At 44.5% G+C, this 72,089-nt stretch overlaps 1 long non-coding RNA gene across 1 annotated transcript; it reads right to left on the minus strand.

Moving 5' to 3' along the window:
- Positions 1-727: 727 nt before the first annotated feature.
- Positions 728-21,370, minus strand: LOC129388311 (uncharacterized). The gene is made up of 5 exons (XR_011890351.1): positions 21,169-21,370; positions 16,042-16,220; positions 11,191-11,270; positions 7,791-7,889; positions 728-1,555 (listed from the first exon to the last, which is right to left on the minus strand). It is a non-coding gene; the product is annotated as an uncharacterized lncRNA (long non-coding RNA).
- Positions 21,371-72,089: the final 50,719 nt, after the last annotated feature.

A 72,089-nucleotide genomic window follows, 5' to 3' on the forward strand; every position in this document is an offset into this window, starting at 1 on the left:
TGAGAGACAATGGCAACCTGCTGTTCATGATCTCAGAATGCCTGCCAAACGAACTTAAGCCCATTCTTATTTTTGTGATTATTTCAGTCTCGTGATCCGGACCCGCGGTCACTACCTGTACTAAGTATATATAGTCCCTTACCACTTCCAGTGTCTCACTACCTATCCTAAACTCCTGTTCACTTCCGAGACTTAAACACTAGTTTTCTGCAGATCAATTTTGAGACCCACCCTTCTGCTTTGCTTCTCCAGGTCAGTGAGTATGCATTGCAATTGGTCTCCTGAGTTACTAAGCAAGGCAATATCATCAGTGAATTGCAAGTTGCCAAGGTATTCTTCATTAACTCTTATCCCCAATTCTTCCCAATCCAGGTGTCTGAATACCTCCTGTAAACACGCTGTGAATAGCATTTAAGAGATAGTATCTCCCTCCCTAATGCCCTTCTTTATTGGGATTTGTTGCTTGCTATTGGGAGATTTGTTGCTTTCTTTATGGAGGACTACGGTGGCTGTGGAGCCGCCATAGATATCTTTCAGTATTTTTACATATGGCTTGTCTACACCCTGATTCCGCAATGAATGCATGACTGCTGTGGTTTCGACTGAATCAAACGATTTCTCGTAATCAATAAAAACTATATGTAAGGGTTGGTTATATCTCGCACATTTCTCTATCACATGATTGATAATGTGAATATGGTCTATTCATGAGTAGCCTTTATGAAATGCTGCCTGGTCCTTTGGTTGACAGAAGCCTAAGGTGTTCCTGATTCTATTTGCGATTAGCTTAGTAAATACTTTGTAGGCAACAGACAGTAAGCAGATCTGTCTATAATTTTTCAAGTCTCTGGCGTCCCTTTTCTTACGGATTTAGATTATGTTGGTCTTCTTCCAGGATTCCGGTACTCTCGAAGTCGTGGGGCATTGTGTATACATGGTGACCAGTTCTTCTATAAGAATCTGCCCAGCATCCTTTAACAAATCTGCTGTTACCTGATCCTCCACAGCTGCATTCCCGCTTTGCATAGCTCCGAATGCTTTCTTTACTTCTTCCGGCGTTACTTGTGGGATGTCAAATTCCACAAGTAACGCTGTACTAAGTAATTCATGACTTGCAATACCACAACCGCTCATTAGCGCTCCTAAGGCCCTATTCGCATTGTGAGCGGTCAATAACATGCTGGCACTAACCTACAATCGAACAATTCTAAGGAATGAAAAGTATTATATATCACCCATTTCATAAACATAACGGTCTGGCAACATGTTTTATAGTTTTCTTTTTGTTTTTGTTTTTTTTTTATTTTTTTGTAGATCTGTGATAATAGCCGGATGTCTTGCCGAAGTAATGTACTTTATTGGCGGGCGTCTACTTTATCAGTCGCATTCTTTTTTCATGGACTTCTGTAGCTCTCGCTCTACGGCCTTTTCTCTGTAATTTGACACGTTGGGCTGTACAGAACAAACGTTGTGTTACAGTGCTCGCTGTAATATTTTGTACAGTTTATTGACGGCCCGGCCGAAACTACCTCGTCTCGGAGGTAAAGTTCACACCCTGAAAAACATCAGAATGCCAAATAAAAATCATGTAAATAACGGCTAAGTAATCGCTTATGGTACTTTAATATCGTGGCTTATCTTTATTTCCCTCCAAAAGATATGATGGCTACAGAACAAATCTTCCGAACTCAAAGCTTCAATTATATTTTCAGTAGGAATGCCATTAGAATATTTGTTTATTTATTCACCTATGATTTGACCTGCTTATTGTTCACGCTCTCCCGCCAAATGCACTTGCTGTATAGGAAACATCATGGATGCTGTCGCCAAGTAGCTAACGAGATAATCGAGCTATATATAGTACAGCATACGGTTGAGCGAATCAACTACCTATATTCTTTCGTTTAGTGTATTTTTCCATAGCTCCATTTCCTATTAAATCATTTTCGCTCCTCCTCCCTTCCTCGAGCAACGTCGCGTAACGGTTATGGCAGGTGTCATCCACGCGTCCGCTATACAGGCTACAAGTACTGAGGAATGGATAATCAGATGCATCGGTGCCAAATACAGGTTCGGTACAGGTGACTATCCTAGAGCAAAGGAACGCCGTATGTCCTACTGGCAGCCGACGGCCAGAATCAGAGCTCTTGATTTGTTGCGACGTGCCGTTGACGTGGCAGTAACCCGTAGCTGACGTCGCGGAACAAAGGATGAAAATGAATAAAAGAAAGCTTAGCCACCAAAATGATACCCCTGTAACTTTATAAAGCAGTCCACTCATTGAGCCAGTCACTGACCAATCGCACAACATTAAGTGTGAGCGAAACTTAATGCATCCGCGGCTCACAGTCGCAGAGTGTTGACATATACTAAATGTTATTTTAATGCAACAGGCTGTATGGTACACAGCGAACCTTGCGCTCTTGAAAACTTTTCACAGGGGTGTTTTCTCTACGTGACGCTGCTCTTAAGGGAGGAGCAACATTTATATCGAGTGGAACAAGAAAACATCCGTCGAAAACGTTAAGCTAGAGCTTATAATTATTGGTTGAGCAAAAAGATTGCCAGATATATTATTAAACAGTAGGCTAAATGTTGCGAAAATTTTTGATGATCAACCAGCTGCAATCAGCAGAAAAAGCAGTTCTTAGTCATCGAAGGTATCAATTATCCAGAGGAGAGACGATGACGAAGATTACATCCAAATTTGTTTTTAGCTGCTTTCTTATTTTGTTTTGCTTGTCCTAGTGGCCTGCCATTTGCGCCAACTTCACAGTCATTATTCGCTGACAACTGCGCCACGGACTTCTGCTGTTCGAGCCAACCATTGGCTGCAATGAGAAGGATGATGCAGTCGTAAAAAATATTGCGCCATGATGAGCGGCTGCCTACAGAGTATAAATGTTACTGACAGCAGAGGCTTTTCACCTAGCTTTCCATTACTTTGTATGCCCCAAATGAATGGGTATCCAGTAGAAGACTATCCTGATACCAGCCGTGCTAGACGTATGGAGTTAGTTTGGGAATTAGTAGTGCATTGTTCGCGCCCTTTACTGATGTGATCGCATTCAAATCACTCTAAAATGATAGCTTTTCCTGATCCGCATATAATTATGTTTGACGCCGCAAGGAATATACCATCTACTTCAGCAATACTTGCGTCAGGGCCACCACGCAAGTGTCATGCGTTCCAGTTATTTCTACTTATATCATTACCAGCAAATAATCTCATGGGTCTCCCAGAGAATGCAGTGGTGGTAGTTCGCAGTTTATTTGTAGACTGCACAATATATAAGTCGTGCACTGTGCAGATGCCCAGGTAGGTATAGACACCGTATTTCTCATGCTTTGCTGATTGCATAATACGATAGTAGCCTTGGGTACATGTGATTTGTTTCACTCTAAAGACTATAGATCCACCACGTTCAGTATCGACTTTTGCATAGTAATGGGCTGGAACTGCACCAAGGGTTGCTCATGCAAAGGGCGTCGGCATGAGCTCACAGATACCACTGTCAATGCAAAGTTGCGAATGCTTCTCGTCATATTGATCCTCTCCTAGCATAATCGGTAAGAGCCAAACTGTTTTTACAATTGCCCCTCAGGTAAAATAGGTGACTAAACACTTGGTGCAGTCGTGCGTCAAGTGTAAAATTAACCTTCTAAAAAAATGTTTGCACGAACTTCAGTCCTGGTATTATTGCTAATGGGAATGCCGATAGCGGATGTGTTCCTTCTGACAAGATGCGTATGCATTTCGGTTGGTAGGTTCATGACTTGAACGGAAACAGTGCAAAATAGCGGGACGTCAAATATGGGCGACAAAAGTAATGCTGTCTGTTCTTTTCTCTCGTCCCGTTACATAGCGCAGTTTTCGCTCTAGTCTGACAACCTCCACGCTTTCCAGAAGAGCACACAATTCATTTTTTGGACAACTAGAGTGGCACATAAAGTATTGTACAGCTGATAGTCAGTTCCTTTTCAAGGTACGCTTTCGGAAAGCTGCTTCAAGTCGCATGCAGAATGAGTGTTCTTTATGAAAGCTCGTAGAAAACTTTAACGCTTCACCGTCCAACCTATTCATTACAGGCCTAGGGAAATGTCGTGTGAACTGGCTTTGTGGCAGGTTTATGCAGGTCGCCGAAGATTTAAATGCAATACGTTTACCTACACAGGCTTTAGATAAAACACGTAGGTAGGCTAGTCATCTGAAGTCTCACTGAGAGTGGAGATTGTTTCGCCTCCCGGTCCAGCGTTTGTTACTCACATGCATGTAGCGCACTATGGCTTCCTGCGAAGTATAGGGATCCTCCTCGTTTCAAAACAACATACTTAAGATTTACAAAAAGTCATGAAGGAGGCCCTAATATGCACTCGACATGCGACAGACCTGCATAGTTTGCTTGGGCTTTACAGGCATCAGCTGTAATCCCCTGGACTGTCCTCTCCGTGTTACTCTCTCGCTCGGTCAAGCAAACCCCCTCCCCGACAAATTAATTTGGGCACGGCCACCATATGTAAAGCACAAGTTTCTCGAACAAATTTCAGAGAAGGCGCTTTGTACTCGCCCGGGACGAGCACACCAAAGTGAGCAAGCTTCTGGAGGCGCATTTCCTGTAGGAGTAACGAGGGCATTTACAGATTCTCCAATTTCCAATTGTGCCCGTGCCGAGTGAGCGTTCAAATATTCTGATCAAGCGGGCGTCGAATTCCGAGGGAAGTTCCTCGAGCTGAGGGCTGCTGCCGCTTTCTTCTAGTTAGCTCCAATGATTAACTCCGAGTCGGCAAGGTGACTGCACATAGTCAGCCTCGTGGGGGAAGCATTCAGAATCAGTTCTCTCAGATTTCACGCGCCGGTGGCGGCTTACGGCAGGAAAACGGGACAACGTTATGAACAGTAAAAAGTGAGATGTGTAATGGGGCCCACTTACTGCAAGACAGGCAACACGGTAATGAACGACAAAGATAGCAGCAAACACGGATCGCTGTCGCCAAATGGAAAATTCTGCTTCAATATGTTCCCCCCCTTGCATGCGTCATTTTCCCTACCATCGATTCAAGAATGTACGGCAGTGTTTGCTATATAAGCCGCCAAGACGCGCCCATTCCTCTATCAAACTAGCAACGAAGTTCGTGATGTTTCTGGCGCATGAAAAGTGTCTTGCTCGCAGGTAATAGCATTATAATATTGATAACGAGGCAATACTGATATCTAGCAAGCGGAAAACATGCACTCTAAAGAAAGTTTGCGCCCTCTGGAACACTCCGCGAAGGTGTGTTGAGAGATGCTAAGTGAAAAGCGGCCAACCTCAAACAGGGTATCGTAAAGGTTGTTTCTGCAATGTATGCATGCCTGCATGAAACCGGCTTACTGATATACATATTGACATGGGTACTTATTCTTTCCTTGGGCACCAGCATGTAACCCTCTAACAACATAAAGTTACTCTACAGCGCAAGACGCACCTGCATGATTTAGAACTTCTGCGAATGCTATCGTTGATCCTATCTGTAGTGTATGTCCCCAATGAAACTTTTATAATCAGGTTGCATGTGCGCCGCGAATTGTGTAGCAGTTGCTGAAAACTACACGGCCACCAGCGATAATATTGGAACCGTCGAAGTGCGCTACATAAAAGCCGACGCGCTTGCCCCGCTCATCGCATTTCGAAGATCGCCGTCTGGGTTCGCTACTATCGTTGTGCTGCTATCGTTGGTTCGCTGCTATCGACTGGTTCGCTGCTATCGCATAGGGTGTACCACTAGTGTCACCTGCTTTTGGGCACAAGTTCGCCCAATAAAAGTTAGTTTCGTCATTGACAGTTTACCCACGGTATTCTTGATTGTCACTGGAACGGGACAGCATATTTAATTTCATTCTTATGTTATGCCGCATCACAAGCCAAGCTAGTAAAGAAACATTACGTTCGCCCAAACAGTTACCGCTGTCTCGCTTGTGGTACTTGTAGGCAATGGCATTGGGCTGCTAAGCACTAGGTTGCGTGTTTAAATTGCGGCCTCGGCCGCGATTTAAAACCAAACTTTCTATTCTAAGCTGTATATATACCAAACTTGTATATTCAGATTAAATGCGCGTCACAAGTTGTGTAGCAGTTTCTCAAAACTACGTGGCCACCAGCAATAACCCTGAAACATTCGACGTGCGCTATATAAAAGTTGACGCGCTTGACCCTCTGATCAGATTGCCTACTGGGTTCACCGCTACACTCTAAAAAAAGTTTACACCTTTTGGGACTTATCTTGTTACCAAACAATAATCGTCATCTGCCTTGCTTGCGTTGCCTTACTTGAAAACTCGGCGCTCACTACATTCCTGCCGAGAATGCTGTGGGAAGCAGATAACCCGCAAGCCGTTGGTGGCTATAGCACTCTTAGGCAAAAGTATATCTGCCACACGACAATAATCGTCATCTGCCTTGCTTGCGTTTTCTTTCTTGAAAACGACGCGTCCACTCCTTTCCTGTCGGGAATGCTATGTCATGCTGATAACGTGCATGCCGGTCGTCACTGGGAAGTACCGGGCTCGCCGCGTTAAAGAAAGGAAATGCGGACAAGAGAGATGACGAATATCGCTGTGCGGCAAAAGGGTGTAATTTTGCTTATGGGTGTAGAATAATACCGGGCTTGCAGCGTCAAAGAACGGAAATGTGGGCAAGACAGGTGACGATTATCGCTTCTGGACAAAAGACAACCCAAAGGGCCTAAGCGTTTTTAAGAGTGTATCGTGCTTCGAGTGTCCCTCGCTTTTGTGGGCAAAAGTTCACCCGATAAAAATTTTTTTCGTCATTCACTGTTTACCCACGCTTTTCTTGACGTTCACAGCAGCGGCACACCATATTTAATTTCAATCTGACGTTACGCCGCGTCGCAAGTCATGCTAGTAAAGAAACAGTACGTTGTCCCGAACAGTAATCACTATCTATCTTGCTTGTGCACCGCCATGGTACTTTTTGGCTATTGCATTGCACTGCTTAGCAGTAGGTAACGTCATCAAATCCCGGCCACGGAAGCCACGTTTCGATGGCAACGAAATTCAAAATAACGCCCCTTTATCGCACATCGGGCGTACGTTCAAGAACCCCAAGTGGTCAAAATCATTCCCGCCTCCCTGACTACGGCGTGCCAAAGAATTAAATAGGGATTCTGGCACATCGAACCCCAGCATGCTGTTTTTTATTTTCTCTTTTACTTGTTCTAACGCTTAATTAAGAGAGGAACGCTCTTAATTAAGAGCGGAGCACAACACTCTTAATTATTATAAGTGTGGCGTCGCACTGTTAGTGCGCATGCCATTCGTAACCAGTACCTTCCGAGTGCGCGGCGTTGAACAAAGCGAAAACCCTCAAGTTAAATAACATTTCCTTTTTTGAGACAAGATAGGCACCGAACGGTGGAACGTTTTCTTGGAGCTGAGCGCTCTCCCGGCTGGGGTCGAATGAGTGCTGCGGATTATCACGTTGGACTTATCTTAAATTTCGACTGCATTGCTGTAAAACCTAAAAGTACCCAATATTCAACATGACAGAAGACGCGAATCAACATTTACTGTAACTGAAGTGCGAAATTTCATTCTGCCGGAAAATCGTCCTTTCCAATGCATCAACCGCGATTATAGCTTTTTTGTAGGTATTCCTTCATGGAGGAAACGAATGGGTTTACGTACGGAAACGTAACAGTATTCATATATGCAAACATTACCTCCACTCAACATGACATTCTTTTATACACCATGTAGCACAATAAATACAGGAGGAACTTCGACATCTTACCTGTCTCACCGTCATCATCCAGAAATGTTACCGAGAACACGCTGCAATTTTTTTCTTCATACATGAGCTTCATGATTTCAAATGAGGTTGCATCGTTTTCTAAACAAAATAGTGTCAGTTCAGCAATCTTTTCTGCATCAAACTTCTGTACTATGACAGCAGCAGGCTCTTCTGCTGCACACGGCTATCTTCTCAAGTATTGTCGCGGACAAAATTTTTGAACCGTGCCAACAAATAAGACACTGAGTTTAGGGTATAAACAACTAAGAGCTTAGGTATGTAGTATAATTCTCAAGCGAGAAAACTTATTTGGCCGTGTTCACTTGAACGTGTCATGCATATGTCTTCATTGCTCTGCAGATGTTTATCATCAAACTGTTTTATGCCATCTGCAGAGCTAAAGCTTCTACTAGCAATCCCCTAGGTCTCAGTACTGATCTTTTGTGACATAAATATACACTTCCTTTCGGAAAGAATGAGGATAATGAATCCTAGGTTACTAGTCACTCACACTATGCATAAACCTGAAAGGTGGAACAATAATTTTAAGGCCTCCCAACTTGTTTAAAACGTTTATGGCGCCAATGTCTTGTGCTATAGCGCTATTATGTCTCGTACAGGCGTGCGCCTTTATATTGTTTCCACTGTACACCAGGCACCGACAGAAACAAACATGAAAGTATACCGAAGAAAGTACTGTGCTATATCTATAATTTTTACGGGCGTATGTGTTTACCATCAAAGGAATTCGATTACATTCTCTTACCAATAAAAATCAAGTATGTCAGCTTAGCTTCTCCTATCAGTTGGTCAAAAGATATGTTAACATTGATATGTCACATATTAACCCTTACTCTGAAGGATATTCTACAAGTCTACTGTAACACATAAATATAAACAGAAGGAGGTGCCGTAGTTAGAAACTGAAACGGGATCTCCTCTGCGTGATGACTAGAATTAATAATACAAACAACAATGTCAAAATGTAAAATTTACGATAATAAATGTTTTAGGAGACAAACAAAGCATATGAGAAACATTTACACTTTTTTTTTTCTTTCTTTCTATTTAATCTGCGGTGTTGTGTGTGGCTTTGTTGGTCAATTTTTTCTCGTAAACAATATTCTTTTATTCATTAATTTTCTTCGCAGTGCTCATTCCCGCACTTTGTGCCTTATTCTGTTCAACAATGTGCTATGTATTGCCTCGCTATAAGCTGTCTACTATCGCATATTCAAAAGCAACTAAATGAGCAGCGTCATCGTTCAAAACAGATATCAGCTTGGCGCAAATTTTTTTCTGCCTTATGATCAATGAGTAATGCGTGTTGAGCACTCGACACTTATTCGAACAGAACGTTGATCAGACGTGTCGGATGAAAATAATAGTCAGCTAAATATAGCCCAATGAATCCTGAGAAAACACAGGTAACGTGGAAGATTGAGATTGGAGATGATGAGCAAAAGGAGAACAAGGTGAAAGCGGCAGATAACGTTTCGACAGGTGGACTTATCTTTTTCAAGGCGACAGATGCTTTCTTCGGCACAGCCTATATGAAATGTTGAAACGTGCTTTTACATTGTTCTCGTTTTGCTCGTATATCCTTATGAAGAAATGTAGGAAGTTTTAAAGCTCTGTTCTCTTTTCGGATCTGATAAACAAAACAGATAGCATCCAGCATTCGCGAACTCGGGGAATCAACTCTGTGCGAAGCATTTTCACTCCTCTCATTGATTTCAATTATTTCGATCAGTATTATACGTGAAGAATGAATGGAGTATCACTACAATCAAAAGTGCCGAAGACAGAAATCTTAGGGTAACCTTCTAAGAGGAAACAAATGGTGGTTATTACGATTATAGAGAACATTAACATCTAAAAACAAGCATGTGATGAGCAAAACGCGCAATAATTTCGGTGTTGCTCGTTATTGAGCAAATTTTGGGTTTCTCTAAAGCTTCACCAGGTAGATCCGAATGTTTGCTTATGAAAAGTAATTGTGTCTGAGGCACTAATACACTTATGACGATAGCAGCAATGCCACCACAATGACGGTATTATGGCAGCGACGGCATAACGGCTGATGTTTTTGCTATACGGTAAACAAAAAATAAGTTACAACCTCTTCCGTTGGGACTTGAATGGGCCAGTCGTGAAGGAAGTACGATGTCGTACAGCGTCTACGTAGCGTTAACTGCTGCTAACAAAGGACAGGTATGTATCGGCCAAATAACTAAATTATGGCGTTTTACGTGCCGAAACCATGATCTCATTATGAGGCACGCCATAGTGGGGGACTCCGCAATAATTTTGACGACCTTTGGTTTTAGAACCAGCCCCCATTGCACGTTACAGGGGCGTTTTCGCATTTCGACCCCATAGAAATCCCGCTGCCGCAGCCGGGATTTGATCTGGCGACCTCGTGCTATGCACTTCAGCGCCCAAACCGGTAATCAACTACTGCGGCTACGGGCCAATCGCGCAAGCGATGCAGTCGTAGGCACTGTGTGTCACTAGCCTATAGTTATACGCAGCGTGCCGCTTTGAAACCTGAGGCGTGCAAGATACATTGCTAAGTCCGTGGGCGGCATGAAACGGGCGGATCCTCCCCAGTGAATTTTTCATTTGCATGATTGCTATGAAATATATCTAAATATATATTTCATCCTAGCCTCGAGAGGTCAACCTGTTTTTTTTACGTTTTAGCGTGTTTGTTGTTCTAATGGACCTGGCATAATAGTAAAAGTAAGAAAATTTGGCCTTTTGGCTATGTTTTTCTTCTAAGATCATTGTAGTTGTTTCTCTCTTTTCGTAGAAAACTTAGAGATAAACTATAAACGATAAGTGTGATTGACCTATATAAAATGGGACGTAAAGGCGGTGTAAACGGTATCCGGCAAGTGGCTCACAAACACTGAGATAAGAAATCTGACACCATATTCTTCTTCGGTATTCACCCGTCACAGTTCTTGTCTGGTGCAGAGATTGCTTGAGCGTTTAAGAATTGGCCCTTATCGCTATATTTATGTGAGATATACCGAATATGTTAGAACTAGTGGAATAGAGTGATTTATTTCGTGCTTTCCAGTTTGATTCTCAACGTAAAACGATATTTTGTTCCCGCCCGCAGCGTTGAAAAGTAGCAATCATGCCTGTGAACGCCGAGCCATTCATACCACTGAAAAACTTCCATGCCTAAGACGCAATCCGGAGTGCCACCTCAGAGGTCGTTGTGTGGGCACCGCAGACTTCACCTCTACGGCACTACGTATTGTACGTCGAATTTAGGAGGAGCGAGAAACAAACACAGCTTTCATGCCCATTCCTAAAACAAGCTGTCGACAACACAAGTGCGGCATCGTCGCTAGCTCTCATCTGGTGTACGTATTAGCGCTCTCACCTGAAAGGTCAGAAACATTCATGGAGCCAAGTTCACTTCCGCCATCTGAAAAAAATCTACCGTGGTAGCGGCTGCTAATCCTAGAATGTAATAAAAGGACACGGAATAGGCAAATGAATAATTTTAATGGAAAAGTAAGAGGACAGTACTGTTTACGGCTCAATGTTTTTCTGTCTATTTTTGGGCTATTTTCATTGCTTTCACTAATGTTTGACATTCAATTTGTAATTCATTCCTATTGCGCACAGAGTTATATACGATAAATGTAATGCTATTTTGTTAATCTAGTAGGCATACATGGAAAGAAACAATGTAGAATGCTCAAATGCATTTCCCACATTAAGGTATCGAGCGTCACAACCAACTGGCACACCTTATTTCCGTGCTTGGCAACTTTCTTATAAAATCATGTCCCTTTAAATTCAGCCAGGCTATCATGATCTACAAGCTCATCCCGCCAACTCATTTTATGCGTTCTCGCATAAGTTGCAACAATAAAAATAGAATGTGACAATAAAATTCGATACTCATTGTGTGCCTACCAAGGAAAAGACCGCCTCTACAATCCGCTGCTTCACCAAGGAAGCTGTCTGCGCCATATTGATCCAGAACGGGGATCGAAAATGTGGCGACCACTTCTTGGACCCTTAGAGTCATCGTACCATCGTCTTCGACTGAACGTGGCATACACGATCAATTATCTGTACCGCATAGGGCCTACCACTAATCCTACTGTGATAACTGCGGTAGCTTTGAGATAGTGGAGCACATACTACTGAAGGCCTCACGTACCACGACGAGAGACAATTTTTTGAGCGCCAAATGGAAATGATTTGCACGATCCGTTAAAGCTACCCAGCATCTTCGGTCCAACGCCCGGCCCTTCCAAACAACGGCGGGTTATGGATTTCCTGTTCGAATACCGGTTGGAAATTGGTATATTCTCAGAGCTTTAAACAATCTCACTACTTCATATAAAGGAGCCTAAGTTTACCTGTCATCTCACCGGTAAATATTAGTATCAGGTCCACTTGCGCATTTCCATAATTATATTTATTCGTTTTTTTTATAATTTCCGCTCTCATCTGAAATCTTTTATTCCCATTCCTCATCCCTACACACAGTGGCATGCCAGCTGATGTATACCCGCTGGTTTCTCTGTCTTTCTAACAAAGAGCGTATCTCTCTCTACAAAAAAAATAGCAGGGATGCGGTAACTTCATGCTAATTCTTCATTTTTGGTGCCGGCGGGTCTAGTTCTACAGCTTTTTATAAAATTATATTGTCTTTCTGCTCTCACTTCAATGCCCAAGCATTGTTTTAGTGCGCTTGCGAGTGCACATACATCACTAAACTTGCTACTCAGGTGAAAGCCTTAAGTGGCTCATGGGTCGAACCATCCTTCTATTGTCCGGTATTATCGAAAAGTAGGCAGTCCGGCGTATGACACCCAATTTCAATGGCATTAAATGTGGTGGACGTTGAACCCACGACCTTTCGTGTTAATTAAGCCGAAGTTAACTGAGATACCTTTCATTAGGATGCAGTTAATTAAGGCACTCGAACCCACAACCTTTAGTAGGAGTCAAGCCCTCGACCTTTGGTGTTAATCAAGGAAATGTTAATGAAGGTACACTTGAAGAATATGGAGCTAATGAAAGCTCTCGAACCCGCGGCGTTCGCGTAAATTAAGGCACAGCTAATTAAGGCAAAGCTAAGGGCACTAAACTTCATGGCAGTCGTATCCACCCCCGTTGGGGTTAATTAAGGTGAATTTAATAAAGGAACAGTTAATTAATGTAGAGTTAACTGACGCACTCGAGTACACGACCTTTTTTGGCAGTAAACCAGTAATAAGCAGTAACGATGCTTTCGAGTGAGGATGTAAATTAACTGAATGAATATCTCGTGACCCCGCAGGCTTTCGCCTTCATCCTCTCTAGCGTATGCAAAAGTGACTGTCAACTTATATATATATATATATATATATATATATATATATATATATATATATATATATATATATATATATATATATATATATATATATATATATATATGTACAGCTCGAGCAAGGTCTCGTCTCACTGAAAACGTTGTGAAATAATATGACGAGCTGCTATACTTGGTAAAGACATTGCGAAGCACAGTCGACACGAAACATGGCAAATTCATTGCTTCACCTAGGAAATAAAAAAATCCGAGATTGCTCTTTGGCGAGGGGCTACAGAAATAGAAAAACACCTCTGCAGTTTGTGTAGAGATAAATTGTAGAAATAGCTGAGCGTAAGAAAATAAGCGAAACTGGTGATAAAAAATCATGAATAAATATAATACGTGGTTACACCCTGCCATCTTGAGGTAGAGTATGTAGTGGCCCACATAAAACCATTGTTCGTTTCACAGAATTTAGCTTACCTGTTTTATGGCGCAAAAAAGTAATCTCAATTTCTTGTTCCCGCTTCTTTCTGCTGTCCCCCATTGACCACATAAATGCCAAATTAAATAGCGTCATTCAGGTCAACGAAAATGTCCCGTCCCCCTTAAAAGCATCAATTCTTTGAAAGCAAACAAAATATTGTAGCTGTATGTTTCGTGTTGAAATGAAGAATATATGAAAAACACTCTCAGGTCATCTGAATGCAACGTGTAAAAAGGAGTACCGCACTGGCGACTAATCCGAACCAATGTTCGTCGACATCGCGGACACGTCAATTATTAGGGGTCACGCACAGAGAATCTAATCTTTAAAGACATTTCTGGCAGTGCTTCCGAAGCGTAGCAGCAATATAGAGACAACCATGCGCAGCCCAATTCTCTGTGGAAAGGGCCAGCCTGTCATGGTCAAGCTTTAGTCCTTAAAGCTCAGTGATGGCCTATCTGATTCATGAAGCATGCAGAGGGCTTTCAAGACCGTGGTCTAAATATTGACATGTGTGCATTGCCTCTCCTTTTGCCGTTGACCAATCTTTTGCCGTTGACCAATTTCGCGATTGTTGTAGCTCATTCTATCTAGAGTCACTGCTGTCCCAAAACCTGGAAATTCGATTGCATATGCGACTCGAAGAGTGTTTTCATTCTGGAAGACACGCAGGAACCAGCTATTCCCCGGGAATCGTACGCGAGCCTTCTATGAGTAGCTGCCGCGACTGATCCATAGATGACATTTCGACGAGCGACGTCATTATTTCTGCCACTATCGCCTTGGCCGAATGTTATTTGCTTTTATGGCCACAGGCTCGACCAATAAAAAGTTAATTTTGTGAAACGCCGTATTGCCGTATCTTTGTTGACCTTCCAGATACAGTGACAATTTCTTTCGTCGTAAAACAATGAATTTCGGCAAGACGCATTTTGACTGCACAGTAAGGCCAGCGATTACCGGTTTCATATCCGACATAATTAATTTATACAAATATACTACTATCCCTGTCTGCTATATACATCCTTACAGTTGAGGGGAATTCCCTTCTTTCTTCCAGAAATTCCCTTTTTTCGGTCAAAAAGGAGGAAACTAAAGGTCCGACGCACTCGAGGCACTTTCATTGTTCGACTGACATAGTCCCAGCCATCGAATTGAGTGGTAGGCATTGAATTTTTGAAAGGAATATAAAAAAACGCAGCATAGGCGGGTGCCCAACACGCAGATAGAGTAATGACTTCCAGTTAATTTAATTATAACACTAATTGCGCACTATACAATATGCATAGTCTACAAGGTTCCGCATTCATGTGAATGTGTATACATAGGTCAAACTGAGCGATGCCGGAACAATCACATGCGACTGGATACCAACAAGGCATGAATTCTGGAGATAAAAAAATGGGCCTCCCACTTTGCTACTTGTGGACGTGCACCATTTCTTGACCAGACGTTCTTATTTGGTGACTGTGAATGTTTCAAAGCAGTGTTACTACCACTGAGTTAAGAACTTGGTGTTAGTAAACTCGGTTGGACGTCCAGCGCTCTGGGTGCCTTCCCCTCTCGTGCTGTTTTTAGCGATGTTCCCTTCAAACATATGATCTGGCCGACAAGCTCTGGTTCGGACCTCTGTGGCAGGCGTTCAGTTTTTGACACTTTCTTTTAGTGGTCAGTAGGTGCGGCTACATACCGAGTGAGAGATTACCCTGCGCCTACCTCTGACCGCCGCCCTTCCACACAGGCCTTCTGCTGCTGTTCATCGTTCCGACACATCACATCTTCGGAAAGCAACCGGCATTTTTCTTCGCGTCCGTGAAATGAATTCTCGCCGTGAATACGTACCACGAAGCTGTTTTTGCCAGCCTTAGGCAATTTATTTTAGACAACCATAACGCATTGAGTGGGTGCAGTAGGCAATCTCAGTGGCCTTAACTAGGTAGCTGAGCGGCAACAGGCAGCAAGCTGCCTGGCTCAAGATTGCCGGTCTGTTGCTTTGGGCAGATCACAGTCGGAATGCTGGCAGTTCCACATCATTCAACTTTATGTGGCGGCGTGCCCAGTCACCAAGGGTTTGGACAAGTGTGGCTCAAATTGTCCAAGCAACAATTCTTCGCAGCAACACCAGTTCACCTTCTGAAATTTCTTGCTATTTTTATTTCATTCACTACAGAACTAAACCTGGCAAGCATGCAGGTCCATTACAGCATCAATTTTGCACTGCTCTATTGTGAGCCATGGTGACACTTATACATAAAGGTTTTTCTTTAAAGAACTTCTTTCTACACTACCTATGAAGCTACACTACCTGGGCTCAACATTACGAACTATGAAAATATCGAAGACATTGTAGAATATCTTGTGAACGAATCTTTCTGTTATGAAGCAACTGCTTGTTTTACTTCATGGCAGCAACGCCTATTCCTACTTACCACTGGTTCGCTATGTTTGAGTTTCGCCAGAAGTAGTAGTCTTCCTGGGTAATATTATACTGTTTGAAAAATGTACATTCTTCTTTAAGGGTTGTGTTTTTAATCCCGTAATCTGACAAGTCATCTTCGTTCGAGTAATTTTGCTGATACAACCATAATTTCTCAGTTGTGTTGAATACCTGGACGCGAGAGAAAAAAACAGCATCAACAAAACGGTTAAATACGACGTATTATGTATCTTTTTCTGCAAAAGTAATATTTGAGCATTAGACAACATAATTAAACATCACGTTCCATCATGTTCTGTTGCTTGTCTCGGTGACGAAAACATATTAACTAGATGCCAACTTGACGGGAGAACAGAATATCTGCACCGAAGAATGTTCTTGAGAAAGTCTTCTTCCATATTACTTTTTCTTGCTGTGTTTGTTCATATGGCACCCGCAGCATCTAAATTGAGTGTCATACAGTGCACTTCTGTTGATGGCGCCGCCGCCCTCACAGAGAAACGGAGGCTGAAGCCGTCCGGTAGCAGCTAGGTGGCAGTGCTGTTCCACACAGTTTTTTCCGTTTTTCCTCTTTTTCATCACTGCTAATCACAGTAGCATGCCGACTTCATTGGTTGCAAAAGTACGTACCAAAATCCCCTTTCTTAAAATATTCTCGCTTCGGAAAAAAGAAAGAACACAATATGGCTAAGATGCTCGATGCGGACCATTTGACGGAGCGCGCACTATTGAGGCCGTGAAAACGTTCGTCTAATTATTCATAGTATGACCTTACCGTTGAAGAACGCCGCCTTACGAATCTTACGATAATATTCACATCCTTCAAGCATAAGCGGAGCTACGCCTATTTATCTCAAATATCGCCGTTCTCCCTCTCTCCTTTCGTCTCCGCTTGGGCACTGGAAGCGACGCAGCCGAAGTGGCAAGGGGGTAAGGCTTTGCCGGTAAATCGGGCGTCTCACAGACAAGAGGGCTCGTCACAGCATCGCGTGACGGCCGCAGCACCTACGCTGCTCAGCACGCCGCTGCCATTTCGAACGCCAAGCAGCTACACGCAGCTGTCGTATGTATGCTGGCAGTGAAAAGGTGAAATATTTTTCTGTCTTTTTGAGATCGCCGACATAAGTATTTTTTTCATCTATTTACCACAAGATTATCAACTGAAATATTACTGAGAATGTTGTCGAAACCAGGAAATCAGCCAATAGCTCATGTAGCGCTTTGCTCTGACGACGACATTGCGAAGGCGAGAGCCAGCGATTTCTAGGCGTTTTTATGCGAGGTTGTAAATTCCCTGCAGCACGCAGTACAACAATGTTTGCCTGAAATGTTTACAGGAACCTCGTCTACAGATTAGCGGGATTTTTTTCACAATGTGCATGAAGGGTTTCAAGCCCCCTCCGATGACCTTTCTCGGTCATTCCTTTCCGAATCAAACCGGTTTTTTTCGTCCACCTGGCCGTTCTTAGGGTCGGATGCCAAAGATAGTGATGTCTCGAAATATCTGCCAAAGGGGCGACTGGGTATGTGCCCTTGGGAAATTGGGTACGTGTCACACTCTCTCAACTGTATTACAATCCCTAACTCCCAGTACCTGTCAATGTACCGTTGTGTCCACTGAGTATGGGCCACTCGGACGACCGGGTTGCTACTCGGTATGCGTCTGTCTTCAAGGAAACTCTTTCACGCCAACTTGTCTATGTTTCACTTGTGTGCATGGATAGTGGGTGGATGTCCACTTTTCAGGTAAACTCTTTGACACCAAATCGGCCTTCCGGTTCCCACTTGGGAGCGGCCTGCTTCGCGAAGACTCACAATCTGCAGGACTTCTATAAAGCGTTACCATACCATACCATACCAAATCGGGTATATTCTACTGCGTCCACGGGGCTGGTGTCACTGAGTACGTGCCACTGAACACGTGCCCTTGAGGCCGCTGTGGTCGCGCCACTGGACAGGTTTCCGTGACGCTACTGAGCATGGGCCACTGGGTATGTACAACTGGAGCTGCCGGGTATGTGCCTATTGGTATATGCCACGGGATAGAGTGCCAAGGATTACTGTGCATCTGCCACTGGCTATGTGCGAATCTTGAAGCAGCGTTTCACGCCAACGTGCGTATGTGCCACTGAGTGTGGGCATGAGCAGTGGGTATGGGCCGCTATTCAATGAACCTTATTGACGCCGTAATGAGTATGGGTCAGTGGGTATGTGCTACTGGGTGTATGTGTCACTGGATATGAGCCCTTTCGGCCGCTTGGCACCCGCCACCTGGTATGTGCCCCTGACACAACTGAGTGTGTGTCGCTGGTTTTGTGGAACTGGGGCCACTGGGCATGTTTGATTTAGTATGTGCCACTTTGGCAACTGGGTATGAGCCTCAGGGGCAACTGGACATCTGCAAATGGGTATGTGCTGCTCTGCAACGAGCCTCGTTCTTGAAAACCTGATAATGTACCACTGTGCGTTTGCATACCCATTGAGAATGTCCCACTCTTTAATGAATATTTTGACGCCAACTTGGGTATGCACCGCTACGGTAATTTGGTATGCGCCTTACAAGCCCCTCGGTATGTTCCGCTGCCGAATGAGTCCTTTTGTTTCCGACTTGGGTCTATGGGCATTACAACCACTACAGACAACACCTAGGTTCTACGCGCCATGATCGCTTAGTGGCTATGGTGTTGGGCTACTAAGAAGGAGCTTGAGGGATCGAATGCTGGCCATGGCGGCCGCATTTTGATGGTGATCAAATGAGAAACCACTCGTTTACTTACATTTGGGCGCACGCAAGAAACTTAGACCACGTGGGCTGCCAAGGTGGTCCAAATTTCTGGTGTCTCTCACTACGCCGTGCCTCATATTAAGATCGTGGCTTTGGCACGCAAAACCCCATAAATAAATTTTTTACACCAACGTAGTGACGTCAACGTAGTGCTTTGGAGTATGTAGGTGTCTGCTGTAATGCAGTCTGCTTTCATTTTTTTACTGAAACGCTTGTCTTTAAATCTTGAAGCGTGCTTCCTCCGTTGTGCACCTGTTACTTCCTTCAATATATAAAATACAGTAATGAAACTATGTTTTCAATGAGCGACAGTATAATATATGACGCACTTTTTTCTCGGGTTTGGTGACCTGCCACCGTGCCTGGCATTGTTCTGCACAGAGACCTTAAGTTGTAACTCTATATCAACGATTTCTGGTCGGTCAGAAATATTTGTAGTCCTTGTCACACGACAGTTGTTCTTTGAGAACACTCATCCATCGATGATGTAGACAGCCCGAAGCAGTGCTGCTTTCTGTGTTAACGAAAGACCTTTTCAAAATTACGGCATTGAACGTGTTCCTCACGCTCCCCTTCATACCTTGCAGTGGAATAAAGACTAGCAGCGGTGATACATTTAAAAACGTTCTGCCTGCTGACGTCTGCTACTCGTCGACGTTGTCAAAGCTCTGAAGAACGCAGATGTTATTTTAGGATAGGCACTTCAGCAACAAGCAGCCCATGTTAAGTAAGGGTAGGTGGACGGCAGCTAGGCACTTGTCGACGGATGTCTAGCTTTGAGGGCCTTGGTAGTGACAAGACAGTGCTTAGCACAACCAAGCATTGAAAGACTCTGGCATAACTCAAGCTCCTTTGTAGAATGATCGTCGCAGACAAGTGAAGGAGACGGAAGAGGGCGAAGGGGCGCACTTATGGGCACACTTCGTTGCTCCTACGCCAAGGACGTGTGCAGCACGACCGCCATTGGCACCAACTAACAGAAGCGCGTCTCTGGGGAGCTACCGGCAGATATGCCAGGGCCGTTGGGAATGGATCTGTTGACTGCATTGACTGCTCTAGCGGTACGCGCTGCGCAAGCTAGCAAGCACCGGCAGTCTGCGCTACCAAAGCCGCATGCCACTGACGTTCTGCGCAACGAGAGGCCAAGGAAGCAGCTGCGGCCACCAAGGCCAATAGACGCGAGCAGCAGCATATCCCATTAAGGGTGACAGAGAGAGATGCGGACCGCGCGCCGTCTTGCGAGAGCGAGAGCGCTTATGGCGTGGCGCTGAAGCGACAACCTCTCCCCTCACGCAACACCTGCCGCGCTACTGACCAAGCAGGCGTTCCCTTTCGCCGGCTTTGCTACGTTGAGGTTCGTTTGTGACGTGGCGTCGCAGCCAATGCGAATTTGTCAGCGGTATCGCAACTACAAACGACAGGCGCAGGTTTTTCGCTCAACGGGCCGGTTGGCGTTTTCACCTCAAGAACGTAAATTTGGATGCGTGAAGTAAGCAACCTGCTATGAAAAGAAATTTCGTAAAGGTGCCAACGCGATCTTCTGGAATTCGACTTCGACCTTCGGATCGCTTGGTTATTTATGTTTCCCACGCTTCACTTCATTTGTTTATTCAAAACTGGAGTGCTATAGTGTTATAGCACCTTAGTAATATGAACCTTCAAATTTCAAGAGTACTACGGCTCCGCCTGTTCACATTTCCGCGGCTTTTTACTTACTGAGCTGTGCCCATAGTGTGCTCCATACATTTTATTATTTCATTATTGGCTGATTCATTGATTCACTAAGTAAATCGTTCATTCATTCGCTCATTCACTCAGTTATTCATTCATTCGTGAACTCAAAGGTCCTGAAGAAATACTGGTGCTATGCGAAATACAGTGAAGGACCCCGCACTAGGTTTGATTTGCTGCGCTCGTTTGCTTGCTCCTACATGTTAGCACACGAGCGTTTTTCCGATTCGCTTCATTGAAATGCGGTCCCTCCCGACCAAGACAAGCAAACCTCGTGCCCGGGACAGAACGCTGTGTTTACTAAGGTTCAGGTCCCGAAGTTCCGGAAGATATAACAGGGAGCTGGTCATGAGATAGTGTACGATTAGTGACTGATTTGGTTTCAGCCAAATGGTCTGAATGTTTTGCCAAGATGCTTTTTTTTCGTTTCTAAGAAATGTTCATCTTTTACCTCCAACGAAAGGCGACGGATATGTCTTCGCGGAACGTTTCTTTCGTGTGCATTATAGATACGTGTGATCGGGCACAGCCGCCGTGTCGGAGTAATCGGCACTGTTTTCACGATACAATTAACTGGAAGCACATAAAAATGTGTCTGCTTACCTCTACAATACGGAGGCCTGGACAGATGGTAGCCTCCCCTTCTTTGGCAGATTGAACCTCGGCGTTCACTTTCACACATAGTGTTGTTGCTCCAATGATAATATATGCTTTTAACAAGTACATCTCGACGACGCTGCCCTTCCTCGTCGAATGATCGGTGCGTATCAGAGAAAGCTTATTTCAGCGTCGTTCTTTGCCCAGATACATCAAGTGAATGTCATTGCTACAACGAAAACACAAACCTGACAATTAACCCCACTCCTAACGCCACCTTATCTGCTTTTCTCATTTATTTTTATTTCTAAGTGACCTTTATTGACTGTAAGCCACGCTTATGACCTGGAGTATTCATTTTCTCAGTCTTGGTAATATGTGTAAAAAAATGTTTCAGGCACTTCAAGCGTTTCGGCCAATAATGAGGTCATCAGTTCTTTTTTCTTCTTTTCTTTAAGACCACTCCTGCAGTATTTACTGCCAAACATTCACGGATGTTTTTTTTTTCCATCATCTATTTTCTGTGCAATTCTTGAATCGAATTCAGTGCGCCCTAATGTTGAATTTTCGAATGACGCATCATCGTAATTTTCTCGCACCAATTCTCTTTAAAGACTTTGTTGAATTTCTGTCACTCACTATGGCGGTTTAGTGGCTGTGATGTTGCGGTCATTACCTCGAGGTATCGGGCTCGCTCCGCGGCCGCAGCGGCCACATTTCAAGGGCAGTTAAATGAAAAATCGCCGGTGACCTTATATATAGGTGTGATGTAATGAACCCCAGGTAGTCAGAATTTCTATGACCCCCCCCCCCCCCCCCCCCCTAGTGTAGCGTGCCTCGTTGTCATTTGCGGCTTTGGTACGTAAAGCCCCATAGTGTATTTTTTAAAAGAACGAATTCTTTCCGAACCTTCCCAAGCTTTCCTGACCGTGTTTTCTGGGTGGTGCTGGCGACTTGCCAAACTGCTGACAGTTTAAAACTTTTAATTTCATGCCCGATGGTGAGATCTAATTTTAGTGAACTAGCACAACAACCCCACCCTCTAACCATTAGAATACAAAGGAACGCAGCACTTCTATTGTGCCAACGCCAACTAACTATTTGAGATGATGTCCATGTGATCCCCACAACTGCGTGAGATCAGATGCATGCGCTTCATTTTCTTTTACGCCAAATATGCAAGAAGGAAATTGGCAGATGGATAGCATTTGATAAACTGCTTCCCAAAAGCTTTGCTCCGCTTAGATTCCAAGATCTGTGTTGGATCTGCATATTTTATTTTTAATTCCAAATGCGGAGAATAATTGTCATATCGAATCTGCATTTCATTTTCTTGTATAGCAATCTCTCTACCCTTTTATAGTTAAATGGTGTAGAGAGGCCTCTAGGACACACAGGAAAACGCGAAGAACTATCCGTCACAGCTGTTGATTGTCCAATACAGCTAGCGGACAGATGGTTGGTGCTGATGCGCAAGTAAGCGTTCGTACTCCGAACGCCACATAATGCCCAGCAGCGCCTGTGTTGCCCCATAAATGTTATTCTGCGCACGAGACAGACATTTCCAGAAGCTACGTACTCCCCAAAGAATTTTTTTGTCACGTGTACCGCCAGATGTTCTTAAATATCACTTCGTACGTCTTTCAGCTCCGTGAGTTGCCGGACAGTTTCAACACGTTTTGAAGTAAACACTCTGTGAACACATTTCTTCACGCTGCACGTCAAATCGGCCGATTCGCTTGCATGGTTCGCTTGATCGTTCTTTCTTAACGCACGCTCACGGTGTCTCATGGTGTAAGAACAATTAGGGTGCTAACACTCGCCGGTAGCCACAAGGGAGAGCACGACCGGATAGTGTTCACAGCTGAACTCTTGGTGGGTTCTCACGAAGCATCACACCGCTGTTGACACGGTGGATGCCTGTACCGCACAGGGGCCAACCGTAGCCTCTCAGATTCCACAGGCGCGGTTTTCAATTAGTTGCACCAGCTTCATCTCGGAGAGAACTACTTGACTTACGCATGGAAACGGCGGCATTGGTGTTCTATCACCTTCGGAGGTGCCTCATGCGTATTTTCGCTGACCCAGATGCAATAAAAAAATTCCTCCGCAACATATCTCACGAACACTGTCGAAGGCAATGCGATTAGTATAACAGGCAATCAGCTGACGTCAGCTTTATTTACAATCCGTAGTGTTGATTCTCAATCTTCCACTGACTCCGCTGCATGAGACACACATTGTGTCGTGTATCAGCCTACTTTGATAGGACACTCACTTGCCACGATCGGTCATGAGCATGCCAGCATCACGATGACTGTATGATGACGACACAGGCAGGGTGATGGAACGACGAAAGCAGTGTTACTTCGAAGGTCGGGGGACAATGAGATAACGATTCAGAAGTTATGACGATGGTATCACGTCGCCGCAGCGACGTGATACGATGTCAGATGACATCATGACAATGCGAAGAAAATGAGGGTACGAGTGTGACGCCAACTGTGTCACGAAGACCACAGAATGACAACTGCGGGATGACGACATGACGACAAATGAATGATGAAGCTGCAAATTCACATTGGCACGTTGCACCGAATCCATTTTCTTTATAAAATAGCTGCATTGACAAGCACTGCATGCTATTTGCAAAGATATCTGCACATCAATATACTCAAGATGGGGCTGCCGCACATCGGGTAGCACACTGTCGTGTAAAAATAAATTTGTTTTTACGCACTCGTGCGCTGATCAACCAAACTGTTCTGTAAGGCTCGCTCTGACTTACAATTATGCGTTTACCTTAGCTTGCATTAGTCTTAGTTCGTCGACTAAGGCGTCAGTCTCGAACCTCACTCTGTTGCCTGACTGCTATGTGCCTTGGCTGCGATAGAAAAAAAATTCAGATACAAATTTTCTAATGCACTCCAATTTTGCCAGCCAGCTGTGGGAAGCATACAGTTGTGCATGTTGACTCAATGCGAAATTCGAGCTTCTATATTTCATGCCATGACCTTTTTAATTCCTTCAAGTTGTCGCCTAAACGTTTATGGAGCGGATCACAGTTGGCACAAATTTGTAGAAAATGTACAATTCAATAGTTATTCTTGAATGAGTACAGGATTTAGCCATCTGCTATGGCCGTTGTGAACAATTTTATCTCCACTTTAAGTTACATTTACTTTTCAACAATTCACTCTCCATTTCAGAGAGTATGCATAGGGTCACCTGTACCTACAGATGCATAAAGTTCTGAGGTGAGTGGCAGACAGGCGAGATTATTAGTCATTAGAGATTATTAGAGATTCAAGTTATTTATCGTTTTCAAATTGCTCTTCATATCCCGACGAATGAAATAGTAATTATCAAGCATGTCGGACATAAGTCACCTACAAACTACTTACCGTAGTTGATGGTAAACGTGTCAACAGAAGTAAAATGTAAGAACACTGCGTGTTTTTATTAATTATACGGCACGTAGGAGATGCCACCTTTAATGGGCACCGGCTACTCCTTTTCCAATGAGAATTTAAAGAATCATAAATCATGATAAAAATAATAAAATCATAATTACGTGAAGTCCAGTCACATAAGTACACTGATTCCACACTGTAACTGAAAGTCAATTCTAAATCATGAAAACACAACATCCAGTCACATAGGTGCACCAAAGTAAGCACAATATCCGGTAACATAACTAAACTAAAACCAGGGCACCAGAATGCTCGGATCAGATTCAAATGAATGTATGCATTGAAATGGCCATAGTTTGGGAAACGAAAACTCTAGAATGAGATTATCATTTTTAAACACTTCACAGAAACGTTTTCGAGAATAATGATCGCTTCTAGAAATCTCTGAAGGGCCAGTAACGCTCGTCCTCGCAATGAGTATGTTGACCAAGGACATAAGATCTTGCTGAGGTTGAAAGGCCTCAGGTGCATTACAAGCTCCGGAGTCCAACACTACAGCGTCTGTCATAGGCGGAGTGTTGCTTTTAGACGCTAACCCGTGGGAATGAAGGAACAGTATTGGCAATACCATACTTATTAAATGCCTAATTCTGCGTTAACACTGAAGTCTGCGGCAGGGATAGCGCGAAGACGTAACGTGCCCTCTCATAAGCTTCATCATACATGGTGCACAGAGTGACCTCGTCGTTCCTGGCAGCCAGGTGCATAAATGAGTCTGACCAATGAGAGTGCTAAGTCGAGAAAAAAACTAATAGAAGAAAACTGATATCGTCTCCATTAAACAGGTTGTGTTATTTATTCGCACTAGATTAGTCTCACAAGGACAGTGCAAGTAGTGACAAGGAAAAGTGTAGCAGGTCAGCTACGGTGGACCGCTTAGCAGGAGAACCATGATCATAGTATTGTGGTGAAGCTATGCAATCAGGTACCCATAGCGCTGAGCTATTTATCGACCCCTGCCCACCAGTTCTCGCTCCCAAATATCGCAATGGCAGAATCGATTAGCGTACCGTGAAGTCTGGAGCAATAAGAAAACAATTGCGTTTTATATAACTATGCTCAAATAATGGCAGTTAACGTATCGTTTGGTACTGCGCATGCTATGCTAAATTCTCAGAACAGGTGAACATTCCTTTTAATATTCTTTTTTCGGTGCTTGGCCGCTGAAGTTTTATTGATTCCTGTTCTAAAACTATATATTTTTTTAACATTGTATTGGTGGGAAAAATATCAATACGTTTGATAGCCCATTGCACATGGTGGACAAGAAAGATATTCTGATAACTTCCAGCTTAAAAAATTGCCAGCGCATCTTGCCAGCGTCTCATCTCTAATTCTCCTTCAATTTTTCTGTAATATATCTCCCTTGCTATTACACATATTCCTGTTCTCGTGCATTTTGCTGCGTCCTGAGTGGCAGCCATATCTATTACATCAATACCACTCTCTTGCAGGAACAACTTTAAATGTGTACCTACATTGTATTTTCTACTTCTCATTTATTCCGTTAAATTAAGACCCACGACTTCGAAAGGTCATCAGAAAATACTTTGCAATGCAATGAGTTTTATATCTACTAATGCATTACCTTTTCTATAGCTAGTTCCTGTTTAGTTTCCCAACAACTTCCTGTACGGTGACGTCAATCCTCCAATAAGTGGTCATTATCGAAGAGGACATCGCGATGTTTTCACACTTGCTTCGGCTCGCTCGGTGGCCTCTTATGCTGCTACTCGCTGCGAGGCCCGATGTGGCATCAAAGCAGATTTTGCGTGAAAGTGAGCAGTGGAAACGACAAGGAACACAAGGCTAACATCAGACTTGTCCTTGTGCCTTGTGTCATGCTGTTTCACTATAGTGTAAAGGTGTACCAACTTGCTCAGCTATTAACTCACCGGCAAAGCAGTCTACCGGGCACGCAGGAAGGAGTACGAAAACGTCGAAATGTTCTACTCCCACGGGACCACCTTCTTCGACCTGATTTCATCACCGAGGCACCTCTTGGAAAATAAGCATAGCGTGTGTGCCGAATAGCAATGAAGTTTAAATTGTTAGAGCGCTTGGAGCCTTGCTATGATTGTTTTAATGTTTAAGTGCCTGAGACCTTCATGTTTCTTCATTGACTTTGAAGGTACGTTTCTGCATACTCGTTCCTACCGTCTGCAATTTTTCTCTTTGGTCAAATCCTTGTAAGGCTTCACACCAGGAATTCAAAAGGCTCAAAAAAGACAAATTGAATACTTCATTAAAAAACATAGTTATTTCTTCTGGTTTCCACGTTGTAGTTTGCATTTGGCAGTGCATCCAACGTCCAGAGACACGGCTGCAAATATTTCCTCCATCACTGACAGCTTCATAATCAGTGCTTCACTATGGCGAAGTATACTGCCAATCGAGCGCCTCTAATAACTTCACCATTCATGTTACCATAAAGCATACGCGAACAAGTTACAAAGAATGTCAAGTTAAAGTTACAAAGAATGTCAAGCATGCATTGACGACTACAAATCCAAAAATATATCAGACGTGCACCGAAGCAATGGCATAGGGTATACACGAAGCTTTTGTATTGTTTCTTACTCAGCTGTGGCATTTCACCAGCGTTTATCTCAGCCAAAACTGTGTCCTTGTAGCATTAACCACGACGAGATTTGATGGTCAAGTTACAATTTTCAAGCTGGTTCTGTGACCACTGTACCTGTTCCGCTTCTTGTGGATGGCAAAGCGGAGAGATTTCATTGAAGGAAAGGCAGCGATAGGCCTGAACTAATGTGTTATCGTGTGCGACCGTGTTCAGGTGTGAGGTGAAGGCAGCAAAAGGTGTCATTAAGCTTTTGGCGACATATTACAAAGATGCACGATCCTGGAGCCCTCTAGCAGTTCATATTCACTAGCAGTGCACGTTGTGTGACGAACGTGGGACACTCCAATGTAAGGCGTTCAAGAGTCTCACAGGAGCGACAGAATGTATGCGCTGTCCACACCTCTTTGATCATACAAGCGTTCATGCGGCAACAGAGAGCCTTAATGTCATTAACAGTGCTCAAATACTACGAGGCAAGCCACTACCACGAACACGGGGAGGGAACGAGCCATTTGCAGCACTGTGGTCTGGGTGCTGCTTTAGGAGGCATCGGCGTGTTAACACACGGACGTTGTAAATGATACAAGAAGTTTGTGGGCAGTCCCTCCCTTTGTGAGCGCAAGTTGCAGTGACACGATGAGCCTTTTCATTTCCAGCAACCTGACGTACAGTTAAAGCGAAGCTTTCATTGCAAACCCCCTGCTCCTCTTCTGCCATCCGTGGCTGCCGCTTGCAGCTCGTGTGTTCTCGACGGATAGCTCACACTCGTCTGCGAGACTGCGCCGCCATCTAGAAGCGGTGTCTGACACTACTTTACACGCAGTAGTGGAACGTCTGGGACATAAGCTAGCCTGCGTATGCGGGTGTCTGGTAGCTAATGAAGACCGCGAGGTGTCGCGATGCATAAAACTACGATGAGACGGGCGAGAGGGCACCGGAGGTCGAGGTCTCACGTTGCGCATGCGTTGCACTGCCTGGCAACCACGTGGATCGTCGCATCTGTGCCTCCTAGGGTGATGTGGGGTAACCCAAAGAAGTGGCGCTGGTTGCCTTCAAATTTGCATGGTGCAATACATTGCAAAGGTCTTCTTTCGGGGAATCCTTCAGCCAAAAGAGAAGGTGTGCGTGAACACTGCCTCGTAATCATCGCTGTATATAGAGTTGGAGCAAAGAGCTTTGATTTGCTCCATTTCTTCCTTTATTAGAACTGCTTCCCCATGCTGCCTTTGGTTTTATATCACCCACTCCCCTTAGCTCCTCCAGAATACACAGTTCTAAATGATAATAGTGACGTGAAGAGACGCAGTAATGGGAACATATTAGGCGGAGAGTTCTTGAAATGCGTAGCCATTTCTATTCCTACCCATCGAGGAAATCCATCTGTCACGTCCGTAACGTAAGGCGATCGATTTCAAGATAGGGCCCGAAGCAACGAGCAAATTGACCTTCGTGCTGCCTCTCACTTGAAAGCGAAATAAGCGGTGTGAACACAGCGCGCATGAAGCTGTCACCACTCGGCGCACTGTCCGCCACGCAGTTCGCTTTGAACACAGGGCCCGCGCGGCCGTGCCATACGCAGCCGCCGCCGGAGTACAGTTGATACGGGTTGATATTTGTTGGCGTCGAAAGGAGGACGCGTCATTACCCAGTCTACGTAGGAGGTCTACCAAACGTGACACTAACCAAATACGTCAGGCACTGCAGCATGCATAGGCCAGTGCTCATGTTCCACGGAGCAACGGCGTCATCCAAACGCACCATTACCCAGTTTCAAGATAGAGAACGGCAAAAAGCACCATAGACAGTGTACATAATACATCTTATGTATAATTCTCTCATTTTCAAAATTTCTCTCGTCATTTCATCCCACGTCCACATCCTCTGGTCGTTATCAGTTACATAAGTGAACATTGCTGCTACTGGACAATTCTTTGTCGCCTCATGCTGGTCACAGCTGACATTTCGGTGCTAGAACCGCGCTGCTCCGTTTCAGAATTTTTTCAATGTCTTTGTAGCCATTACACCAAACACAGCGGCATACGACGTCGAAAAAGCAGGTGCAGCAAATCATTACGCATCACTCAGATAAATCCAACAGGAGATTCTCCGTGTATATTATTTAACTATGTACACCTAATGACAACACCTTAGGATTTGCTTCATATTGAGGAATTTCAAGAAAGTATTAGAAAAAACACATTTGCTTTGTTTAAATTACTTTCACAAATCTTCGGCGGTGTATTCTTAGTATTTACAGTTATAACTTTTCTTTGAAAAATATCGACAAGTTTGCACCATGCCAAAGCTAATGATGTCGCGACAATACGATTTAGCTTGGTAAAATTCTATACGCCTCTCGGAACTGCAGCCCAGACGCTGAGAAATACGCCTGTATGTAAGAATCAGGTTTGCAGCGTCTCCAAGAAATTGAATATAGCATTAAACTCTAAAGCTGCAGTGTTCGGATTCCTTCGCGGTCAAAGGGCATTCATAGTCGTCTTTGGCCAGTGAACTCGTCGTAAAATATTCAGGCTTGGCATTATTGCCCTGAAGCATTTCTTCACCCTCAAATACCGCTAGCGCTGGGTCAATGACGCAGAAAACCGGCGTCACATTCTTCATACCGGTGTTCGTGTTCGCCTAAGGAGAGAGTGATCGATTTCTTGCTTCTCTTGAATGTCTCGGTACACGTCATCCAGCATATGTCGCTGTTTTTCCTTGAACATTTTTGCTATATCGAAATATTTCTAATATTTCAACACCGATTACATTTTACTTAGGTTGACCATTCACTATATCGGTGTATACAGGTGCTGTTCCGAAGGAATATTCTTAAAACAAGTTAGTTAAAGGGACAGCGCAGTTGTCTTGCAGTCTGCAAAACTTGCTTGGTTTTGTTGACATTTATAAAGTATCAAATATAAACAAACCGTAAAAATACATTTTGCGCAGTAACTAGGGTCAGTGCATTCTACATGTTTTCCCGCGTTTTACTTTGCATGTCGCAGCTCTTCGATCATCTGGCCATTTCCATTTCCTACGGCTCATACTGCTTCATAACCAACGCACTGCATCATCTGGTTCTGAGTTTTGCTGCAATTCTTGCAATTTTTAGTGGTTTTATCATCGAAGTGAGGGTGAAAAGTATGTGCAGATTACGAAGCCGCAAAAGACGTCACGTTGGCACTGAAATCTTGAAGTACGTTAAGACCGCGAAGGTTCTGCCGAATGATTTAAAGAGGTCACAAGCAGGCTTTTGAATTACTTGCTCGATTCTGTCCTTCACACCAGCCCTGATACCGATTGTGACTGCTGCGTTTCTACATTCTTCGCTGTGGCAAATTTCGCTGTCCAATTCAGTATTTCCGGCTTTTCTTAAGCTAAGATATGTGACCTATGAAAAAAGTGTTGCGTTTTTTTAATGAAGCTGAACACCGGTCTTGCGGTTGTTTATACTTGAGAGACCGATCATAAAGAGAAAAGTTATTATTGACTGAAAAATGCCTCTCAACATTTCACAAATGGCAAAGTCACGTTCGTGATCTTCTCATGAATCATATAATTCTGTTATACGGATAGTATGAACCCAATAATAATTCCGAAAATGCATAGACTAGCTGCCTTACTTGCTTAAAAACACAGCCAATTAAGGTATGGCTTTCTTTCTCTACAACAAAACAAACTATTTGTACATACGTGCATGGCAGTTATATTTTATTTTTCAGTTACATTTTTTCTTTTCATAAAACGTCCCTCACGTTGCCGATTTCAAGGAAACTCATCGATAGGCATATTCATTGTCACTGCATTCCGACATTTATAGTTGTCGAATAATTCGCTCTGGCTTCACAACCTCCTAGACTTCAATTTATCTTAGATGGTAGACCGACCAATCTCGCAAGTCTTTGGTGCAGCCTCCTGAAGCACACGATGCCGTTTCGAAATCTCAGTCTACCGCCCTCCCTTAGGACACGGTCGTTGATCAAGCTTTCGCCGTCTGTAATACCGAATTTACACGAGCCGCCACCGCATATCACCATTCACAGACTGCTCCTATTAGACTTGTGGTCGACGCTTCATCAGAAGCTGTGGCAGCCGCTCTTCATCAGTGGAATAATGGTACATGGGCACCTATATCCTTCTTTTTCCGCAAGTTAAGCGAAACTGAACGTCAATAGTCTGTTTCACATGGCGCGATTTTCGGTCAGCGACACAGCGAATTCCGTCACTCAGCGACCGCGGCGACGTCGTGGGCTCTCCGCGACTGGATTCCAACAAGTTGGTGGCGCCGTCGCTGAGTCGCAGCGATCGGCGTGATGTGGGAGGGCCAATGTGTGACGAAACAAAGCGCTGTCAAAATAGGCGCTTTACTTTTTTGTTAGCTCTTGTTATTGGGTAGTTCTGTGGAGCAATGTCGCGCACCAGTTTTAGTTATGTTTTAATACGGCGTACCCACCAGCACCTACGGCCTAGGAGCTTCTTAAACATTTTGTTTTTCTTCAGCTTACACAATTCGTTTAAAAGGAGAAGCTGCACGCAATCCAGGTCGGGAGAAAGACGCCGCTTCAACATAAGGAACGTACCACTCCCTCGCCACCGTCGCCAACCTCTTCATCGCGACAAATTGTGCAACCTGCTTATACATGCACACTCAACAGTAGCTTGTTCTTCTGCAAATGCTCCTAGAGGAAAAACCTTGTGACTTCCATAGTAACAACGAAACTAGAGTGTACTAAACGGAACCACCCCACTGAAGCCGCTCAAACCGCACGCTCATACGTGCGGTGCTGTGCAGCGTCTCACTCACCGCGTCTGCAAGCTGTTGTAAAGTGTCCACGCTTGTAAACGTTAGAAAATGGTGTGCTTATTCTATAATCGAAAATTAATAGAAAAAATTGAATATTTGTCTACTTTCCATGTTGTTTTTATTTAATGATGCAGGCAGCAACCTTCAGCATAGCTGCGACGGAAATCGCGCTGCCGCAAACGCATGAGAAAGCTGTCAGCGAAAATGGCTCTGCGATGTGCGCGGCAGAACGATTTTTTTCGCCCCAGTGGCGTCATGTGACACAGCCTAATACAGTACTTTTGGATGGGAGCTCCTTGCGGCTTACGTCACAGTGAAGCATTTCAGGCACTTCTTTGCAAGGCGAAAATTTATAATGATTACCTACCACAAACCACTTTCGACTTTACGTTCCTGCAGTGCCACCCCTTCTCCTAAGAGCTCCGACACCTAGCATTTATTTTTTATTTTTTTGTGAAGGGAACATGTTTGTCATGTGAACATTTTTTATTGTTGTTTAGGAGATCCAGTTAGGATTCCTTCCTTTGTTTTTTTGTCAAGTGCACATGTTTGTCGATATCATAAATTTTTACTAAATTTATTTAAATGTATGGTGTACTTTTCATGTGTATATTGCTTTATGGGCAGTGTTGTAGTCTTCCTGTAAGAATTTGTACTTCGTCACACACCATGTCGAAACTGTGCCTGCCTGAATGCAGGGTGTCTAGGGCCTACTCAGGTGACCACGTGTGTCACCTTTAGCCCTATTCGCCTGGGCAATTGTGTATTGTCTAAATTTCAATAAAGTCAAAGGTAAAGTTAAAGTCAAAGAATTCACAACCGACATACGCTACGTCAAAGGCAACCTTAACAGGGCAACGGACGCTCTCAGTCGTATTACCATCAACGCCAAGACAAGTTCTGTCCACCTTTTCTTGTTTGCACTCGCGGCGGCTCAAACATCCGACGATGAAGTTCCACGACTCTGACCTTCTACATCCATCCGCTCGAACAATGTCAGCATTCCTAACCAGGACGTTGCACTCTGACGCGACATTTCAGCTAACAATAACCGCGTTTATGTTCATGCTCTTCGTCGTGCTGTTTTTGATACACGGCATCAATCTGCCATCGAGGCGTGCGGGCCACGCGACACCTTATCACCGAATGTTACGTTTAGCCGCGCATACGCGCCTTTATACGCGACTGGCTCCGCACTTGTACAGTGTGTCACCGTATCAAGGTGCAACGACACACCAAGCCTCCATTGGGCGAATTCGCTCTCTTCGGTGTACGTTTCGACACCATTCATTTGGACATCGTTGGCACTTTGGCACCGTGCCGCAGTTATACGTATTTGCTTATGTCTATTGATAGGTACACATGGTGGCCTGAAGCAGCTCCATTGCCTGACATAACGGCGGAGAAAGTTGCTTTTACTCTTGTATCTACCTGGATTAGCCGTTTTGGCCTGCCATAAACGGTGACTACTGATCGAGGCAGACAGTCTGATTCCGCAATTCTCACGTCCATAACAGCCCTTCTGGGTTGTGCGCGCATTCGCACAATTATTACCGCGCTGCTTCCAGCGGCAGTGTCGAGAACCTGTATAGATACAGGGGCAAAATTAAAAGCGCCGTTAGTCAAAATTTCTATGGGGTCCCCCGCAGAGGCGTCTGCGTCAGCACGCGTTTGGTGTATTGCGACATCACGTACCCGAGCACACGAGGTATGGAGCCTCCCGCGGGTAGACATGCGCGGCTAAGCCGCGCGCGGGGAAAAGAGGATCCTGGGGGTTGAGCCGAAGCCTGGTGTTTGAACCCTTATTGCCCCTCGACAAAGACAACAGACCTCTTTGGTCTCATCTTCACGTAGATGGCGCCCCTGGGCTGACCCACCCAGGGGAAATCGGCTGGTCGCCTTTTCCTGTCTCCTTCTCCGAACTCTTTTTTCTTTGCTGTATGCTTTCTCATCTGTTCTGTCTTCGTTTCTATTACTTCTACATTTTCATAGATGGCTTGGATTAACCTTTTACATGTGCCGTCTCTTGGGTACATTATGTTACGTTACAGCAGCAATGCACGGCTGGCGTCTGCAGCCTTACACGGGTGCCCACGCACCATGGAACCCCCAGTTGCGTTCCGTGGTGCGGGAGCGCCAATGCTGCTTAAAAAACCAAACTATCATGGAAAAACTTTATTTATACCTTTACTTGATCGTCACCCTCAACAGAGCGAACGTGCCGATGAAATTCTAAGCCTTTTCAAACGAAATTTTGTCCCGATTTCAATTTTTGCACAGCTAAAAAACTGAAAATGCAGCTAGAACTGTATCGCCATTTCTTCTTGCAAAATGCTTGACTGATGCATATGGCGTAGGTTATAAGGTCACCAAAATGGCGAGCGGGGACCTCCTGCTTGAGATCGGTGATAAACAATGGCACAGTAAAATAAACAAAGTTGTGGCATTTAGAGACATCCGTGTTACCGTTTCAGCTCATCGGTCTATGAACACAGCACGCGGAGTAGTATCTTATGCATATCTCATTGACTTGTCCGAAACAGAATTATTAGAGGGCTGGAAAGAGAAAAATGTAACCAACTTACAGCGCATCATTATTAGAAGGCAAAAATAAAGAAATTCCTGCAAAGCACCTGATCCTCACCTTTGCCATTTGGGATCTGCCACAAACCATAGAAACTGGATACACAAAAATAACTGTCAGGCATTCATCCCTAATCCAGAAAGATGCTTCCGATGTCAAAGATTTGGCCACGGCTGGGAGAGCTACCATGTTAGAGTGACATGGGGAAAATGTGGAGTCCAAGCTAGGTCACTCAAACAAGTGTGAAGCGACACCTCATTGTGTAAACAGGAATGGGAAACATCCAGCTTACTCTCGATCTTGTCCCTACTGAAATTCAAAAATGCATGAGATACACTGCAAAAATACATGAGAGCATATCTTTTAAGGAAGCACGTAAAAGGCGCTCACCATTCCATAGCACAAAGTATGCCTATGCGGCGCGTCAGGGGGCAGTGCCGTTGGCTGTGGCGCCCCCCATTTCCGTGGTGGCAGCAGTCAAATCTGTACACCCATCCAGACACAGAGGCCGGCCACCCCAGGGACGTTGGGCCTCATGGGGAGGTCTGACAAACCAACTAGCAGCCCGCACGCTCGGGCATCCGGTGTCTCCCAGGAGGCAATGGACACAATACCGGCATGTTTGGTGCCCAAAAACCGGCGTAGCTAACTCGAGCACACCAAAACAAATAAAAAACCATAACGGGGTCGGACGATGGTCCTGTTACCTAAAGTACACGACTACACAGCTGAAGACAGAATATTTCTCATTCAAACAAGATGGCTGTAAAATTTATTCATTGGAATGCCCGTGGCAGTCTAAACAACTAAGATGACATCAAGGAAATAGTACAAGAGTTTAAACCGAGGTTATTCTGCGTTCATGAAGCATACTTGAAAACATGCAAAAGCAAATTTCCTAACACAATATTCCGCAACGATCGTGATGATGGCCATGCTGCGTGTGGTAGCGTGGCAATTATGGCTCAGAGGTTAGTTCCTTGCCAACACTTCCACCTTGAAACTAATTTAGCGGCAGCAGCAGATAGGGATATTCTATCCGACACGCTGGTTACGGTCTGTTTACTTTACGTACGGCCAGAACATCGTTTGCAACTTAGGGAACTTGAAACGCCGGTCAATCAGCTCCCTGAGCCATTCAACTTACCTGGTGATGTGAACGCCCGTAATACCCTCTGGGGTGACTCGCGCTGCCCTGCAAGAGAACGTACTGTAGAAGACTTTCTTTTATGTACCGGAGCAGTTCCGCGCAATAAAAAGGAACCCACCTCTTATAGCTTAACACATAAGTCATATTCTTCAATAGACTTCACCATAGCATCTCCATCTCCAATGCCGTACCTTGATTGGAAGGTCCTAAAAACCCTTACGAAAGTGATCATAATGAGAGGAGCATTCTGGGCAAGTTGGTAATCCATTACTTAAATGATATTGCGCGAAACAAAAAAACAACACGGACGTGAGAGAAGACGACACACTAAGCGCAAGAAGACGACGCTTGGTCTGTCGTCTTCTCTCACGTCCGTGTCGTTTTTTTTTTTGTCTCGCGCAATCTCATTTAAATGAAAGTGACCAATTCCTTATTCTCTTGAATTTAACAAAACAACCTGATTGCCCTCCACAAGTTCCCCGATGGAAAACCGACTAGTCGCATGGGGAAGTGCTTCAGAAGATTACATACTTACACTGCGATGATTTGGTTTCTAAAAATATGATGATGCTGTGCCATATATGAGAGGTTTTATAATTGACGCCGCTGAAAAATGCATAAAGCAAACTAACGGACTTCCTAATAGGGGCTTTTTACCTTGGTGGAACGACGAATGCAAAGAGGCTCAGAAAAAACAACTAAAGCCTGAGGCCTGCTTCGTGACTCTCCAACTGCGGAGAAAATCATTAATTTCAAGAAGACAAAATCAAAGAGCAGGAGAACACGTCGACATGCTAAACGAGAAAGTTGGGAAACGTACATATGTACGATCAATTCGTACAAGGATAAGGGTAAGGTGTGGAACAGGGTGAAAAAATTAAAGGGCAGGAAAACAGAACCGCTTCCTTTAGTAAACGCTCCCGGCTACACCATGAAAGATCAGACATATTTCCTGGGCAAGCATTTTGAATATGTTTCTCGTGTATCACGCTATGCGCCAACTTTCCTAAACTTCACGGAACGCATAGAGCGAGAGCGCCTTCAACGAAAGTGCCCAACAGATGAACCTTACAACCGTCCGTTTAGTCGCGCTGAAATCAAGGCTTCTCTCAGTTCCTGCAGCAACTCAGTACCATGTTGTGACCGCATAATGTATGCGATGATCAAGAATATGCACTCAGAAACATTGAACACACTTTTGTCTCTTTACAACACAATGTGGGTATCTGGGCATATTCCATCCTCGGGGAAAGAACCGATTGCCATCCCGATTCCTAAGCAAAGCAATAACCCTGCATTAGCCAGCAGTTTTAGGCCAATAGCAATAACAAGCTTTATGGGTAAGTTTTTGAAAAGAATTGTTAATCGGCATCTGATTGGGCAATGCCCTATCCAGGCGTTTCCTCAAGATACTGGTGTGCCACAAGAGGGTGTCCTTCGTTGCACCCTCTTTATTATGAAAATGAATTCCCTTCACGAAGTCATTCCATCCTCAACGTTTTATTCAATATATGTGGATGACGCGCAGCAAGGATTGAAGTCTTGTAACCTTGCAGTCTGCAAACGCCAATTCCAACTAGGGCTGAACAACGTCTCGAAATGGTCAAATGAAAATGGCTTTAAGCTAAACCCCCTCAAAAGCGCCTGTGTACATTTTTTTCTAGAAAGAGGAGCTTTATGCAAGATGCTGATATTATGCTGCGTGGACAACACACACCAATCAACACTGAATATAAATTTTCAGGCATAATACTGGACTCAAAACCAACCTTCATTCGTCATAGCAGGTATGTGAAAGCTAAATGCCTGAAGACAATGAACATACTGAAAATACTGGCACACATAAAATGACACGCGACAGGAAATGCCTCATGCACCTCTACAAGAGCCTTATACGATCACGGTCACACTACGATGCCGTAGTGTATCACTCTGCTACGCCCAGTGGTCTCAAAATGCTGGACCGTGTGCATCATCTATGTATCGACCTCGCCACCGGTGCCTTTACGACGAGTCTGATTGAAAGCTTCTATGCCGAATCTAATGAATGGTCCCTTGATCTGCAGTGGTCATATTCTACATTGAAATATTTTCGAAAGTACGTGTTCCCAAAAACCATCCTTGTTATCCCACCATAAATGACACGACCTCTGCAACGCTCTTTCAAAAAAACCTAGAGCCAGAGAGCCATTCTCGATCCGTGTGAGAAAGCTAAGCGAGGATATGGATGTTCCTATCCATGAAAATTGTGTAATGCCTTCCCCCAAGCCATTTCCGGCGTGGTTGTGGCGCATCCTTTACTACGATACGACATTTGTGGAGGTAACGAAGCACGCTCCAGAGACCCACATTCATATGAATTTTCTAGAATTGCAATTTCAATACTCGTATCCAGAATATTACATAGATGCGTCTAAATTTTAGGCTGGCGTGTTGTATGCAACCGTCGGCCCACCGTTTTCGGAGTCCATTGTTCTTCACCCTCACACAAGCATCTTTACAGCCGAGGCGTATCCACTATGGTCGGCTGCGAAACACATCAAACAGTTAAAACTACATAAGGCGGTCATATGCACAGACACATTAGGCGTTGTGAAAACGTTGATCTCATGCTGAAGCCGCAGAAATCCAGTAATTGCAGATCGTTTCTCTCTCTTTTGCCCCCGCAGGGGCGTCTGCGTCAGCAGGCGTTTGGTGTGTTGCGACACCACGTACCCGAGCACACGAGGGTTGGACCCGCCCGCGTGTAACCGTGCGCGGCTTAGCCGTGTCTGGGGAAAGGGGGATCCTGGGGGTTGAGCCGATGCCGGGTGTTTGGACCCTTAAGGCCCCCCGGCGGAAGCAACACACCTCTTTGGCCTCTGCTTCACATAGACGGCACCCCCGGACTGACCCACCCGGGGGAAATCGGTAGTTGCCTTTTCCTGTCTCTCTCTTCCTCTAGTCTTCGTCTTTCTCTCACTTTTCATCTTTCCTGTCCTTCCTGTCCGCTTACTTCCAATTTTTCCAGGCAGCAAGGGTTAACCTTGTGTAAATAGCCAGCCTAGGTTATATCATATTTGGTTATAGTGGTAATGTACAGCTGGCGTTTGCAGGCCGTGTTTCACAGGTCCTGCAACGTCCCCTTGTAGGACTCCACGGTGGGTGGCTGGCGTTACTGCCGAAATTACAATCTCTTATGGCTTCTTCTTTCCCCTCCCTTACCTGATCGCTCCCTCAAGAGGGGGCGCACCGATGATGTCTTCGAATTTTTTGCCCGTCAAAAAGAAACTTTTCCTCGTTTCCATGTAGTGCACTCCGAAACACCAGACAAACCCGTGCGAACAATTCCACCATTCCTCGTGTCCAAGTCTCTTAACCAAGTTTTTGGTACAGGTTATAAAGCATCCAGGATGGCAAGCGGCGATCTCCTCTTCGAACTCCGCAACCAGAAACAGTATGAAAAGCTGCCCAATCTAGTTTCATTTGGTGACCCCAAAGTAACCGTAACTCCTCATCGTACCATGAATACCACCCGTGGCGTAGTCTCTGGTGATGATCTCTTGGAGCTGACTGAGGATGAGCTGTTGAAGGGCTTCAGTTAGTAAAATGTCATGATTGTAAAGCAAATTAAGATGAGGCGTGATAATAAGGAAATACAGACCAAACATCTGATACTTACTTTTGGCACAAGTGTTCTGCATGAGTCCATCGAGGCCGGGTATATCAAGCTCCGTGTTCGCCCATATGTTCCTAATCCCCTGCGTTGTTTTAAATGCCAGCGTTTCGGTCACAGTTCACAGAGATGCCGAGGCCGCCAAACATGCGCGAAATGCAGTGCTCATGAGCACACCTCTGAATCTTGTGAAAACTCTCTCCATTGTGTAAACTGTGAAGGCGAGCATGCCGCGTACTCGCGGTCGTGCCCGTCTTGGAAAAAAGAAAAAGAAATTGTCACGAACAAAGTGAAAGAAAATATATCGTTCAAGGAGGCACGTAGGCGGGTGGCATACCTCCCTAAGAACACATTTGCCGAAGTGGCGCGTCAGGGGGCAGTGCCACAACGGTCTCCGGCGGCTGACCGTCCCACACCCAGTGAGGCGGCAGTGACGCCATCTGCCCCCCCCCCCCCCCCGGCGGCTGCAGCTAGCGCTGCTACGCCAACACAGCCCACGGGGCCATCGACCCCGAAGGTGGGCGCAGCCGAGGCTACCCCAACCTCCCCGGCCCCATCCAGCGCTGGCAACAGCCGGCGCAGCCAGATCCCTCAGGGCGCCCCATCAACCTCCGGGCTGGTGGGCGCAGGGATCTTGCCTTCCGTGGCAGGACCCTCACAGAAAACTTCTCGCTCGCAAGAGCATGTGTCCGGCGCCTCACAAGAGGCAATGGACACTACACCTGTCCTCACGGCGCGCCAAGCGCCTAAGGAGCGGCGAGGCTCCCTCGAACGCTCCAGAAAGGGCAAAACCCCGATTACAGGGCCTCGAAAGAGCTCTGTAATCTAAGGCATAACATCCGTTTCCGTACACACAGCACCTACTCACTACCAATATGGATACACAAATAATTCAATGGAACATCAGAGGTATTAGAAACATAGATGATGTGCAGGAACTCATACAAAAACACAATTCAAAAGTGCTGTGTTTACAGGAAACACACCTAAAATCCAAACACACAAACTTTCTCCGACAGTACATAACTCATCGCAAAGATCGCGATGATGCTGTCGCATCATCGGGCTGTGTCGCCATTGTTATCCATAAGAGCATTGCGTGCCAACTTTTACAGGTACGAATGGCCCTCGAAACAGTGGTGGTTCGAATTGTCCTGCAAAACAAACTCATCACTATTTGTTCAATTTATGTACCCCCACATTACAAATTAAACAAACCTGAATTTCAGTCCTTCATAGATGAATTGCCAGAACCTTATGCTGTTCTTGGCGATTTCAATGCACACAGCAGCTTGTGGGGAGACTCTCGCATCGATACGCGAGGTCGTCTCGTTGAACAGTTCCTTTTTTCTTCTGGAGCGTGCCTTCTAAATAAGAAAGAACCCACATATTACTCTCTTGCCAACAGATCCTTTTCGTCAATAGATCTTAGTATAGTTTCCGCGTCTATACTGCCCGAACTCAAATGGGAAGTTACGAGCAATCCTTACGGGAGCGATCACTTCCCCGTACTGCTAAGAACATATAAAGAAAATGAATTTCCCCCACAAGCTCCTAGGTGGAAAATAGATACAGCCGACTGGGAGAAATTTCGAAATCTATCTAGCATCTCATGGGCTGATATGTCTTCTCTAGAAATTGATGCCGCTGTGGAGTATTGTACAGCGTTCATAATAGATGCCGCATCTAAATGCATATCTGAAGGAAGTGGTTTGGCATGCAGACGGCGTGTCCCGGGGTGGAACGACGAATGTAGGATTGCTCGTAAGAAACAGAACAAAGCGTGGGGGTTGCTACGCGCTTCCCCCACTGCAGAGAATCTTATCAACTTTAAGAAAGTAAAATCTCAAGGCAGGAGAACCCGCAGGCAGGCCAGAAGAGAAAGTTGGCAGAACTTTTTATCAAGTATTAACTCGTTTACAGATGAGGCGAAAGTCTGGAACCGCGTAAATAGAACTAGAGGGCGACAAACATATTCACTCCCTCTGGTAAACACACAGGGTGATACGCTGCAAGACCAGGCAGACTCACTTGGGGAGCACTTTGAGAGCGTGTCAAGTTCAACAAATTATTCAGAATCCTTTCTCAAATACAAACAAATAGAAGAATGTAAGCCACTCATAGGAAAATGTCGAAAGAATGTACCATACAACTGTCCATTTAGTATTACCGAGTTCAGAGCTGCCTTGAGATCATGCAAGAGCTCCGCACCGGGTTCTGACAGAATCATGTATGAAATGATCAAAAACCTACACAATGACACCCAAGTTACACTACTCACAATTTTCAACACTATTTGGGCTGCAGGATACTTTCCAACTGCATGGAAAGAAGCAATTGTGGTCTCTGTTTTGAAGCAGGGGAAAGACCCATCCATGGCGGCAAGCTATCGTCCGATAGCTCTTACAAGCTGCCGGTGTAAGGTTTTTGAAAAAATGGTAAATCGGCGACTCATCCATTTCCTTGAACAAAACAAAATGCTTGATCCCTATCAGTGTGGCTTCCGAGAAGGGCGCTGCACAACCGACCATCTTGTACGTATTGAAGGACATATTCGTGACGCGTTTGCACACAAACAGTTTTTCTTATCGATATTCCTCGATATGGAGAAGGCGTACGATACGACCTGGCGCTACGGAATCTTGAGAGATTTGTCAGAAATGGGCATTCATGGTAATATGCTAAACGTAATAAAAAGCTACTTGTCCAATCGTACCTTCCGGGTGAAAGTAGGCAATGTGCTGTCACGTCCTTTTATACAAGAAACCGGTGTACCCCAGAGTGGCGTGCTCAGTTGCACACTCTTTATTGTTAAGATGACAACACTTCGTGCTTTCTTACCACCGGCCATTTTATATTCCGTCTATGTGGACGACATTCAAATAGGTTTCAAATCCTGTAACCTCGCAGTGTGCGAGAGACAGGTACAGCATGGTTTGAACAAGGTGTCAGGGTCGGCAGAGAAAAATGGATTCAAAATCAATCCTCATAAGAGTTCTTGTGTTTTGTTTACAAGGAAGAGAGGCCTGGTTCCGGATCCCTGCTTAGAAATGTGTGGACAACAGATACCTGTAAACAAAGAGCACAAATTTCTAGGTGTTATACTCGACAATAGACTCACTTTCGTCCCACACATTAAACATCTTAAAGAAAAGTGTCTAAAAACAATGAACATAATGAAACTTCTATCCCAGACTACGCGGGGTAATGACAGGAAGTGCCTAATGAATCTCTATAAGAGCCTCATCCGGTCACGATTAGATTATGGTGCCGTGGTATATAACTCTGCCGCCCCGAGCGCGCTAAACATGCTAGACCCTGTTCACCATCTGGGTATCCGTTTAGCCAGAGGAGCTTTCAGAATGAGTCCCGTACAAAGTTTATATGCAGAATCGAATGAATGGTCACTTCATATCCAGAGAACATACATCAGCCAAACATATTTTTTGAAAGCCACTCTAATCCCGAACATCCCTGTTTTAACACCATTAATGATATGACATATGCTACATTGTTTCGTAATCGTCCTTCCGTAAGACAGCCTTTCTCGCTGCGCTGTGAGGGAGCTTAGTCACGAAATGCATTCCACTTTTCTAACTTCGCCTAATGCATCCAACCAAGCTGCTACCTCCTTGGGAGTGGCAGTTGATACAATGCGATACATCTTTCATGGAAGTTACAAAAAACGCTCCAGAGATTGAAATCCAAATGCATTTCCGGGAACTCCAGCACAAACACTCCTGCACGGAGTTCTACACAGACGCATCGAAGTCACACAACGGGGTGTCCTACGCAGCCGTCGGGCCATCCTTCTCGGAAACCGATGTACTGCATGCGGAAACTAGTATCTATACGGCTGAGGCCTACGCACTATTGTCGGCTGTGAAGCATATCAGGAAATCAAAACTCCAGAAAACAGTCATATTTACGGATTCTCTTAGTGTTGTGAAGGCCTTGATGGCATTCTCTAACCACAAAAATCCGCTAATTAACGAACTCTATTCTGCTCTGTGTCAAGCGTATATAGGTAATCAGCATGTCATCATATGCTGGGTGCCAGGTCATAGGGGCATCGAAGGTAACGTTCTGGCGGACCAGATGGCCACGTAAGTTGCATCATATTCTGCTAATCCCACTGCTGCAGTTCCTGTCACAGACCTGAAGCCCTTCTTACGGAGGAAACGACGGAACCAGTGGCAACACCTATGGGACGCGGAAACAAATAATAAGCTCCACGTGATAAAGCCACAGTTAGGATTCTGGCCTTCCGTAACAAAATCACGCCGGACAGATGTCGTATTCTGTCGTCGAAGAATAGGACACACATTTGGCACACATAATTTTTACTCACCGGAAACGAGCCTCCAACCTGTTGTAGATGCGGGGAGAGGCTGACCGTCCTCCACGTCCTTCTGGAGTGTCGGAAAGCCGAATCTGAAAGAAAGAAACATTTTTCCTTAGCATACCGCCAGCACATCCCCCTTCATCCAGTAATGTTACTCGGCCCAGAACCGCTGTTTGACTCGAGCGCAGTCCTGGGCTTCCTGAAAGATGTTGTATTACATGTTATAGCCCCACACACTCGTAGCGTCTCCTCTGTTTAGAGGATGCCGCTGTGATAGCTGTTTCATATAGCACATGACTCTAGGCCCTTGTGTTTCAAGGGCTCTGGCGAGGCAGTGGTGCTCCAGGTAATTTCACCATCTAATATATTTTCTGTATTGCATCACTCTTTCACGATGGATTTTATTACACATAGAACACGTCATTTGTCATCGACATAATCCTATTACAGATAGATTTTACGCACTCTAGAGCGACTATTTTTAAGGCCCCTATACAGCCACTTTACATTAACCCCATAGAACTCATAACAACATTGCGAACTTATCAACACTGCCTTGGCGCTCTTTGGCCACACTTGGCCCTTGCGCCAATAAACACTACATATCATCATCATCTCTCTTTTGCATTATTTATCTATGTCTCTGGTCAACATGTAACGGTATGCTGGGTGCCTGGACACAGAGGTATTGAGGGTAACGTCCTGGCAAACCGAACTGCTACCTCCTTAGACACGAAAGCTTGCAATGTGTCCGTAGCCGTTCCAGTCCCTGACCTAAAGCCATATTTACGGAAAAAGTGAGAACCTACTATCACCATAAGTGGGACGCTCAAATCCTTGATAAACACCACGTAGTTAAGGCCCATTTAGGATACTGGCCATCACTGACCAAGTCGAGACGAAGTGATGTCCTATTCTGCCGTCTCAGAATAGGGCACACTTATGGTACGCATAGTTTTTTGTTGACTGGCAGTGAACGTTGTGGGAAGGCACTCAGCGTTCGGCATGTCTTCCTAGCATGTGGCGAAACGCTCTTTGGCAACGCTTGGCCCTTGGGCCATTAAACACTGCATATCATCATCTATGGGGTCCTCTTCCCATCTCAGTGTAGCGTGCCTGATTTGTGGCTTTGGCACGTAAAGCCCCACAATTTATTTCTTAATAGAGCGCCTTCTTTCCGAACCTTCCCCAGGCTTTCCAGGCTGTGCCTTCTGGATGCCGCTGCTGACATGCCGAACAGCCTATACTTTAAAACATTCAATTACATGCGTGACGGTGAGATCTAATTTTGGTGCACCAGCACAACAACCCCAGGTTCTAACCATTTGGCCACCATGGAACGCAGCACTTTCGCGCCAACGCCAACTCTTTGAGAGGATCCCCACGTGGCCCCCAGGAGTCCGAGAGAGCAGGTGCATGTGGAGCATTTGCTTTTACGCCAAGGATGCAAGAATGAAATTCTCAAATTATTAGCATTTGATCGACTCTATTCCAAAAACCTTCGCATCCCGCAAATTTCAAGATCTGTGGTAGATCTGCCATATCATAGTTTTTCTTTCAACTGCAGGTAATTATTGGGATATCGATTCTGCAATGTTTCTGGTATAGCAATTTCACTGCCCTTCTATGGTTAAATGGTGTAGAGAGGTCTCCATTACACATGGCTAAACACCCCAAAATTATCCATCACAGGTCTGCATTCTCAATGCAGCCAGCGGACAGATGGTGGGTGCCGATGCACAACTAAGCGTTGGGACTCTAAGGGCCACACAGTGTACAGCAGCACCTGTGTGGCCCCATAAATATTAGTATGCTCAGAAGACAGACATTTTGCAGAAGCTACATACTCCCCGAGGAATTTAGATGGCACGTATACCGCCACCTGTTTTTAAATATTACCTCATAAATCTTTCTGCTTGGTGAGCTGCCAGACTTTCTGAACATGTTTTGAAGTAAGCACTGTGTAAACACATTTCATCGCGCTCCTCGTCCACTTGTCCAATTCACTTGCTTGATTTGTTTCATCTTTCTTTTTTTATCACGCCCTCATGGTGTCTCATGGCGTAAGAACAATTAATGAGTTAACACACGCCGCTAGCCACCACGGAGAGCACGACCAGATGACGTTCACAGCTGCGCTCTTGGTGGGTACTCATGACACTGCGAACCGCTGTTGACACGGTCGACACTTATATTGCACATCGGCAAACAGGTGCCTTACAGAGTCCACAGGTATGCTATTAAATAAGTTTCAGTACCGTTATCGCAGAGGGAACATGACTTCCACATAACAACGGTGGCTTTGCCTTCGATCACCTTTGGAGATGCTTTATGTGTATTTTCGCTGACCCCGATGTAAAAAACGAAATTCCTCGGTAACCTATCTCCCGAAAACAGTCAACGGCAATGCAATTAGTATAACAAGCAATGAGCTGACGTCACCTTTATTGAGAATATGTAGTGTACATTCTCAAACTTCCACTAGCTCGGCTACATGCGACACACACTGTCTCCTGTATCGGCCTACTTTGCTATGACGCTCGCTTTCCACGATCGGTCATGAGCATGCCAGCATGACGACGAGTGTATGACGACGACACACGCACGCTGATTGAACGACAAAATCGGTGTTACTTCGCCGGCCGCACGACAATCAGATAACTATTAAGACATGATGACGATGGTATAACGATACCGCAGCGATGATGACATCATGACACTGCGAAGATGAGCCCATGAGCGTGACGGCGACTGTGTCACGAAGACAACATAATGACTACTGCGTGATGTCGTCATGACGACACACGAATGATGAAGCTAGAAGGTCATGTTGCCACTTCGCCCGAAATCTATTTTAGTTCTAATATAGCTGCGTTATCAAGGATTGCATTCTATGCGCAAAGGTAACCTCGTATCAACAGAATCAAGAATGGGCTGACACGCATCGAGTAGCAAACTGTGGTGAAAAAAAATTATTTTTCTCTTATGACCTACTCGGGCTAAGATTCACCAAATCTCGGTCCAGTCAGACTCACGATGACTTACAATTAAGGTTTCACCTTAGTCGGCACTTATTTTATTTTATTTATTTTTTATTTATTTAAGCATACTCTCGTCCAACATTTTGGTCCAAGCAGGAAGGGCAGAAGAAACATCAAGTAAATCAAAACAGAAAAAACAACAAAACATGAATTCGTGGCTTTAAACACTCATCAATGCGCTAAAAGGAACAGCATGTCTGTGAAACAACAATAAGAGTACAATACATTTGAACACTAAACACCAAATGCTTCAAGTTTTACGCTTGACGGAGACCCTTTTATTTTCCTGCGTAGGTAGCATTAATTCTTGAATGCTTTCGAGAATATATTGTTAATATGCGTGTCCCGTTTAAGATTGGTAGTAATTGTTTGACCTCTGTATTTAATAGATGTAGCATGATTTACGCATTTATTTATTTATTTCGTAAACGTGTTGTAAGGAATGCCTATAGTTGTAATTGTCATTATTGCGGTTTGTGAAAAATTTATTTTCATCACCCTATGTTCGCACCAGTCCACGAGCTTACATAAATTGGTAATCAGTATTTGCTGGCAGGAATAATTCTTAATGACACTGTAAATAACGCAGTCATCGCCAAGCAACTTCACAGTGATATTTTCATCAACATTTCGAGCAATATCGTTGATATATATGAGAAACAACTGGGGTCCGAGCACTGAGCCCTGTGGTACACCTGACAGAACCTGTAAGCACTCAGACCCAATTCCACCACATTCTACAACTTGTCTGCGATTCTGTCCAATTGTCCAATTTCCTTTAGTTTTTTCATAAGCATGCTGTGCGGTTCGCTATCAAATGCATTTGATAAATACACCAAAATTACATATATTTGATCGGGAATAATAATGGTCAGGGAAAAGTAATAAATTACTGAGAGCAGCTGTGTTGTGGTCGACATATTCTTACATAAACCATGTTGAAATTTACCAAATAAGTTGGTGGATGCGAGATAGTTGGATACATGGTTGGGTATTATGTACTCAAGCAACCTACAACCGTGCTTGTAAGTGGGATAGGTCGGTAATTTTCAGCATTCACCTGACCTAAAGACGGATACTATTCTAGCAACTAACCAATCACTCGGCAGGCAGTTAAAGTTACAAAGAATGTCAACCATGCATTGACGACTACAAATCCAAAAATATATCAGACGTGCACCGAAGCAATGGCATAGGATATACACGAAGCTTTTGTATTGTTTCTTACTCAGCTGTGGCATTTCACCAGCGTTTATCTCAGCCAAAACTGTGTCCTTGTAGCATTAACCACGACGATATTTCATGGTCAGTTACAATTTTCAAGCTGGTTCTGTGACCACTGTACCTGTTCCGCTTCATGTGGATGGCAAAGTGGAGAGATTTCATTGAAGGAAAGGAAGCGATAGGCCTGAACTAATGTGTTATCGTGTGCGACCGTGTTCAGGTGTGAGGTGAAGGCAACAAAAGGTGTCATTAAGCTTTGGGCGACATATTACAAAGATGCACGATCCTGGAGCCCTCTACCAGTTCATATTCACTAGCAGTGCACGTTGTGTGACGAACGTGGGACACTCCAATGTAAGGCGTTGAAGTGTATCACAGGAGCGACAGAATGTATGCGCTGTCCACACCTCTTTGATCATACAAGCGTTCATGCGGCAACAGAGAGCCTTAATGTCATTAACAGTGCTCAAATACTACGAGGCAAGCCACTACCACGAACACGGGGAGGGAACGAGCCATTTGCAGCACTGTGGTCTGGGTGTTGCTTTAAGAGGCATCGGCGTGTTAACACACGGACGTTGTAAATCATACAAGAAGTTTGTGGGCAGTCCCTCCCTTTGTGAGCGCAAGTTGCAGCGACACGATGAGCCTTTTCATTTCCAGCAACCTGACGTACAGTTAAAGCGAAGCTTTCATTGCAAACCCCCTGCTCCTCTTCTGCCATCCGTGGCTGCCGCTTGCAGCTATTGCTCGTGTGTTCTCGACGGATAGCTCACACTCGTCTGCGAGACTGCGCCGCCATCTAGAAGCGGTGTCTGACACTACTTTACACGCAGTAGTGGAACGTCTGGGACATAAGCTAGCCTGCGTATGCGGGTGTCTGGTAGCTAATGAAGACCGCGAGGTGTCGCGATGCATAAAACTACGATGAGACGGGCGAGAGGGCACCGGAGGTCGAGGTCTCACGTTGCGCATGCGTTGCACTGCCTGGCAACCACGTGGATCGTCGCATCTGTGCCTCCTAGGGCGAGGTGGGGTAACCCAAAGAAGTGGCGCTGGTTGCCTTCAAATTTGCATGGTGCAATACATTGCAAAGGTCTTCTTTCGGGGAATCCTTGAGCCAAAAGAGAAGGTGTGCGTGAACACTGCCTCGTAATCATCGCTGTATATAGAGTTGGAGCAAAGAGCTTTAATTTGCTCCATTTCTGCCTTTATTAGAACTGCTTCCCCGTGCTGCCTTTGGTTTTATATCACCCACTCCCCTTAGCTCCTCCAGAATACACACTTCTAAATGATAATAGTGACGTGAAGAAACACAGTAATGGGAACATATTAGGCGGGGGGTTCTTGAAATGCGTAGCCATTTCTATTCCTACCCATCGAGGAAATCCATCTGTCACGTCCGTAAAGTAAGGCGATCGCTTTCAAGATAGGGCCCGAAGCAACGAGCAAATTGACCTTCGTGCTGCCTCTCACTTGAAAGCGAAATAAGCGGTGTGAACACAGCGCACATGAAGCTGTCACCACTCGGCGCACTGTCCGCCACGCAGTTCGCTTTGAACACAGGGCCCGCGCGGCCGTGCCATACGCAGCCGCCGCCGGAGTACAGTTGATACGGGTTGATATTTGTTGGCGTCGAAAGGAGAACGCGTCATTACCCAGTCTACGTAGGAGGTCTACCAAACGTGACACTAACCAAATACGTCAGGCACTGCAGCATGCATAGGCCAGTGCTCATGTTCCACGGAGCAACGGCGTCATCCAAACGCACCATTACCCAGTTTCAAGATAGAGAACAGCAAAAAGCACCATAGACAGTGTACATAATATATCTTATGTATAATTCTCTCATTTTCAAAATTTCTCTCGTCATTTCATCCCACGTCCACATCCTCTGGTCGTTATCAGTTACATAAGTGAACATTGCTGCTACTGGACAATTCTTTGTCGCCTCATGCTGGTCACAGCTGACATTTCGGTGCTAGAGCCGCGCTGCTCCGTTTCAGAATTTTTTCAATGTGTTTGTATCCATTACACCAAACACAGCGGCATACGACGTCGAAAAAGCAGGTGCAGCAAATCATTACGCATCACTCAGATAAATCCAACAGGAGATTCTCCGTGTATATTATTTAACTATGTACACCTAATGACAACACCTTAGGATTTGCTTCATATTGAGGAATTTTAAGAAAGTATTAGAAAAAACACATTTGCTTTGTTTAAATTACTTTCACAAATCTTCGGCGGTGTATTCTTAGTATTTACAGTTATAACTTTCCTTTGAAAAATATCGACAAGTTTGCACCATACCAACGCTAATGATGTCGCGACAATACGCTTTAGCTTGGTAAAATTCTATACGCCTCTCGGAACTGCAGCCCACACGCTGAGAAATACACCTGTATGTAAGAATCAGGTTTGCAGCGTCTCTAAGAAATTGAATATAGCATTAAACTCTAAAGCTGCAGCGTTCGGATTCCTTCGCAGTCAAAGGGCATTCATAGTCGTCTTTGGCCAGTGAACTCGCCGTAAAATATTCAGGCTTGGTATTATTGCCCTGAAGCATTTCTTCATCCTCAAATACCGCTAGCGCCGGATCAGTGACGCAGAAAACGGGCGTCACGTTCTTCATACCGGTGTTCGTGTTCGCCTAAGGAGAGAGTGATCGATTTCTTGCTTCTCTTGAATGTCTCGGTACACGTCATCCAGCATATGTCGCTGTTTTTCCTTGAACATTTTTGCTATATCGAAATATTTCTAATATTTCAACACCGATTACATTTTACTTAGGTTGACCATTCACTATATCGGTGTATATAGGTGCTGTTCCGAAGGAATATTCTTAAAACAAGTGGGTTAAAGGGACAGCGCAGTTGTCTTGCAGTCTGCAAAACTTGCTTGGTTTTGTTGACATTTATAAAGTATCAAATATAAACAAAGCGTAAAAAATACATTTTGCGCAGTAACTAGGGTCAGTGCATTCTACATGTTTTCCCGCGTTTTACTTTGCATGTCGCAGCTCTTCGATCATCTGGCCATTTCCATTTCCTATGGCTCATACTGCTTCATAACAAACGCACCACATCATCTGGTTCTGAGTTTTGCTGCAATTCTTGCTATTTTTAGTGGTTTTATCATCGAAGTGAGGGTGAAAAGTATGTGCAGATTCCGAAGCCGCAAAAGACGTCACGTTGGCACTGAAATCTTGAAGTACGTTAAGACCGCGAAGGTTCTGCCGAATGATTTAAAGAGGTCACAAGCAGGCTTTTGAATTACTTGATCGATGCTGTTCTTTACGCCAGCCCTGATACCGATTGTGACTGCTGCGTTTCTACATTCTTCGCTGTGACAAATTTCGCTGTCCAATTCAGTATTTCCGACTTTTCTTAAGCTAAGTTATGTGACCTATGAAAAAAGTGTTGCGTTTTTTTAATGAAGCTGAACACCGGTCTTGCGGTTGTTTATACTTGAGAGACCGATCATAAAGGGAAAAGTTATTATTGACTGAAGAATGCCTCTCAACATTTCACAAATGGCAAAGTCACGTTCTTGATCTTCTCATGAATCATATGATTCTGTTATACGGATAGTATGAACTCAATATTAATTCCGAAAATACATAGACTAGCTGCCTTACTTGCTTAAAAACACAGCCAATTAAGGTATGGCTTTCTTTCTCTACAACAAAACAAACTATTTGTACATACGTGCATGGCAGTTATATTTTATTTTTCAGTTACATTTTTCTTTTCATAAAACGTCCCTCACGTTGCCGATTTCAAGGAAACTCATCGATAGGCACATTCATTGTCACTGCATTCCGAGATTTATAGTTGTCGAATAATTCGCTCTGGCTTCACAACCTGCTAGACTTCAATTTATCTTAGATGGTAGACCGACCAATCTGGCAAGTCTTTGGTGCAGCCTCCTGAAGCACACGATTCCGTTTCGAAATCTCAGTCTACTGCCCTCCCTTGGGACACGGTCGCTGATCAAGCTTTCGCCGTCTGTAATACCGAATTTACACGAGCCGCCACCGCATATCACCATTCACAGACTGCTCCTATTAGACTTGTGGTCGACGCTTCATCGGAAGCCGTGGCAGCCGCTCTTCATCAGTGGATTAATGGTACATGGGCTCCTATATCCTTCTTTTTTCGCAAGTTAAGCGAAACTCAACGTCAATAGTCTGTTTCACATGGCGCGATTTTCAGTCAGCGACACAGCGAATTCCGTCGCTCAGCGACCGCCGCGACGTCGTGGGCTCTCCGCGACTGGATTCCAACAAGTTGGTGGCGCCGTCGCTAAGTCGCAACGATCGGCGCGATGTGGGAGGGGCAATGTGTGACGAAACAAAGCGCTGTCAAAATAGGTGCTTTACTCTTTTATTAGCTCTTGTTATTGGGTAGTTCTGTGGAGCAATGTCGCGCACCAGTTTTAGTTATGTTTTAGTACGGCTTACCCACGAGCACCTACAGCTTAGGAGCTTCTTAAACATTTTGTTTTTCTTCAGCTTACACAATTCGTTTAAAACGAGAAGCTGCACGCAATCCAGGTTGGGAGAAAGACGCCGCTTCAACATAAGGAAAGTACCACTCGCTCGCCACCGTCGCCAACCTCTTCATCGCGACAAATTGTGCAACCTGCTTATACATGCACACTCAACAGTAGCTTGTTTTTCTCCAAATGCTCCTAGAGGAAAAACCTTGTGGATTTCATAGTAACAACGAAACTAGAGTGTACTAAACGGAACCACCCCACCAAAGCCTCTCAAACCGCACGCTCATACGTGCGGTGCTGTGCAGCGTCTCACTCACCGCGTCTGCAAGCTGTAGTAAAGTGTCCACGCTTGTAAACGTTAGAAAACGGTGTACTTATTCTATAATCGAATAATAATAGACAAAATTGAATATTTGTCTAGTTTCCATGTTATTTTTATTTAATGATGCAGGCAGCAACCTTCAGCATAGCTGCGACGGAAATCACGCTGCCGCAAACGCATGAGAAAGCTGTCAGCGAAAATCGCTGTGCGATGTGCGCGGCAGAACGATTTTTTCGCCCCAGTGGCGTCATGTGACACAGCCTAATACAGTACTTTTGGATGGGAGCTCCTTGCGGCTTACGTCACAGTGAAGAATTTCAGGCACTTCTTTGCAAGGCGAAAATTTATAATTATTACCTACCACAAACCACTTTCGACTTTACGTTCCTGCAGTGCCACCCATTCTCCTAAGAGCTCCGGCACCTAGCATTTATTTTTTTATTTTTTTTGAAGGGAACATATTTGTCATGTGAACATTTTTTATTGTTGTTTAGGAGATCCAGTTAGGATTCCTTGCTTTGTTTTTTTGTCAAGTGAACATGTTTGTCGATATCATAAATTTTTATTAAATTTATTTAAATGTATGGTGTACTTTTAATGTGTATATTGCTTTATGAGCAGTGTTGTAGTCTTCCTGTAAGAATTTGTACTTCGTCACACACCATGTCTAAACTGTGCCTGCATGAATGCAGGGTGTCTAGGGCCTACTCAGGTGACCACGTGTGTCACCTTTAGCCCTATTCGCCTGGGCAATTGTGTATTGTCTAAATTTCAATAAAGACAAAGGTAAAGTTAGTCAAAGAATTCACGACCGGCATAGGCTACGTCAAAGGCAACCTTAACAGGGCAACGGACGCTCTCAGTCGTATTACCTTCAACGCCAAGGCAAGTTCTGTCCACCTTTTCTTGTTTGCACTCGCGGCGGCTCAAACATCCGACGATGAAGCTCCACGACCCTGACCTTCTACATCCATCCGCTCGGACAATGTCAGCATTCCTGTCCAGGACGTTGCTATCTGACGCGACATTTCAGCTAACAATAACCGCGTTTATGTTCATGCTCTTCGTCGTGCTGTTTTTGATACACAGCATCAATCTGCCATCCAGGTGTAAGGTCAACGGGGCACCTTATCACCGATTGTTACCTTTGGCCACGCATACGAGCTTATATGCGCGACTGGCTCCACACTTGTACAGTGTGTCACCGTATCAAGGTGCAACGACACACCAAGCCTCCATTGGGCAAATTCGCTCTCTTCGGTGTACGTTTCGACGCCATTTATTTGGACATCGTTGGCTCTTCGCCACCGTGCCGCAGTTATACGTATTTGCTTATGTCTATTGATAGGTGCACATGGTGGCCTGAAGCAGCTCCAATGCCTGACATAACGGCGTAGACAGTTGCTTTTACTCTTGTATCTACCTGGATTAGCCGTTTTGGCCTGCCATAAACGGTGACTACTGATCGAGGCAGACTGTCTGATTCCGCAATTCTGACGTCCATAACAGCCCTTCTGGTTTGTGCGCGCATTCGCACAATTATTACCGTGCTGCTTCCAGCGGCAGTGTCGAGAACCTGTATAGATACAGGGGCAAAATAAAAAGCGCAGATAGTCAAAATTTCTATGGGGTCCCCCGCAGAGGCGTCTGCGTCAGCACGCGTTTGGTGTATTGCGACACCACGTACCCGAGCACACGAGGTATGGACCCTCCCGCGGGTAGACATGCGCGGCTAAGCCGCGCGCGGGGAAAAGAGGATCTTGGGGGTTGAGCCGAAGCCTGGTGTTTGAACCCTTATTGCCCCTCGACAAAGGCAACAGACCTCTTTGGTCTCATCTTCACGTAGATGGCGCCCCTGGGCTGACCCACCCAGGGGAAATCGGCTGGTCGCCTTTTCCTGTCTCCTTCTCCGAACTCTTATTTCTTTTCTGTATGCTTTCTCATCTGTTCTGTCTTCGTTTCTATTACTTCTATATTTTCATAGATGGCTTGGATTAACCTTGTACATGTGCCGTCTCTTGGGTACATTATGTTACGTTACAGCAGCAATGCACGGCTGGCGTCTGCAGCCTTACACGGGCGCCCACGCACCATGGAACCCCCAGTTGGGTTCCGTGGTGCGTGGGCGCCAATGCTGCCTAAAAAACCAAACTATCATGTAAAAACTTTATTTATACGTTTACTTGATCGTCACCCTCAAAAGAGCGAACGTGCCGATGTAATTCTAAGCCTTTTCAAACGAAATTCTGCCCCGATTTCAATTTTTGCACGGCTAAAGAAACTGAAAATGCAGCTAGAACTGTATCGCCATTTCTTCTTGCAAAATGCTTGACTGATGCACATGGCCTAGGTTATAAGGTCACCAAAATGGTGAGCAGGGACCTCCTGCTTGAGATCGGTGATAAACAATAGCACAGTAAAATAAACAATGTTGTGGCATTTAGAGACATTGGTGTTACCGTTTCAGCTCATCGGTCTATGAACACAGCACGCGGAGTAGTATCTTATGCATATCTCATTGACTTGTCCGAAACAGAATTATTAGAGGGCTGGAAAGAGAAAAATGTAACCAACTTACAGCGCATCATTATTAGAAGGGAAAAATAAAGAAATTCCTGCAAAGCACCTCATCCTCACCTTTGCCACTTGGGATCTGCCACAAACCATAGAAACTGGATACACAAAAATAACTGTCAGGCCATTCATCCCTAATCCAGAAAGATGCTTCCGATGTCAAAGATTTGGCCACGGCTGGGAGAGCTACCATGGTAGAGTGACATGGGGAAAATGTGGAGTCCAAGCTAGGTCACTCAAACAAGTGTGAAGCGACACCTCACTGTGTAAACTGGAATGGGAAACATTCAGCTTACTCTCGATCTTGTCCCTACTGAAATTCAAAAATGCATGAGATACACTGCAAAAATACATGAGAGCATATCTTTTAAGGAAGCACGTAAAAGGCGCTCACCATTCCATAGCACAAAGTATGCCTATGCGGCGCGTCAGGGGGCAGTGACGTTGGCTGTGGCGCCCCCCATTTCCATGGTGGCAGCAGTCAAATCTGCTCCACCCATCCAGACACAGAGGCCGGCCACCCCATGGACGTTGGGCCTCATGGGGGGTCTGACAAACCAACTAGCAGCCCGCACGCTCGGGCATCCGGTGTCTCCCAGGAGGCAATGGACACAATACCGGCATGTTTGGTGCCCAAAAACCGGCGTAGCTAACTCGAGCACACCAAAACAAATAAAAACCCATAACGGGGTCGGACGATGGTCCTGTTACCTAAAGTACACGACTACACACCTGAAGACAGAATATTTCTCATTCATACAAGATGGCTGTAAAATTTATTCATTGGAATGCCCGTAGCAGTCTAAACAACTTAGATGACATCAAGGAAATAGTACAAGAGTTTAAGCCGAGGTTATTCTGTGTTCATGAAGCATACTTGAAAACATACAAAAGCAAATTTCCTAACACAATATTCCGCAACGAACGTGATGATGGCCATGCTGCGTGTGGCAGCGTGGCAATTATGGCTCAGAGGTTAGTTCCTTGCCAACACTTCCACCTTGAAACTAATTTAGCGGCAGCAGCAGTTAGGGATATTCTATCCGACACGCTGGTTACGGTCTGTTTACTTTACGTACGACCAGAACATCGTTTGCAACTTAGGGAACTTCAAACGCCGGTCAATCAGCTCCCTGAGCCATTCAACTTACCTGGTGATGTGAACGCCCATAATACGCTCTGGGGTGACTCGCGCTGCCCTGCAAGAGAACGTACTGTAGAAGACTTTCTTTTATGTACCGGAGCAGTTCTGCGCAATAAAAAGGAACCCACCTCTTATAGCTCCACACATAAGTCATATTCTTCAATAGACTTCACCATAGCATCTCCATCTCCTATGCCCTACCTTGATTGGAAGGTCCTAAACACCCTTACGAAAGTGACCATAATGAGAGCAGCATTCCGGGCAAGTTGGTAATCCATTACTTAAATGGTATTGCGCGAGACAAAAAAAACGACACAGACGTGAGAGAAGACACACCAAGCGCAAGAAGACGACGCTTGGTCCGTCGTCTTCTCTCACGTCCGTGTCGTTTTTTTTTTTTTACTCGCGCAATCTCATTTAAATGAAAGTGACCAATTCCTTATTCTCTTGAATTTAACAAAACAACCTGATTGCCCTGCACAAGTTCCCCGATGGAAAACCGACTAGTCGCATGGGGAAGTGCTTCAGATGATTACATACTTACACTGCGATGATTTGGTTTCTAAAAATATGATGATGCTGTACCATATATGAGAGGTTTTATAATTGACGCCGCTGAAAAATGCATAAAGCAAACTAACAGACTTCCTAATAAGGGTTTTTTACCTTGGTGGGACGACGAATGCAAAGAGGCGCAGAAAAAACAACTAAAGCCTGGGGCCTGCTTCGTGACTCTCCAACTGCGGAGAACATCATTAATTTGAAGAAGACAAAATCAAAGAGCAGGAGAACACGTCGACATGCTAAGCGAGAAAGTTGGGAAATGTACATATGTACGATCAATTCGTACAAGGATAAGGGTAAGGTGTGGAACAGGGTGAAAAAATTAAAGGGCAGGAAAACAGAACCGCTTCCTTTAGTAAACGCTCCCGGCTACACCATGAAAGATCAGACAGATTTCCTGGGCAAGCATATTGAATATGTTTCTCGTGTATCACGCTATGCGCCAACTTTCCTAAACTTCACGGAACGCATAGAGCGAGAGCGCCTTCAACGAAAGTGCCCAACAGATGAACCTTACAACCATCCGTTCTCGCTGAAATCAAGGCTTCTCTCAGTTCCTGCAGCAACTCAGTACCATGTAGTGACCGCATAATGTATGCGATGATCAAGAATATGCACTCAGAAACACTGAACACACTTTTGACTCTTTACAATACAATGTGGGTATCTGGGCATATTCCATCCTCGGGGAAAGAACCGATTGCCATCCCAATTCCTCAGCAAAGCAATAACCCTGCATTAGCCAGCAGTGATAGGCCAATAGCAATAACAAGCTGTATGTGTAAGTTATATGAAAAGAATTGTTATTCGGTATCTGATTGGGCAATGCCCTATCCAGGCGTTTCCTCAAGATACTGGTGTGCCACAAGAGGGTGTCCTTCGTTGCACCCTCTTTATTATGAAAATGAATTCCCTTCACGAAGTCATTGCATCCTCAACGTTTTATTCAATATATGTGGATGATGCGCAGCAAAGATTGAAGTCTTGTAACCTTGCAGTCTGCAAACGCCAATTCCAGCTAGGGCTGAGCGACGTCTCAATATGGTCAAATGAAAATGGCTTTAAGCTAAGCCCCCTCAAAAGCTCCTGTGTACATTTTTTTCTAGAAAGAGGAGCTTTATGCAAGATGCTGATATTATGCTGCGTGGACAACACACACTAATCAACACTGAATATAAATTTTCAGGCATAATACTCGACTCAAAACCAATCTTCATTCGTCATAGCAGGTATGTGAAAGCTAAATGCCTGAAGACAATGAACATCCTGAAAATACTTGCACACATAAAATGACACGCGACAGGAAATGCCTCATGAACCTCTACAAGAGCCTTATGCGATCACGGTCAGACTACGATGCCGTAGGGTATCACTCTGCTACACCCAGTGCTCTCAAAATGCTGGACCGTGTGCCTCAATCGACCTCGCCACCGGTGCCTTTACGACGAGTCTGATTGAAAGCTTCTATGCCGAATCTAATGAATCGTCCCTTGATCTGCAGTGGTCATATTCTACATTGAAATATTTTCGAAAGTACGTGTTCCCTAAAACCTTCCTTGTTATCCCACCATAAATGATATGACCTCTGCAACGCTCTTTCAAAGAAACCTAGAGCCAGAGAGCCATTCTCGATCCGTGTGAGAAAGCTAAGTGAGGATATGGATGTTCCTATCCATGAAAATTGTGTAATGACTTCCCCCAAGCCGTTTCCGGCGTGGTTTTGGCGCATCATTTACTGCGATAGGACATTTGTTGAGGTAACGAAGCACGCTCCAGAGACCCACATTCATATGAATTTTCTAGAATTGCAATTTCAATACTCGTATCCAGAATATTACATAGATGCGTCTAACTTTTAGGCTGGCGTGTTGTATGCAACCGTCGGCCCACCGTTTTCGGAGTCCATTGTTCTTCACCCTCACACAAGCATCTTTACAGCCGAGGCGTATCCACTATGGTCGGCTGCGAAACACATCAAACAGTTAAAACTACATAAGGCGGTCATATGCACAGACACATTAGGCGTTGTGAAAACGTTGATGTCATGCTGAAGCCGCAGAAATCCAGTAATTGCAGATCTTTTCTATCTTTTTTGCATTATTTATCTATGTCTCTGGTCAACATGTAACGGTATGCTGGATGCCTGGACACAGAGGTATTGAGGGTAACGTCCTCGCAAACCAAACTGCTACCTCCTCAGACACGAAAGCTTGCAATGTGTCCGTAGCCGTTCCAGTCCCTGACCAAAAGCCACATTTACGGAAAAAGTGAGAACCTACTATCACCATAAGTGGGACGCTGAAATCCTTGATAAACACCACGTAGTTAAGGCCCATTTAGGATACTGGCCAACACTGACCAAGTCGAGACGAAGTGATGTCCTATTCTGCCGTCTCAGAATAGGGCACACTTATGGTACGCATAGTTTTTTGTTGACTGGCAGTGCACGTACAATGCGTAGCCGTTGTGGGGAGGCACTCAGCGTTCGGCATGTCTTCCTAGCATGTGGCGCAACGCTCTTTGGCAACGCTTGGCCCTTGGGCCATTAAACACTGCATATCATCATCTATGGGGTCCTCTTCCCATCTCAGTGTAGCGTGCCTGATTTGTGGCTTTGGCACGTAAAGCCCCACAATTTATTTCTTAATAGAGCGCCTTCTTTCCGAACCTTCCCAGGCTTTCCTGGCTGTGCCTTCTGGGTGCCGCTGCTGACATGCCGAACAGCCTATACTTTAAAACATTCAATTACATGCGTGACGGTGAGATCTAATTTCGGTGCACCAGCACAATAACGCCGGGTTCTAACCATTTGGCCACCATGGAACGCAGCACTTTCGCGCCAATGCCAACTCTTTGAGAGGATCCCCACGTGACCCCCAGGAGTCCGAGAGAGCAGGTGCATGTGGAGCATTTGCTTTTACGCCAAGGATGCAAGAATGAAATTCTCAAATTATTAGCATTTGATCGACTCCATTCCGAAAACCTTCGCATCCAGCAAATTCTAAGATCTGTGGTAGATCTGCCATATCATAATTTTTCTTTCAACTGCAGGTAATTATTGGGATATCGATTCTGCAATTTTTCTGGTATAGCGATTTCACTGCCCTTCTATGGTTAAATGGTGTAGAGAGGCCTCCATTACACATGGCTAAACACCCAAAATTATTCATCACAGGTCTGCATTCTCAATGCAGCCAGCGGACAGATGGTGGGTGCCGATGCACAACTAAGCGTTGGGACTCCAAGGGCCACACAGTGTACAGCAGCACCTGTGTGGCCCCATAAATATTAGTATGCTCACAAGACAGACATTTTGCAGACGCTACATACTCCCCGAGGAATTTAGTTGGCACGTATACCGCCACCTGTTTTTAAATATTACCTCATAAATCTTTCTGCTTGGTGAGCTGCCAGACTTTCTGAACATGTTTTGAAGTAAGCACTGTGTAAACACATTTCATCGCGCTCCTCGTCCACTTGTCCAATTGACTTGCTTGATTTGTCTCATCTTTCTTTTCTTATCACGCCCTCATGGTGTCTCATGGCGTAAGAACAATTAATGAGTTAACACACGCCGCTAGCCACCACGGAGAGCACGACCAGATGGCGTTCGCAGCTGTGCTCTTGGTGGGTCCTCATGACGCTGCACACCGCTGTTGACATGGTCTACACTTATACTGCACAGTGCACAGGCATGCTATTTAATACGTTGCAGTACCGTTATCACAGAGGGAACATGACTTCCACATAACAATGGAGGCATTGGCTTTCGATCACCTTTGGAGATGCTTTATGCGTATTTTCGCTGACCCCGATGTAAAAAACGACATTGCTCGGTAACCTATCTCACGAAAACTGTCAATGGCAATGCAATTAGAATAACAAGCAATGAGCTAACGTCACCTTTATTGAAAATCTGTAGTGTTCCTTCTCAAACTTCCACTGGCTCGGCTACATGCGACACATACTGTCTCCTGTATCGGCCTACTTTGCTATGACACTCGCTTGCAACGATCGGTCATGAGCATGCCAGTATGACGACGAGTGTATGACGACGACACACGCACGCTGATTGAACGACAAAAGCGGTGTTACTTCGCCGGCCGGATGGCAATCTGATAACGATTAAGACATCATGACGATGATATAACGATTCCGCAGCGATGATGACATCATGGCACTGCGAAGATGAGCCGATGAGCGTGACGGCGACTGTGTCACGAAGACAACATAATGACTACTGCGTGATGACGTCATGACGACACACGAATGATGAAGCTAGAAGGTCATCTTGCCACTTCGCCCGAAATCCATTTTCGTTCTAAGATAGCTACGTTAGCAAGCATCGCATTATATGCGCAAAGGTAACCTCGTATCAACAGAATCAAGAATGGGCTGACACGCATCGAGTAGCAAACTGTGGTAAAAAAAAAATTTTTTCTCTTATGACCTACTCTGGCTAAGATTCACCAAACCTCGGTTCAGTCAGACTCACGATGACTTACAATTAAGGTTTCACCTTAGTCGGCACTTATTTTATTTATTTATTTTTTATTTATTTAAACATACTCTCGCCCAACATTTTGGGCCAAGCAGGAAGGACCGAAGAAATATCAAGTAAATCAAAACAGAAAAACAACAAAACATGAATTCGTGGCTTTAAAAACTCATCAATGCGCTAAAAGGAACAGCAGGTCTGTGAAACAACAATAAGAGTACAATTCATTTGAACACTAAACACCAAATGCTTCAAGTTTTACGCTTGACGGAGACCCTTTTAATTTCCTGCGTAGGTAGCATTAATTCTTGAATGCTTTCGAGAATATATTGTTAATATGCGTATCCCGTTTAAGATTGGTAGTAATTGTATGACCTATGTATTTATTTATTTATTTATTTATTTATTTATTTATTTATTTATTTATTTAAAGATACCTTACAGGCCTCAAAGTGAGGCATTGAGTAAGGGGGCAGTACATAGAAAATACATTGAATACAAGACATCTATAAACCGTATCTGTTTACAACCTACAACCAAAGTACAACTGAGATGAAAAAAGAATTATTTAGATCACGATTCACTAGGGAAAAGAAGAAACATAAAGAAACATAATATAATAACAAGGAATAAATCACACAGATTGTTTTCAGTGAAGTCGTGTAATTAATAAAAACAGTAATGATGAAAAACAATGACAGGAAAGTTACGGACGCGACATTCCAACGAAACGGTAAACATAGCGACATAACAGTAATAATGCGAAAATAAGCTGTAAATATAGTGCAAGTATAGAAAGCATTGTGCGACAAACGTAAAACTTCACTTTTCTTTAGTCATGTATTCAGTCAAGGCATCACGGAATGAGTCGTAGTTAGATTGGCTTGCAATGCTGTCCGGGAGCGAATTCCATATTCTGATAGCACGAGGAAGAGCAGAGTAATGGAATGCCTTTGTAGACCCGTAAAGGCGGGCATAGCTGAAATGATTATGAAGCCTATGTGACGTGGAGTAGGGTCGTTTCAAGCATGCGGGTGTTCGAGTGGAGTGAAGGAATTTGTGGAACAGTGTTAAAAGGGCAATGTCTCGGCGAGTGCTCAAGGATTGTAATGAAAGCTTAAGTTTTATTTGTGTAACACTAGACTGGTAGCTACAATCGTTTATGATGAAGCGGCTTGCTCTATTCTGGATCCGTTCTAGTGTTTCAATTAGGTATTTCTGGTGAGGGGACCAAATGGGAGATGCATACTCGAGCTTGGGACGAACAAGAGTTAGGTAAGCTAGCTTGCGAACATTTGAAGGAACATTTCTTAAGTTGCGTCGCAAGTACCCCAACTATTGGGAGGCATTAGCTGAAATGGACGTGATATGCTCTGTCTAAGAAAGATTTGATGTGAATAGAACCCCTAGATACTTATATTGTGTAGCTGTTGTAACAGTGTAATTGCTAATATGGTAGGGATACTGTGAGGTTGCCGACTTCCGGGTAAAAGACATTACTTTGCATTTTGTGGTATTTAAAGTCATTAGCCATTTATTGCACCAGTTATTGATTTGTTGAAGGTCATGTTGCAGAACGAGATGATCATCTGAGTTTTTAATAGGGCGATAAATTATGCAGTCGTCGGCGAATATTCTTATGGTGGAGGACAAATTTTGAGGTAAGTCGTTAATAAATATTAGAAAAAGGAAGGGACCGAGGACGCTACCCAGTGGTACACCAGAAGAAACGTCTGTTACGGAGGAATAGTAGTTATTTGCAATAGTAAACTGCTGACGATTAGACAGGAAATTTCGGAGCCATGACAAGGTAAGACAGTCTAATTTAGGTGCAGAGAGTTTTGATATTAGGCGACAATGTGCGACACGGTCGAATGCCTTCGAAAAATCAAGGAACAAGCAATCAATTTGTAAGTTATAATTTAAGTTAATGTGTAGGTCTGTTGTAAATTCAAATAACTGTGTATCGCACGAGAGGCCCTTCCTAAAGCCATGCTGATTATGAAAAAGGAATTTGTTAGTCTCAAGATGTCTGTAAATCTGCGAAGCGATAATGTGTTCAAGCAACTTGCAGGGAATGCATGTCAATGAAATGGGACGATAATTCTCACAGGAGTTCCTGTTGCCATTTTTAAATACAGGTATAACTTTCGCCATCTTCCAATCTGCGGGAAGGTGGCCTGTCGCAAGTGATTGTCTGAATATGTAAAAAAGAATTTTGCTAGATATTTCTACCGTATTCTTTAAAATCTTTGAGTTTATACCATCTATGCCACATGAAGAAGACATCTTAAGGTTATTTATGAGAGAAGAGAGGCCCTCCAAAGTGACTTCAATAGGTTCCATGTATTGGTAGCCTAATTCTGAAACAAAAGGTATATTTGAAGTGTTCTCTTGTGTAAATACAGAGCTGAAGAATGAATTAAAGACCTCCGAACATTCACTGACTGGAATAGAAATATTGCTGCTGTATTGTAATGATAATTCATCTGATTCGTTGTTAGGCTTTATTATTTTCCAGAACTTGGCAGGATTGTTCTTAAGCAGCGCAGGAAGATCCTTAGAAAAATATTTATCTTTAGCTTCGCCTAAAGCTGAGCAGTACGATTTAAGGTACGTTTTGTAATTCTGCCACGCTGCTGATGTGCGATCTCGCTTAGCGATATTATACAAGCGTTTCTTCTTGTTCCTCGTGCGCTGAAGCTTTTTAGTAAACCAAGGGTGCAACTTATCGTCAGTTATATTAACGAGTGGAACATATTTGTCTACTAATGCGCACAGTGTATTTTTAAACATGAGCCAGTTTTCTTCAACGGATCTATCGTAAAATGATGGCCACATTGTGTTTTCGAAGAAAGTTTCAAATTCTGAGATTATTGTTTTATAATTGCCTTTATTTTAATCACGAATTTGTTTTGTCGTTTTACCCGTAACCGGTGGTGTTGTGTTTATCGTTATTTGGAGCAAATGGTGGTCGCTGAAACCATCCAAATATTCTATGTGACCTATTGTTTCAGGTGCTGTACTAAGAATGAGATCTAGAACATTGGCACCACGTGTGGCTTTCGTGACAGCTTGAAAGAGATTAAAGTCTAAAGACAAGTTGATGAATTCAGACGATATATGACAAGGAGATGATAAATTCGTCCAATCGATTAGTGGATAATTGAAATCCCCAAGAAGATAAATTAAATCAGCCGGGAAGAGTTCAATGACTTTGTTGATTGTGTCGCGGAGAGCATTAATGAAAGAATTGTTAGAATCTGGTGCACGGTAACAATTACCTATTAGTATTCTAGAAGATGACATCGTGCAGGCCACCCAAACAATCTCGAGATCAGAATTAGTGTTGACCAAAAATGACGTAATGGTTTTCTTTACACAAATCAAGACACCACCTCCTCTTTTAATAGAGCGGTCACACCTGTATATGTCGTACATGTTTGAAGATGGAAAGATTTCATTATTTGTTATTGCAGAATGCAGCCATGTCTCTGTGAAAGCGATAATGTCCGATTTACTGTCTTCCAAGAAGGAAGAGATGACATCGCGCTTTGATAATATGCTTCGTATGTTGGCGTACGATAATGATAGCGAGGGTGAAGTCGGGGTTAGCTTTAGTACTTGGTGACTCTGTGCGCATGCTCCAAACCGTAGCTATCTATTCAGCGGGACAACTGCACTTGCAGAACCATCGTAGATATAAGTTCTTGATTCAATACGCAGCTTGTCCACTGAAAGCTTGAAAGCTTTATTCTGGGTTTTCGCAAATTCAATTAGCTTTTGTCTAGCACGTCGAGTTTCCGGTGAAAAATCTTCGCGAATGGAATATGACGTTCCTTTCAGTTTGTGTGCCGAAGACAGAATGCGATCTTTTAATAGATGTAGCATGATTTATGCATTTATTTATTTATTTCGTAAATGTGTTGTAAGGAATGCCTTTAGTTGTAATTGTCATTATTGCGATTTGTGAAAAATTTATTTTCATCGCCCTATGTTCGCACCAGTCCACGAGTTTACATAAATTGGTAATCAGTATTTCCTGGCAGGAATAATTCTTAATGACACTGTAAATAACGCAGTCATCGCCAAACAACTTCACAGTGATATTTTCATCAACATTTTGAGCAATATCGTTGATATATATGAAAAACAATTGGGGTCCGAGCACTGAGCCCTGTGGTACACCTGACAGAACCTGTAAGCACTCAGACCCAATTCCACCACATTCTACAACTTGTCGGCGATTCTGTCCAATTGTCCAATTTCCTTTAGTTTTTTCATAAGCATGCTGTGCGGTTCGCTATCAAATGCATTTGATAAATACACCAAAATTACATATATTTGATCGCGAATAATAATGGTCAGGGAAAAGTAATAAATTACTGAGAGCAGCTGTGTTGTGGTCGACACATTCTTACATAAACCATGTTCAAATTTACCAAATAAGTTGGTGGATGCGAGATAGTTGGATACATTGTTGGGTATTATGTACTCAAGCAACGTACAACCGTGCTTGTAAGTGGGATAGGTCGGTAATTTTCAGCATTCACCTGACCTAAAGATGGATACTATTCTAGCAACTAACCAGTCACTCGGCAGGCAAATTTCGTGTAGTGATAAACGAGAAGAAAGAGGACTAACCGAGAGGCCCGATTTTTATTAGTCATATAGTGAGAAGCCAACAAACACTGACACCACGGACAGCACAGGGTAAATTACTTGTGCTTAATGATTGAAATAAACGATAAATTATTGGAAATGAAAGTGGATGAAAAAACAACTTACCGCAGTTGGAGAACGATGCGGAGGTTGTGGAATCGAAGCGTGGCCAAAAATCGTCATGGTTATCCTATATTTTGCCCACTGCAGCACGAAGGCCTCTCGCTGAGATCTCCAAATAGCCCTGCCATGCACCTACCGATTACAACTTGCGCTTGCAAATTTCCTAATGTCATCACCCTATCCAGTTTTCAGCCGCCCTCGACTGCTCTTGCCTTCTTTTGTCACCGATTGCGTAACTCCAATGGTCCACCAGTTATCCATCCTACGCATTACATGGCCATCCAAGCTCCATTCTTTATTTTAATGTCAATTAGAATATGCGCTATCCCCATTTGCCCTCAGATCCACTCCGCCCTCTTCATTTCTGTTAACATTACGTTACGCCTATTGCTCTTTGCGTCGTCCTTAACTTCTTCTACAGCTTCTTATTGTACCTCTAAATTTCGGCCCCATATGTTAACCACGGTAGAATGCAGTGATTGTAGGCCTTTCTTTTCAATTATATATTGTCAAACTCCCAGTCAGTATCTGGCAATGCCTGCCGCATGCACTCCAACCTATTTTTATACTGTAAATTTCCTGCTCATGTTCAGGGTCCCTTGTGCGTAAGTGGCCGAGATAAACGTACTCTTTCACACTCTGGAGGCTGACTGGCGATCCTAAACTCTTGTTCCCTTGTCAGGCTATTGAACATTATCTTTGTCTTCTGGATATTAGTCTTCAACGCCACGCTTACATTTTCCCTGTTAAGGTCCTCAATCATTCGTTGCAATTCGTCCCCAGTGTCGCTGAACTCCACAATGTCATCTGCAAACCGAAGGTTGCTGTGATATTCGACGTTGATCCTCACTACTAATCCTTCCAAGTTTAATAGCTTGAACACTTCCGAGCATGCAGTGACTAGCGCTGGAGAGATTGTGTCTCCTTGCGTGGCCCTCTTCTTGACAGGTAGTTTTTATTAGAATCGAGGTAGCTCTGTATCTTCGTAGATATTTCCTAAGATATTCACATACGCCTCCTGTACTCCTTGATAACGTAATGCCTCTAAGACTGCTGGTACCGCTACTGAATATAATGCCTTTTTCATAATCTACAAAACCATACTACTAAGCTACTTTACCCGCAGGGGCGTCTGCGTGAGCAGGCGTTTGGTGTGTTGCGACACGACGTACCCGAGCACACGAGGGTTGGCCCCTCCCGCGTGTAGTCGTGCGCGGCTTGGGCGTGTCTGGGGAAAAGGGGATCCTGCGGGTTGAGCCCATGTCGGGTGTTTGGACATTTACGGCCCCCCCGGCGGAGACAACACACCCCTTTGGCCTCGGCTTCACATAAACGGCACCTCCAGACTGACCCACCTGGAGGAAATCGGCAGTCGCCTTTTCTTGTCTCTCTCTTTCTACAACCTTCGTCTTTCCCTCCCACTTTTAGTCCTTTCATGTCTCCTTTTCTCTTCCATTTACTTCACTCTCCTCGACGGCAAGGGTTAACCTTGTGTGCGATAGCCAACCTTGGTTATAACAGATTTGGTTATAGTAGTGTCGTACAGCTGGCGCATGCAGGCCGTCTTTTCACGATCCTGCAGCGTCCCCTTGTTGGGCTCCATGGCGGGTGGCTGGCGGCGCTGCCGAATTTTCACATATATCTATGGCAAGTTCTTTTCCAACACTTCTTGATCGCCCTCATAAACGAGGGCGCACCGAAGTTTTCAAGTTTTTGGGCGGAAACGATCACAATTTCCCAAGATTTCATGTTGTACATTCAGAGAGAAAAGAAAAGGCGGCGAGAATGACCTCATCTTTTCTTGTTGCAAAGACACTTAGTGAAGCTTTTGGCCCAGGTTATAAAGTCTCTAAGTTGGCAAGTGGCGACCTCCTCTTAGAACTGCGTGGTAAGAGGAAACACGCTCTAATCTAGTATCTTTCGGGAGTCTTCCAGTGATGGTCACACCGCACCGCACAATGAACGATCTCATGGAACTGACTGAAACCGAACTACTGGAGGGCTGGAGCGATCAAAATGTGACCAATGTCAAGAGAACAAAGATCAGGTGCGATGGCAAGGAGATTTAAACAGAACACTTAATTCTAACTTTTGAATCAAGTATGCTACCTGAGATCATTGAGGTTGGGTACATGAAGATCCGAGTCAGACCATACATCCCAAATCCTCTCCGATGCTTTAAGTGTCAAAGATTTGGCCACAGTTCACAGAACTGCCAAGGCCGCCAGACTTGCGCAAAATGTAGTGCCCAAGAACACCCATCTGACAACTGCGGGAATGCTTCACACTGCGTGAACTGTGATGGGGAACGCGGCGTACTCGCGGTCCTGTCCATCATGGAAAAAAGAAGAAGAAATAGTCAAAATCAAAGTTAAGGAAAACATACCGTTCAAAGAGGCACGCTGGCGGGTAGCATACCTGCCAAAGAAAAGCTTTGCCGAAGTGGCGCGTCAGGGGGCAGCGTCACAACGGCCTCCGGCGGCTGTCCGACCCACAAGCAGTGAGTCGGCAGTTACGCCATCTGCCACCAGGGCGGTTCAGGCTAGCGCTGCTCCACCAACCCAGCAGAAGGGACCATCGACCCCGAACGTGGGCGCAGCCGAGGCTGCCCCAACCTCCCCGGTCCCTTCTAGCGCTGGCAACCACCGGCGCAGCCAAATCCCTCAGGGAGCCCCATCGACCTCCGGGCTGGTGGGCGCAGGGGTTTTGCCCTCCAAGGCAGGACCCTCTCTGGTAACCTCTCGCTCGCAAGAGCACGTGTCCAAAGCCTCACTAGAGGCAATGGACACTAAACCTGTCCAGAAAGCGCACCAAACGCCTAAGGAGCCGCGAGGCTCCCTCGAACGCTTCAGAAAGGGCAAAACCCCGGTTACAGGGCCTCGAAAGAGCTCTGTAATCTAAGGTATTACTTCCGTTTCCGTAGACACAGCACCTATTTACTTCCAATATGGATACACAAACCATTCAATGGAACGTCAGAGGTCTCCTTAGAAACCTTGATGATGTTCAAGAACTCATCCACAAATGCAATCCAAAAGTGCTGTGTTTACAGGAAACACACTTAAAACCAAAATACACAAAATTTCTTCGACAGCATGTTACTTTTCGCAAAGATCGCGATGATGCAATCGCATCATCGGGCGGCGTTGCCATCGTTATTCAGAAAAGCATTGCGTGTCAGCGCTTACAGCTACGAACGCCCCTTGAAGCAGCGGCGGTACGTGTTGTTCTCCTAAACAAACTCATTACCATTTGCTTCCTTTACATACCCCCACATTACAAGTTAAACAAACATGAATTTCGATCCTTTATAGATGAATTGCCAGAACCTTACGTTGTTCTTGGCGACTTCAATGGGCCGAGCTGCCTGTGGGGCGACTCTCGTATAGATGCGCGAGGTCGTCTCGTTGAACAGTTCTTTTTTTCTTCTGGTGCATGTCTGCTGAATAAGAAGGCACCCACATATTACTGTCTTGCAAACAGAACCTTTTCTTCAATTGATCTTAGCCTTGTTTCCCCGTGTATACTGCCTGAAATCGAATGGGAAGTTATCAACAATCCTTAGGGGAGCGACCATTTCCCCATACTACTAAGATCACCTAAAAAAACGAATATCCACCACAAGCTCCTAGGTGGAAGATTGAGACAGCTGATTGGGAGAAATTTCGAACTCTTACTAGTATCTCATGGGCTGACATGTCTTCGGTAGGAATTGATGCTGCAGTGTTTTTTACAGCCTTCATAATAGATGCCGCATATAAATGCATATCACAAGTAAGTGGCTTGGCATTTGAACGGCGTGTCCCGTGGTGGAACGATGATTGTAGGATCGCTCGTAAGAAACAAAACAAAGCGTGGGGGTTGCTACGCGCCTCCCCCACTGTGGAGAATGTTATCAATTTTAAAAAAGTCAAATCCCAAGGCAGGCGAACCCGCCGACAGGCCAGAAGAAAGAGTTCGCTGAACTTTTTATCAGGTATCAACTCGTATACAGATGAGGCCAAAGTCTTTAACATGGTTAATAGGATAAGAGGGCGACAAACATACTTCCTCTCTTTGGTAAACACACAAGGCGGTACCCTGCAAGACCAGGCAGAATCACTTGGGGAGCAATTTGAGAGCGTGTCAAGTTCAACCAATTATTCACAATCTTTTCTCAAATATACACAAATAGGAGAACGTAAGCCATTCACAAGAAAAAGTCGAGAGAATGAGCCTTACAATCGTCCCTTTAGTATTGCCGAGCTGAGAGCTGCTTTGATCACATGCAAGAGCTCTGCACCAGGACCTGATAGAATTATGTACGACATAATTAAGAACGTACACACTGATACACAACTGACTTTACTTGCACTTTTCAACACTATTTGGGCTGCTGGATAACTTCCACTTGCATGGAAAGAAGCGATTGTGATTCCCATTCAGAAGCAAGGTAAAGATCCTTCGTTGGCATCAAGTTACCACCCGATAGCCCTCACAAGTTGCATTTGTAAGCTGTTTGAGCAAATGATTAATCGGCGACTCATATATTTCCTGGAATTAAACCAAATGCTTGATCCCTTTCAGTGTGGCTTCAGAGAAGGGCGGTCCGCAATCGATCACCTTGTGCGCATTGAGGGAAACATTCGCGACGCCTTTCTGCATAAACAATAGGTCCTATCCGTATTCCTCGATATGGAGAAGGCGTACGACACAACGTGGCGCTACGGAATCTTGAGAGACTTGTCGGGAATGGGCATCTGTGGCAATATGCTCGCCCTAATAGAAAGCTATTTGTCCAACCGTACATTCCGCGTGAAAGTCGGGAGTGTACTTTCACGACCATTTATACAGGAAACTGGTGTACCCCAAGGAGGTGTGCTCAGCTGCACCCTCTTTATAGTTAAGATGAACTCACTGCGCGCTTCATTACCACCAGTAATTTTTTATTCCGTCTACGTAGATGACATACAAATAGGTTTTAAATCCTGTAACCTTGCAGTGTGCGAGAGACAAGTACAGCAGGGATTGAACAAGATATCTAATGGGGCAGACGAAAAGGGTTTAAAATTAACCCCCCCCCCAAAAGTTCTTGTGTTCTTTTTACTAGAAAGAGAGGCCTGGTTCCAGATCCTTGTGTTCAACTGTGTGGACATCCAATGCCTATCAACAAAGAACACAAATTTTTAGGCATTATACTTGGCTCAAAGCTTACTTTTATACAGCCCATTAAGTATCTTAAAGAAAATTGTCTAAGGACAATGAACTTGCTTAAGCTTCTATCCCACTCAACATGGGGTAGCGACAGGAAGTGTCTGATGAATGTTTTAAGAGCCTAATTCGATCACGACTGGACAACGGTGCCGTCGTATATAACTCTGCCGCTCCGAGCGCACTAAAGATCCTAGATCCTGTCCACCATCTAGGTATCCGCTTAGCCACTGGCGCTTTCAGAACAAGCCCGATTGAAAGCTTATATGCGGAATCAAATGAATGGTCCCTCCATCTACAGAGAACTTACATCAGCCCTACATATTTCCTGAAAATGCACTCCAATCATCAACATCCATGTTTTAACACTGTTAACGATATGACCTGTACTACACTTTTCCATAATCGTCCCTCTGTAAGAAAGCCTTTCTCGCTTCGTGTGAGAGAGCTTAGTGATGAAATACATGTCCCACTCCTCGAGCTT

The sequence above is a fragment of the Dermacentor andersoni genome, chromosome 10 (assembly GCF_023375885.2).
Source record: "Dermacentor andersoni chromosome 10, qqDerAnde1_hic_scaffold, whole genome shotgun sequence".
NCBI lineage: Eukaryota > Metazoa > Arthropoda > Arachnida > Ixodida > Ixodidae > Dermacentor > Dermacentor andersoni.